We start from the raw sequence: 70,841 nt of genomic DNA, 5'->3' as shown, positions 1-70,841 counted from the left end.
AGTAGCTGGGACTACAGGTGCCCACCACCACGCCTGCCAATTTTTTGTATTTTTAGTAGAGATGGGGTTTCACCGTGTTAGCCAGGATGGTCTCAATCTCTTGACATCGTGATCCACCCACCTCAGCCTCCCAAAGTGCTGGGATTACAGGTGTGAGCCACCATGCCCAGCCAATCTTTCATGTTACTATTCAAATTTTTGGGGGGCACCACAAACAGTGCCCATATAAGACAGCAAATTTAGCTGATAAAAATATGTGTTCTGACTGCTCCATCAACTGGCCGTTTCCCCATCTCTCCCTCTCCTTGGGCCTCCTCATTCCCTGAGACACAACAATATTGAAATTAGGCCAATTAATAACCCTACAATAGCCTTTAAGTGTTCAACTGAAAGGCAGAGTCACACATCTCTCACTTTAAATAGAAAGTTAGAAATGATTAAGCTTGGCCAGGCGCGGTAGCTCACACCTGTAATCCCAGCACTTTGGGAGGCTGAGGCAGGTGGATCATGAGGTCAGGAGATTGAGACTATCCTGGCTAACATGGTGAAACCCTGTCTCTACTAAAAATACAAAAAATTAGCCAGGTGTGGTGGCGGGCACCCGTAGTCCCAGCTACTCGGGATGCTGAGGCAGAAGAATTGCTTGAACCCAGGAAGCAAAGGTTGCAGTGAGCCAAGATTGCGCCACTGCACTCCAGCCTAGGCAACAGAGTAAGACTCCGTCTCAAAAAAAAAAGAAAAAGAAGGCCGGGCGCGGTGGCTCAAGCCTGTAATCCCAGCACTTTGGGAGGCCGAGACGGGCGGATCACGAGGTCAGGAGATCCAGACCATCCTGGCTAACACGGTGAAACCCCGTCTCTACTAAAAAATACAAAAAACTAGCCGGGCGAGGTGGTGGGCGTCTGTAGTCCCAGCTACTCGGGAGGCTGAGGCAGGAGCATGGCGTGAACCCGGGAGGCGGAGCTTGCAGTGAGCTGAGATCCGGCCACTGCACTCCAGCCTGGGTGACAGAGCGAGACTCCATCTCAAAAAAAAAAAAAAAAAAAAAAAAAGAAAGAAAGAAAAAGAAATGATTAAGCTTAATGAAGAAGACATGTTGAAAGCTAGGCCTCTTGTACCAGTTAGCCAAGTTTTACAACCGGCCAAGGAAAAGCTCTTTAAGGAAATTCCAAGTGCTACTCCAGTGAACACATGAATGATAAGAAAGCAAAACAGCCTTCTTGCTGATATGGAGAAATTTCTAGTGGTCTGGATAGAAGATCAAACCAGCCACAACATTCCCTTAAGCTAAAGCCTAATCCAGAGCAGGGCACTGACTCTCTTCAACTCTGTGAAGGCTGAGAGAGGTGAGGAAGCTACAGAAGAATTGAAAGCTGGTAGAGGTTGGTTCATGAGGTTTAAGGAAAGAAACCATCTCTATAACGTAAAAGTGCAAAGTGAAGCAGTCAGTGCTGAGGGAGAAGCAGAAGTAGGTTATCCAGATGGATCTAGCTAAAATCATTGATGAAGGTGGCTACTCTAAACAACAGGCTTTCAATGTAGACGACCCAGCCTTCTACTGGAAGAAGATGCCATCTAAGACTTTCCTAGCTAGAGAGGAGAAGTCAATCCCTGACTTCAAAGGACAGGCCGACTCCATCGTTAGGAGCTAATGCAGATGATGACTTTAAGTTGAAATCAGCACTCATTTACCATTCCAAAAATCCTAGGGCCCTTAAGAATCATGCTAAATCTACTCTCCCTGTGCTCTACCAAGGGAGCAATGAAGCCTAAATGACAGCACATCTGTTTACAGCACGGTTTACTAAATATTTTAATATTTTAAGCCCACATTTGAGACCTACTGCTCTAAAAAAAATTTCTTCAAAATATTATTGCTCACAAACAGTACACATGGTCACTCAAGAGCTCTGATTAGGATATACAAGGAGATGACTATTATTTCCATGTGTATTAACACAACATCCATTCTGATGCTCATGGATCAAGGAGTAACTTTGACTTTCAAGTCTTATTGTATAAGAAATGTATTTCGTGAGGCTATAGCTGCCATAGATAGTGATTCGTCTGATGGACCCGGGCAAAGTCAATTGAAAACCTTCTGGACATGAGTCAACACTCTAGATGCCATTAAGAACACTTGTGATTCATGGGATGAGGTAAAAAAAATCAACATAAACAGGAGTTTGGAAGAAGTTGATTTCCACCCTCATGGATGACTTTGAGGAGTTCAATACTTCAGTGGAAGAAGGAACTGCAGATGTGGTGGAAATAACAAGAGAACTAGAATTAGAAGTGGGATCTGAAGATGTGACTGAGTTGCTTAAATTTCATAAAACTTGAACTGATGAGGAGTTGCTTCCTATGGATGAGCAAAGACCATCTTGTAGATGGTTTCTTGGGATGGGATCCGCTCTTGGTGAAGATGCTGTGAATATTGTTAAAATGACAGCAAATGACTTAGAATATTCCATAAACTTACTTGACAAAGCATTGGCAGGATTTGAAAGAACTGGCTCCAATTTTGAAAGAAGTTCTGCTGTGAGTAAAAGGTTATTAAATAGCGTCATATGCTACAGAGGAATGTTTTGTGAAAGAGTCATTTGATGCGGCAAACTTCATCATTGTCTTATTTTTTTTAATTGTGAATGGTAAGAAACATTCTTCAGCTCAAGATGGTGACCAGAGGCACCCAGCACTCACTTTCTTCACAAAGGACTCAAACAGCAAATGAATAATCACATGTCAAGTAGAGCAGCTAAGAGAGAACACTGGAATTCAGAGGGAAGGGATAAGGAGCTTCTGAAACATAGAAAGAGAGGGATGTGAAGTAGCCGGCTCAGCCAGGATCAGCTCAGATCCAGGAGAAACTCCCCAGCTTAGGGAAAAGGTAAATGAGAGATTGCCACAAGGTCACATTCCCACCACAGACTCCTGCAGTCCTAGCCACAGAAAGGCCCTTGGCCCTCGTGGGCTTTGAGACTAGTATAGGGAGATGCCTGCATTGTTCCAAAAAGCGATTTTATGATGGGTCCTACACACCCCTGAGACCCGAGCAGCTGCAGCACAGCACTGTTTTGAGAGCCCACTCCCGACCAGACCCCATCCCACTCTGGGGCTCAACAGCCCCTGCATCTCCACATCCATGGAGTCCTGCTGACATTCTGCCATGTCCCCACCCAGAGGCTGCAGCCTCACAATGCAGGGTGACTGGGTCCCCAACAATCTAGTCTACGCATGTCCTATAACCTGGGAATGGGTGGTGCAGCACACCAGGGAGGCTGCCCCTGGGACAAAGGGAGACAAAGCCCATGTACCCCAGAGCCACAGAGCTGCCAGCCTGGGACCACTGCCACTGACAGCAACCCCACCATCCCCCCAGCAGTAGGGTCACTGTGCCCTTGTGATATGATTTGGCTGTGTCCCCACCCAAATCTCATCTCCAGTTGTAATCCGAATTGTAATCCCCACGTGTCTGGGGAGGACCCTGGCGGGACGTGATTGGATTATGGGGGTGGTTTCCCCCATGTTGTTCTCACGATAGTGAGTGAGTTTTCATGAGATCTGATGGTTTTGAAAGTGTTTGATAGTTCCTTCACACACACTCTCTCCTGCTGCCATGTGAAAAAGGTCCTTGCTTCCCGTTTGCCTTCTGCCGTGATTGTAAGTTTCCTGAGGCCTCCTTAATTAAACTTCTTTCTTTTATAAATTACCCAGTCTCGGGTATTTCTTTTTTTGTTTGTTTATTTTGGACGGAGTCTCTCTCTGTCACCCAGGCTAGAGTTCATGAGCGCGATCTCGGCTCACTGCAAGCTCCGCCTCCCAGGTTCACGCCATTCTCCTGCCTCAGCCTCCCGAGTAGCTGGGACTACAGGCGCCCGCCACCAAGCCGGGCTAATTTTTGTATTTTTAGTAGAGATGAGGTTTCACCATGTTATCCAGGATGGTCTCGATCTCCTGAACTCATGATCCGTCCACCGTGGCCTCCCAAAGTGCTGGGATTGCAGGCGTGAGCCACCGCGCCGGGCCAGTCTCAGGTATTTCTTTATAGCAGTGTAGAAATGGACTAATACAACCTGCAAGCACTTTCAGGAGGCCTGGGGACTGGCTTGCCTGGGCACCTTCCCAGGACCTGAGGACAAGACCACTCTACCCACCACTGCCACCACCACCTCCACATGTCATCCAGGGGCTAGGAGATTGACCACCCATCATAGCTGTGTTCATGCACACCATCGGGGGTCCTGAGGATGGGTCCACCCAGCCTGTCGCCACCAATGCTGGTGCCAGCATGTGCTGCAGAGCGGGGAGGGCATGGATTTGTTCACCACCAGTACTGGTATCATCAATGCTATGCAACCATGAGACCCACTCACCCACCCAGCCCACTACTGCCAATGCTGGCACCTGAGAAAGTCACCTGGAGACCCAAAGATTGTCCTGCCTATACCCACTACCACTAGTACCCTTATATACCACCCAGGGGCACAAGGACTGGCACACCTGGCTTGCCACCACCACCAGTGGTGCTGAAAAAAAATCTTATAAAGACTATACTTCTGTGCCCACTTAGAATCAAAGCCAAAGTGCCCTACCCAACCAATACTACAGACACATATACAGAAAAAAGTCTTTTTCTGTGAAAGCCACTCCACAATATTAGAAGAAGCAACTGTTGCCCCGAATGTGTAGATATCAATATAAGAACACAAGTGGCCGGGCGCAGTGGCTCATGCCTGTAATCCCAGCACTTTGGGAGGTCGGGGTAGGCAAATCATGAGGTCAGGAGATCAAGACCATCCTGGCCAACATGGTGAAACCCTGTCTCTACTAAAAATACAAAAATCAGCCAGGTGTGCTGATGCACACCTATAGTCCCAACTACTCAGGAGTCTGAGGCAGGAGAATCACTTGAACCTGAGAGGCAGAGGTTGCAGTGAGCTGACATTGCATCACTGCACTCCAGCCTGGGCAACAGAGAGGAGACTCCATCAAAATAACAACAACAACAATGAAAAAAAAAAACATGAAAAAGCAAGGAAACATGACACTTCCACTTCCAAAAGAACACAATAATTCTCCAGCAACAGACTCCAATGAAAGAGTGATATACCAAATGCCTGAAAAAGAATTCAAAAGTATGATATTAAAGAAGCCTAGTGAAACACAATAGAACACAGATACACAATGCAAAGAAATCAGAGAAGCAATTTGTGATCTGAATGTGAAATTCAACAACAAAATAGATATCATAAAAAAGAAACAAACATAAATCCTCAAATTGAAGAATTAAATGAATAAAATAAAAAATACAATTTACAGCTTCAACAATTGACTAGAGCAAGCAGTCTAGATCAAATATTTAAATTTTGGGTACTACAGAAGAAGAGATGGGCAAAGGTATAGAAAATATACTTAATAAAATTTTCATTGAAAAGGCTGAGCGTGGTGGCTCACACCTGTAATCCCAGCACTTTGGGAGGCTGAGGTGGGCAGATCACAAGGTCAGGAGTTCGAGACCAGCCTGACCAACATGGTGAAACCCCGTCTGTACTAAAAATACAAAAATTAGCTGGACGTGGTGCTATGCATCTGTAATCCCAGCTACTCAGGAGGCCAAGGCAAGAGAATCGTTTGAACCCAGGAGGCAGAGGTTGCAGTGAGCTGAGGTTGCACCACTGTACTCCAGCCTGGGCAACAGAGCAAGACTCTGTCTCAAAAAAAAATTTTTTTGATTGAAAATTTCTCAAGTCTTGCAAGACATATAGACATCCAGATACAGGAAGCTCAAAGATTCCCAAATAGATTCAACCTAAAAAGGTCTTCTCCAAGGCATATTATATTCAAACTGTCAAAAGTCAAAGACAAATAGAATTCTAAAAACAGCAAGAGAAAAGTGTCAAGACACATATAAAAGAATCCAGCAGATTTCTCAGCAGAAACCTTACAGGCCAGGAGAGAATGAGACAATATGTTTACAGTGCTGAAAGATAATAAAACTGCCAGCCAGGATACTATACCCAGCAAAGCTATCCTTGAAAAACAAAGGAGAAATAACGTCTTTCCCAGATAAGCAAAAACTGCAGAAATTTATCATCACTAGACTAGCCCTACAAGAGGTGCTCATGGGATTCCTACATCTGGAAGTGAAAGGATGGTAGATACCATCATGAAAACACACAAAAGTATAAAACTCACTGGTAGAGCAAACACACAAATGAGAAAAAGAAAGAGCTCAAAAGTTACCACTGCAGAAAACAACCAAACTGCAATGATAAACAGTAAGAGGGACAGAAAGGAACCAAGGATAATATACAAAACAACCAGAAACAATTTTTATTATTTTTTAACAAGTTTTAAAATGACAAAAATAAGTTGTTGCCTATTAATAATAACTTTGAGTTTAAATTGATTAAATTAAGTTGCCTACTTAAAATATATAGAGCCAGGTATGGAGTCATGTGACTGTAGTCACAGCTATTCATGAGGCTAAGATGAAAGGATCGCTTGAGCCCAGGAGTTTGTGTCCAGCCTGGGCAACACAGCACGACCCCACCTTTGAAAAAAAAAAATGAGAGAGATAAATAGATTGGCTGAGTGTATGAAAAAAATGACCTAATTACATGATGCATACAGAAAATTTACTTCACCTGTAAAGACACATATAGACTAAAAGTGAAAGTACAGAAAAAGATATTCCCTGCAAATGGAAACCAAAAGAGCCAGGAGTAAATATACTTAGATAAAACAGACTTTGAGTCAAAAAGTGTTAAAAGAGACAAGGTCATTACAAAATGATAAGGGATCAATTCAGCAAGAAGATATAATTCTAAATATATGAGCACCCAATACCACAGTATCCAGATACATAAAGCAAATATTATTAGGCTAAAGGGAGAGATAGACTCCAATACAATAATAGTTGGAGACTTTAACACCCCACTCTCAACACTGGACAGATCATCTAGACAGAAAATCAACAAAGAAACATTGGATTTAAACTTCACTTTAGACCAAAGGAACCTAACAGACATTTACAGGACATTTTATCCAACAGTTGCAGAATACACATTCATTTCATCAGCACATTAACATTTTCCAGGATAGAACACATGTTAGGCCACAAAACATCTCGACAAATTTTTAAAAATCAAAATCACATCAAGTATCTTCTCAAACCACAGCAGAATAAAACTAGAAATCAATATCAAGAGAAACTTTGGAAACTATACAAATACACGGAAATAAATGAAATGCTCCTGAGTGACCACTAGGATAATGCAGAATTTAAAAAGGAAATTTAAAAAGTCTTGAAACAAGCCAGGCATGATGGCTTACGCCTGTAATCCCACCACTTTGGGAGGCTGAGGCAGGTGGATCACTTAAGCCAGGAGTTTAAGACCAGGCTAGCCAACATGGAGAAACCCCATCTTTACTAAAAATACAAAAATTAGCCTGGTGTGGTGGCACATGCTTGTAGCTCCAGCTGCTCGGGTGACTTAGGCATGAGAATTGCCTGAACTTAGGAAGCAGAGGTTTCAGTGAGCCAAGATTGTGCCACTGCACTCCAGCCTGGATGATAGAGCAAGACTCTGTCTAACAACAACAACAACAACAACAAAATTTTTGAAACAAATGAAAACAGAACATATCAACATCTATGGGATACAGTAAAAGAAGTGCTAGAAGGGAAGTTTATAGCAATAAATGCCTACATCAAAAGAGAAGAAATATTTCAAATAAAAAACCTAATGGTGTACCTCAAGGAACTAGAAAAACAAGAACAAGCCAAACCCAAAATTAGTGAAGGAAAGAAATAATAAAGATCAAAGCAAGGTGCAGTGGCTAACACCTGTAATCTCAACAATTTGGGAGGCTAAGCGGGGAGCATTGATTGAGCCTGGGAGTTTTAGACTAACCTGGGCAGCATAGTGAGACTCCATCAATATAAAAAATTTTTAAAAATAGGCAGGCATGGTGGCTTATACCTATAGTCCCAGCTACTGAGGAGGCTGAGATAGGAGGATCACTTGAGCCCAGGAGGTCAAGGCTGCAGTGAGCTGTGATCGTGCCACTGCACTCCAGCCTGGGTGACAGAGTAAGACCCTGTCTCAAATTTTTAAAATAAAATAAAAATTTAAAAGATCAGAGCCGGCCGGGCGCGGTGGCTCAAGCCTGTAATCCCAGCACTTTGGGAGGCCGAGACGGGCGGATCACAAGGTCAGGAGATCGAGACCAGCCTGGCTAATACGGTGAAACCCCGTCTCTACTAAAAAATACAAAAAACTAGCCGGGTGAGGTGGCGGGCGCCTGTAGTCCCAGCTACTCGGGAGGCTGAGGCAGGAGAAAGGCGTAGACCCGGGGGGCGGAGCTTGCAGTGAGCTGAGATGCGGCCACTGCACTCCAGCCTGGGCGACAGAGCGAGACTCCGTCTCAAAAAAAAAAAAAAAAAAAAAAAAGAAAAAAAAAAGATCAGAGCCAAAGCAGAAGTAAATCAAATAGAAACTTTAAAAATCACAAAGGATCAGAAAAGCCAAAATATGACTTTTGGAAAAAATAAACAAAATCAATAAAACTGCCAGCTAGACTAACGGGGCGGGGAGTGGACGGAGGTGAGAAAGAACACTAAAATAAAGAAAATCAAAAACATAAAGGAGACATTACAACTGATACCACAGAAATACAAAGGATCACTGGAGACTTTTATGAAAAGCTATACACTAACAATTTGGAGCACCTAGAGAAAATGCATAAATTATTGGATACATACAACCATCAAGAGTGGACCAGGAAGAAACAGAAAACTTGAACAGCCAATAACAAATAATGAGATTGAATCAGTAATAAAAAGTCTCCGAAGAAAGCCCAGGACTGAAAGATTTTACTGCTGAATTCTACCAAACTTACAAAGAACTAACATCAATTCTTCTCAAACTCTTCCAAAAGAGAAGGAATTCTTCCAAACTCATTCTACAAGTCCAGCATTACCCTGATACCAAACCCAGACAAGGACACAACAGAAAAAGAAAACTACAGGCCAATATTCCTGATGGACATAGACATGAAAGTCCTCAACAAAATACTAGCAAACTCAATCCCACAGCACCTGAAAAAGATAATACATCATGAACAAGTGGGATTTAGCCCAGGGATTCTGCAAAGATAGCTCAACATATAAATGTGATACATCATATCAACACAATGAAGGACAAAAAGCCATATGATCGTCCCAATAGACACAGAAAGTATTTGATAAAATTCAACATCCCTTAATGATAAAAATTCTCAGTGCATTACACATAGAAGGAACATACTTTAACGTAATAAAGGCCGCATACAACAAGCCTTCAGCTGACATCATGCTGAATGGGGAAATGCTGAAAGCCTTTCCTCTAATAACTGAAACAAGACAAGGATGCTCACTTTCACCACTCTGATTCAACATGTTACTGGGTGTCCTTGCCAGAGCAATCAGCAAGAGAAAGGAATAAAAGGCATCCAAATTGAAAAAGAGGAAGTGAAATGGTCCCTCTTTGCAGATAACATAATTGTACATAGAGAAAATCTAAAGACTTCACCAAAAAACTGTTAGAACTGATAAGTGAATTAAGTAAAGTTGCAGTACATAAAACCAACACACAAGAAGCAGTGGTGTTCCCATACACCAGTAATGAACTGAGAAAGAAATCAAGAAATAAATCCCATTTACAAGGGCTATAAAATAAATTTAAAATCTAGGAATTAATTTAACCAATGATGTAAAATACCTCTACAAGGAAAACTACAAAACACTGATGAAAGAAATTAAAGAGGACACAAAGAAACTGAAAGATGTCTCATGTTCATGGATCAGAAGAATTAATATTGTTAAAACGACCATACTCCCCAAAGCAATCTACACATTCAGTGCAATCCCTATCAAAATGTAATGACATTCTTCACAGAAATAGAAAAAACAGCCCTAAAATTCGTATGGGACCACAAAGACCCTGAATAGCCAAAGCAATGCTGAGCAAAAAGAACAAAGTTAAAGGCATCATATTACCTGACTTCAAAATGTCCTGTAAAGTTAGTAACCAAAACAGCATGGTATTGGTATAAAAATAGACACATAGACCAATGGAAAAGCACAGAAAACCCAGAAATAAATCCATATATTCACAGCAAATGGATTTTCAGCAAAAGCACCAAGAACATACATTGGGTAGAAGACATCCTCTTCAATAAATGGGGGCCAAGTGTGGTAGCATATGTGTGTAACCCCAATACTTTGAGAGGCCAAGGTGGGAGGATTGCTTGGGCCCTGGAGATCAAGCAGGGCAACAAAGGGAGACCCCATCTCTACAAAAACTTTAAAAATTAGCCGAGTGTAGTGGATAGTGCCCGTAGTTCCAGCTACTTGGGAGGCTCAGGTGGAAGTACTGCTTGAGCCCAGGAAGTCAAAGCTACAGTGAACTATGATAGTGCCGCTGCACTCCAGCCTGGACAACAGAGTGAGTTCCTGACTCTAAATAAATAAATAAATAAATAGTGCTGGAGAAACTGAATATCTATATGCAGAATAATTAAACTACATGCCTATTTCTCCCCCATATACGAAAATCAACTCAAAATGAATTAAAGACTTAAATGTTAAGACCTTAGAAGAAAACATAGGGGAAATGCTTCGGGACATCAGTCTTGGCAGATTTTATGGCTAAGACCTCAAAAGCATAGGCAACAAAAGCAAAAACAAACAAATGGCACTATATTAAACTAAAACTCTGCTGCACAGCAAAGAGAACAGTCAACAGTGTGGAGAGACAACCTATGGAATGGGAGAAAATATTTGCAAGCTATTCATCCAACAAAGGACTCATATCCAGACTACACATGGAAATCAAACAACAACAACTCAACAGAAAACAACAACAAATCATTCAATTAAACAGTGGGCAAGTGATTTGAATAGACCTTTCTCAAAAGAAGACATACAAATGGCCAACAGATATATGAAAACATGTTCAACATTGCTAATCATCAGGGAAATGAAAATCAAAATCAGCCAGGCGCGGTGGCTCAGGCCTGTAATCCCAGCACTTTGGGAGGCCGAGACTGGTGGATCATGAGGTCAGGAGATCAAGACCATCCTGGCTAATATGGTGAAATCCCGTCTCTACTAAAAATACAAAAAAAATTAGCTGGGCGTGGTGGTGGGTGCCTGTAGTCTCAGCTACTTGGGAGGCTGAGGCAGGAGAATGGCATGAACCTGGGAGGCGGAGCTTGCAGTGAGCCGAGATCATGCCACTGCACTCCAGCCTGGATGACAGAGCAAGACTCCGTCTCAAAAAAAAAAAAAAAAAAAAAAAGGAAAATCAAAGTCACCATGAGATACCTATCCCAATTGGAATGACTATTATCAAAAAGACCAAAAAAAAAAAAAAAAAAATGCAGGCGAGAATTTGGAGAAAAGGTAATTCTTATACACTCTTTGTGGGAATGTAAATTAGTGCAGCCATTATGGAAAACAGTGTGGAGGTTTCCAAAAAAAAAAAAAAAAAACAAACAAACAAAAAAAAAACTGGGTATTTATCCAAATGGAAGAAGATCAGTACATCAAAGGTATATCTGCACTCCCATGTTTATTGCAGCACTACTCACAATAACCAAAATGTAGAATCAACCTGTGTCCATCAAGGGATGAACAGATAAAGAAAATGTGGTACTATACACAATAGAATACTATTCAGCCATTAAAAAGAGTGAAATCCTGTCATTTGCAGCAACATGGATTGAACTTGAATTCATTATATTAGAAGAAACAAGCCAGGTGCAGAATGACAAATATTACATGTTCTCACTCATATGTGAGAGCTAAAAATGTTTATCTCATGGAGGTAGAGAGTAGAATGATAGTTACCAGAGTCTGGGAAGGATGGGGAGGGGTTGAAGAGAGGCTGATTAATGGGTACAAACAAACAGCTTGAGAGAAGGAATAAGTTCCAGTGTTTGATAGCACAGTAATGTAACTATGGTTGCATTACATGTTAACAACAATATATTTCATATTTCACAACTAGAAGACTTAAAATGCTCTCAACACAAAGAAATGGTAACTTTTCAAAATAGTGGATATCCTAAATGCCTTGATCATTACATATTATATGCATGTATCAAAATATCACATGTACTGATAAATATGTTCAATTATCATGTATCAATTTTTTAAAAATTTTTAAGGAATTGCCACAACTACCCCAAACTTTAGCAACTACCATCCTGATAGTCAGCAGTCATCAACACCAAGGTAAGATCTTCTATCAGCAAAAAGATTATGACTTGTCAAAGGCTCAGATACTCATTAGCCTTTTTTAGCAATAAAATATTCTTTCTTTTTTTTTTTTTTTGAGACGGAGTTTTGTTCTTGTTGCTCAGGCTGGAGTGTCTCAGCTCACTGCAACCTCTGCCTCCCAGGTTCAAGCGATTCTCCTGCCTCAGCCTCCCGAGTAGCTGGGATTACAGGCATGCGCCACCACACCCGGCTAATTTTGTATTTTTAGTAGAGACGGGGTTTCTCCATGTTGGTCAAGCTGGTCTCAAACTCCCAGCCTCAGGTGATCCACCTGCCTCGGCCTCCCAAAGGGAAACCAAACAATTTGTGTGACTCACTTTATTGCAATATTCACTTATTGCAGTGGTGTGAAACTGAATCTGTAATGTTTCTGTGGTATGCCTGTATTTTTTCACTGATGTATCCTTATCGCCTGGAACACAGTATGCGCTCAATAAATATTTTCTGGCAATGCTGAGCATTAATTAAAGAACATGTTATCTGTGTGATACATATGTACCTGGCCAAATAACATCTGATTTTTCTTTTCTTTTTTCTTTTTCTTTTTTTTTTTTTTTTGAGACAAGGTCTCACTCTGTTGCCTAGGCTGGAGTGCAGTAGTGTGATCATGACTCACTACTGCCTTGACCTTCCAGACTCAAATGATCCTCCTGCTTCAGCCTCCTGAGTAGCTGGGACCACAGGTGCACACCACCACACCCAGCTAATTTTTGTATTTTTTTTTTTTTACTGCAGAGACAAGGTCTCACTATGTTGCCCAGGCTGGTCTCAAATTCCTGGGCTCAAGCGATCCTCCCATCTTGGTCTCCAAAAGTGCAGGGATTACAGGCATGAGCCATCGCACCCAGCCAACGTGTGATCTTTTCTAGTAGAATATTTCAATGTCTTGATTCTCAGGACCACTTTTCCAAAAGATAATTAAGAGTAGCTTCATCCATCCAACCACACACTCACTCATTATCCACAACCCATCCATCCATTTATCCACTCAATCTTTCGCCATCCATCCATCCATTTTATCCACCATTCATCCACCTACTCACCCAGCCAGCCAGCCACCCACCCATCCATCATCCATGCATCCATTCATCCATCCACTCATCGATCATTCATCCATCCATCCATCCATCCACTGATCCATCCACTCACCCACCCATCCATCTGCCCACCCATTCAGCCACTCATTCATCCATCTGCCCATCATCCATGCATCCATTCATCCTTCCACCCACCTATCATCTATCCATCCATCCATCTATCCACTATAGCATTGTATATAATTGTCATTTGGAAAGGGAATATCTTTGGAAAGTTTTCCAAAGGTGAATTTTCCTTTCTTGTTTCTTCCTTGTCCATATGTCTGCGTGCTTGGTAGTCAACATGTAACCACAGGGCAGCCTTTGTAGGTGCTTTGCTAACCAACATCTGGGTCGAGTCCATTGGTCTGGGAGGTGGACAATGGCAGCCCAAACGCGGGTTTCGTGCCAGCCTCAGGGAGTATGGGATACTTCCTCCCAGGAAGGACAGGAGATGGCCTCGGTGTAGGCTGGCCTTAAGGACAGGACAGGGCAGGGAACGGCGACTTGGGATCCTTACAGTTGCCTCCAGCACAACCCACCCATCCTCCACTCCTCCTGCCTAGAATTCTAATGAGCCTGGATAGAGGCGGGGCCGGGGAGGGGAGCGAGGTGAGGACAGGCCACGGCTGGGCGGGGTCTGGCAAGGTGAGGCGGGTGAGGCGGGGCGTGACTTGAGAGGGCGTGGCATGGGCCAGAGGGGCGGGGCCAAGGGGTGGGCGTGGCAAGGGAAGAAAGGGCATGGCCTGGAGTGGTGAGCAGAGCTAGGGGGCGTGGTCAAGGCTGGGCGGGGCTAGGACAATGTGGGGCAGAGCCAGGAAAGGTGAGGTGGGGAAATCAGGAAAGGCGAGGCCAGGAGAGGCCAGGTGGGGCTTATCGGGCCGGAAGCCCAGGTGGTGGTGAGGGGATGGGGGAGGTGGGGGTCGGAACCCTGGGCCGGTGTGGCCCTTGTGGGGCCCCAGTTTCTTGCTCCATCCCTGGAATCAAAGAATCTTGTCTCTCAGACCCATCGGAAGTCAGCCGCACCGCACCTGTTCCAAGGTGTAAGGTATCCCACGTACCCAGGAGTAAACCTCCATGTGGATCTGTGCCCTACCCGGTGGTAGGACTTTGACGTCGGGAGGGTCTGACACAAAGAGCTCCCTGCCCACTCCGAGTCTCCCCGAGAGGGGCCTCAAAACCCCAGGCTCTCTCCTGCTATCAGAACTGCTGGCTCCAAACCCATCTCAGCCCAGGCTGAGGGAACAGATGACAGCTCTATTCCAAGTGATATAAATTATTAATATTTATCAAATTGGAACAGAGAAAAATATTTGTCATTTCTAAATAGCTTTATCCAACTCGGACAGGAATGCTCAATATATTGTTCAAGCTAGTGTTTTTAAGTAACCCACATCTCCAACTATAACACATTATTTTGAATGAGTAGCACTTGCTTTCTGAACGATGTAGAGCAATCAGTCTCCATGGTAGAGTACATTTTTCATTAAAAGGCAACTCACAGATGAGCTTACGGAAGTGGGTTCTGCCAGGTGGAAGTGAAACTGAAGGCTCACAAAGGAGCTATTAGCAGCTGCCAAAGAATGAATTAAGTTGTCAAAACCTTGGCATTACCCCAGAGCATAATTTTCCTTGCCTTTCAATCTTGCTCTCACTTTCTGCTTCAGTTTTCTAATTGGCACCGCCATTATATTACACAGCGACTCTCCTACTGCTTGTTTTTGATCAGAAGACAATCAGAGGGGGAAAAAAGCTCGGCCAGGCATGGTGGCTCACGCTTGTAATCCCAGCACTTTGGGAGGCCGAGGCAGGAGTATCACAAGGTCAGGAGTTCGAGACCCGCCTGACCAACATGGTGAACCCCGTCTCTACTAAAAATACAAAAATTAGCTGGGCATGGTGGCGGGCACCTGTAATCCCAGCTACTTGGAAGGCTGAGGCAGGAGAATCACTTGAACCTGAGAGGTGGAGCTTGCAGGGAGCTGAGATTGTGCCATTGCACTACAGCCTGGGCAACAGGGCAAGACTCCGTCTCAAAAAAAGAAAAGAAAAGAAAAGAAAGGCGCAATCTGGCCATTCTTGTGGCCAGGCTGTTTTTTCTTTCTGTCTGCATGTGGAGGACTTGGACCATGACAGTATCATGAAAATGGCCAGGCTGTTTGTACTGTTATTTGAGATGTTCCATTACGGCATTAGGTTGCTGGAGCAGCCTTTTCCACTGTGGGAGCCCTGCAAGTGGCCCTCCTTGCAGGCAACACCCTGCAGTGTGTCTCCCTCCACAGCAAGGGGTGAGCAGCCAGAGGAGCCCCTCCATTGCCACTGGACTTGGGCACATGTTTACCATCTGGAGGGCAAAGTAGAGATTAAAAGTAGGAAAGTAGGAAGCAAAAGGATGAAATTCTTCTTCCCAATAATGAATGTAATCACACATAACACCGAGATTAAATCTTTGTGGCTCACTCCTATAATCCCAGCCTTTTGGAGGCTGAGGCAGGTGATTTACTTGAGCCCAGGAGTTTGACACCAGCCTGGACAACATAGTGATACCCTGTCTCTACAAAAAAAGAAAAAATGAGCTGGACATGGTAGCACATGACTGTAGTCCCAGCTACTCAGGAGGCTGAAGTGGGAGGACTGCTTGAGTCCAAGAGGAGGCAGAGGTTGCAGTGACCCAAGGTCGTACCACTGCACTGCAGCCTGGGCAACAGAGCAAGACCCTGTCTCCAAAAGGGGAAAAAAAAAAAAGATTAAATCTTTATCTGCAGCAATAAATGTATCTGGAATTTAAAGCAGGTTATAAGTGAACTTGGGATATTCATCAGTGAACAGTTTTTAAAACGAAGCCACTTAGACTGGTGTTTAATAGGATTGAATTTCAGTGGGGCTCAAAGGCAAACGTGATCCACCGCAGCAGCACAAGAGGCTATTTCCAAAGACTAAAGGGCAGCTGTGAAAGATGCTACGAGTCTTGGCCTGGCCGTTGCCTAAGTGGTCTAAGATTTTAGAGAACCAGACTAGGAACTGAGCACATTAAACAGCTTCGCGTGTTAAACGCTTGCTTCTCTCCATCAAGTGAACCAAAACCACCCAAATCCCCGATTGATTCACTTCGTGGTTGGGCCACACTTAAAGTTTATCTCTAACTTTTACCTCTCGGTTTATGATTTCCACATCTCTCTCTCTAATCCCCTTTTCCACCTAGGCTGTGTTTCCAGCCACACATTCATTTTCACATAAATGACACTTTCTCCTGAAATGTAACAATTCCGAAAGAGCACTAAGCATTTTCTTCCTTCCTCCTCCCCATCCCTCAGACTGGCTCTGCCTGCATGTCCCCACTCCCACCCCACCCCAGCAGGACCTCTGTTCCCCCAGAGGCCAGGCTCAACCTCTGATGCATCACCTGTGAGTCACTGCCAGCACTCATTCACTAATAAGGTCAGTAGTATAGCTTTTTCCGGAAAATGTCTGTACCTTTCTTTTTCATTCTTTCTCCCTTTTCAGTGCTGTCTCTACTCCAAGGTTTCCATTGTCTGCTGGAGCCAACTTGAAGCCCTGGCTGCTGAAAATCCTCTGGCCATCTCCTCAAAGACACGATGTCTAAGACAAAGGAGGTTAAAAGTCTGTGCTCCTACTTCATCAGACCACATGACAAGTGTGAGATTTCACCAGAACTTTTGACAAACCCAATTGTGTCCAGATGATGTTCTGGAAACCATCACTTAGATTAAGGAATACTTGAGTCCGCCAAGAACAATTAGCTGTGGGATGGTTGGAGGAACATGGGGGCTGACTGTGAACATTTTGAGAGTTGTCCTGTGGATACGAGTAGATTCATGGGGCTCTGAACAGACTTTCTGGGTGAGAATCCTGCCCTGCCTCTGACCAACTATGGGACCTTGGCCAAGTTACTTCCCTCTGCTTCTTGATTTCTTCACCAGCAGATTGTGGACAATAAGAGTATGCTCATAACTGCTTGAGGGCTGGTGCGGGGTTAGGGTGCTCATAAAGGGAAACGCTCAACACATATTAGCTGTGATAATAATGGTGGTGAACGTTTTGATGGAAAAAAAAAAAAAAGCCCCAGAGAGGACAAATGAGAAAGTGTAACAAAGTAGAATTTGGCCAGGTATGGTGGCTCATGCCTGCAATCCCAGCACTTTGGGAGGCTGAGGTGGACAAATGGCTTGAGCCCAGGAGTTCAAAACCAGCCTGGGCAACATAGGAAGGCCTCATTTCTATAAAAAAAAAAAAAAAAGAAAAAAATTACAAAACCTAGCCAGGCGTGGTGGCGTGAGCCAGTGGTTCCCGCTAAGCAGGAAGCTGAAGTGAAAGGATTGCCTGAGCCTGGAAGGTTGAGGCTGCAGTGAGCTGAGGTTGCGCCACTGAATTCTAGCATGAGCAACAGGGCAAGATCTTGTCTCGAAAAAGTGAGAAAGGAAGGAAGGAAGGAAGGAAGGAAGGAAGGAAGGAAGGAAGGAAGGAAGGAAGGAAGGAAGGAAGGAAGGAAGGAAGGAAGGAAGGAGGAAGGAAGGAAGGAAGGAAGGAAGGAAGGAAGGAAGGAAGGAAGGAAGGATGGAAGGAAGGAAGGAAGGAAGGAAGGAAGGAAGGAAGGAAGGAAAGAGAGAGAGAGAGGAAGGAAGGAAGGAACGAAGAAAGGAGGGACGGAGGGAGAGAGAGGGAGGGAGGAAGGAAGGAAAAGAAAGAACTCAATATAAGAAAGATCCGGCCAGGTGCAGTGGCTCATGCCTGTAATCCCAGCACTTTGGGAAGCCAAGGCAGATGGATCACTTGAGGTCAGGAGTTTGAGACCAGCCTGGCCAACATGGCAAAACCCAGTCTCTACTAAACATACAAAAATTAGCTAAAAATACAAAAATTAGCTGGGAATGGTGGGCGCCTGTAGTCTCAGCTACTCAGGAGGTTGAGACAGGATAATCGCTTGAACCTGGGAGGTGGAGGTTGCAGTGAGCCAAGATTGTGCCATTGCACTCCAGCCTGGGCAACAGAGTGAGCCTCCATCTCAAAAACAAAGAAAATCCTCTTTTAAGCGCTCTTTAAAAATAGAGCCCCTCCCCCCTTCATTAAGAGTGGAATTAAAATAATAAAAACAAAATCAACCACAAGGATTATCTTCATAAGTGCCCTAAAAAGTCTCCTCAGCTTCTTCACATTCCAAGCCTTTCTCTTGACTTAACTGCCATGGGCTAAGAGTCAGGTTTTTCTCTGCCCTTGCAAGTGACCTGAGAAGTACTTACCCTCTCCCTAAGGGCCATGGACAGAGAGAAGCAAATACCAGCCCAGGTGGCTCTTCTGTCTTCATGGTGAAAACTTAGGAAGCCCTAAAATAGGAATGTGACTCAAAAATCTTTAAATGTGGATCATCTTTGATCTGGCAATTCCAGTTCAACGAACACATCCTAGGGAGATAACCAGAAGGTTTACAGATGCATTTACGAAGATGTTAACAGCAGCATTAAAATGATGAGGTAAATTAGACATTGACATAGAAAGATGCTCACAACCTATTAAGAGTAAAGGATATTGGGAGGCCAAGGCAGGAGGATCCCTTGAGCTTGGGAGTTCGAGACCAGCCTGGACAACAGAGTGAGACCCCATCTCTACAAAAAAAAGAACTAGGCATGGTGGTGTGCACCTGTGGTCCCAGCTACTTGAGAGGCTGAGGTGGGAGGATCACAGCACCGCAATCTGAGTGACTGAGACCATCTGAAAAAGAAAAAGACCTAACCACTCTGTTCCTGGGTATTTACCTGAGAGAAAAGAAAACACTTCCCCACAGAGACTCACGTACACGTGTTCATTCCAGCTTTATTTGTAATACCCGCCCCCCCAACACTGGAAACAACCCAAATGCCTGCTAACAAGCGAATGGGCAAACAATTGGTGGTACAGCCATGCAGTGGAATATTATTCAGCCCTGAAAAGGAATGAGCTATCGATACATGCATGGATGAATCTCCAGATCATTATGATGAGTGAAAGAAACCAGAAAAAGAACTCATAGAAGCAGAGAGTAGAATGGTGGTTACCAGGTGATGCAGAGCAAAGGATACAAAGTGTCGGTGAGAGAGGAGGAACAAGTTCAAGTCTGTTTTACAACATGGTGACTGTCATTAACGATGCATTATATACTTGAAAATTGCTGAGAGGGCCAGATCACCTGAGGTCAGGAGATCGAGACCGGCCTGGCCAACATGGTGAAACCCCGTCTCTACTATAAATACAAAAATTAGTTGGGCGTGGTGGTGGGCGCCTGTAATCCCAGCTACTTGGGAGGCTGAGGCAGAAGAATCACTTGATCTGGGGAGGCTGAGGCTACAGTGAGCTGAGATCAGACCTCTGAACTCTAGCCTGGGTGACAAAGCCAGAGTCCATCTCAAAAAAAAAAAAAAAAGAAAAGAAAATTGCAAGAGTAGATTTTGAGTATCCTCATCACAAAAAATAATTGGTAAGTATATGAGGCAATGTGTATGTTCATTAGCTTGATTCAGCCATTCCGCAATGTATAGATATCCTAAAGCACCATGCTGTGTACCACAAATATGTACAATTTTTATTTGTCAATTAAAAAATAATCATTAAGATGTTATAAAGAAAGAAACCAGATCAAAAAAGGAGCACATATGTTATCGCTTCATTTATGTAAACTCTAGAACATTCAAGCTCATCTATAGTGACAGCAGACAGGTGAGTGGTTGCTTGCTGATGGGGTATTCAAGGAGATAAAAGGTCATGAGGCCTTGGGGGATGGCTCTGCCTGTGGTCTTGATGGTGGTGACAGTTTAACACATGTGTACACACGTGCCGGCTCTCTGCCTGGTGAAGTTCCACCCATCCCTCAAGATGCAGGGCTGGGAGAACCAGCCAGTGGCCTCCCTGGGCCCCCACCTTGCCCTGGAGTAGCTGTAGCTCCGTCGTGCCTGAGAGCAGCGCTGCAGGATGCTTGTCACTGCATGGTCAGGGTTGGTGCACGAGTTTCCTGTTGCTGCTATAATAAGTTACTGTACTACAGACCTGTGGCTTCAAACAACACGATCTTATTCTCTTACCATCCTGGAGGTCAGGTGTCTGAATGGGCCTCACTGAGCTAAGATCAAGTGGTCACCTGGGCTTCCTTCCCTTTGGAGGCTCCAGGGGAGCATCCGTGTTCTTGCCTTTTCCAATTCCTAGGGGCCGCCTGCATTCGTGGGCTCCTGGCCCTGCCTGCATCCACAATGCATTGCGATACAGCATCTTCAAGTCTTTCTCTGACTCTGACACTGGTTCTCCCTCATGCATCTTTTTTTTGTTTTTTTGTTTTTGTTTTTGTTTTTTGAGACGGAGTCTCACTCTGTCATCCAGGCTGGAGTGCAGTGGCTCGATCTCGGCTCACTGGAACCTCCACCTCCAAGGTTCAAGTGATTCTCCTGCCTCAGCCTCCTGAGTTGCTGGGATTACAGGCACCTGCCACCACGCCTGGCTAATTTTTGTATTTTCAGTAGAGGCAGGGAGGCGGGGTATTGCCATGTTGCCCAGACTGGTCTCAAACTCCTGAACTCAAGCAATTCACCTGCCTCGGTCTCCCAAAGTGCTGGGTTTACAGGCGTGAGCCACCTCACCCAGCCCCACATTTGTCTTTCACCGAAAGGCACCCTTGTGATTACACCAGGCCCACCCAGATAATCCAGGGAACTCTCCCACCTCAAGATTGTTAATCACATCTGAAAAGTCCTTTTTGCCATGTAAGGTAAAACATTCATAGGTCTTAGGGCATAGGACGTGGACATCTTTAGAGGTTGTTATTCTGTCCACGTTGTTTGGTTTAGTATTAATACTTGTCTTGTGAAAGCTCAGAGCAGAGGCTATGCTTTCTTTACCTTCATGCTCCTAGCTCCTAGCAAAAGGAGCTTAGTAAGTTTTTGTTGGTTGAATAAAGTGATAATGAGTGTTATTAAATGTCTATACTATGCTTATTTACTTTCTCTCTTTTGGACCGTTTGTCAAGATTTTGCAATCCTTGAACACAGAGCACTGGCTCATAGTAGGAACAAAATATTAAGGAGATTTAGGCCGGACACAACGGCTCATGCCTGTAATCCCAGCACTTTCGGAGGCCAAGGCAGGCAGATCACTTGAGGCAGGAGTTTGAGATCAGGCTGGACAATGTGGTGAAACCCCATCTCTGCTAAAAACACAAAAAATTAGCCGGTGTGTTGGCACCTGCTTAGAGCACCAGCTCCTCAGGAGGCTGAGGTGGGAGGATGACTTGATCCCACGTTGTGGTGAACGGAGGTTGTGCTACTGCACTCCAACCTGGACGACAGAGCCAGACCCTGTCTCAAAAAAATAAATAAATAAAACAAAGCAAACCTAGGGATTTAAATGCTTCCAGAAATACCAATTTTGCAAAAATAGGTGGTGACACATCACAGACCCCCAACAGTGTTGCCATGTGAAGGACAAGCATCTTGTGAGGACTCTAAGACCATGAGCTGAGTATTTACTGGCCTGGTCACCTCCGTGCCTGGTTTGATGCTGCTCCTGGAGGGTACAGTCACAGGGCTGGGAGCGGGTGCACCTGATGCAGTATTGCCCTCAAGGCTGTCTCCACATACTCACCCGTATATTTTGTTGCACTTTTTTTTTTTTTTTTTGAGACGGAGTCTCGCTCTGTCACCCAGGCTGGAGTGCAGTGGCCGGATCTCAGCTCACTGCAAGCTCCGCCTCCCGGGCTTACGCCATTCTCCTGCCTCAGCCTCCCGAGTAGCTGGGACTACAGGCGCCTGCCACCTCGCCCGGCTAAGTTTTTGTATTTTTAGTAGAGACGGGGTTTCACTGTGTTAGCCAGGATGGTCTCGATCTCCTGACCTCGTGATCCGCCCGTCTCAGCCTCCCAAAGTGCTGGGATTACAGGCTTGAGCCACCGCGCCCGGCTGCACTTTTTAATATTAACTTACAACGCACTAAAATATGACTGTCCTTCTCTCCCTCACCTTGAACAGAAGGAAAAACCCTACGCCATCATTCACTTTTATGCCACAGTTGAGAAATGATAGATTCTTCTTTGTCTAAAAACCGTAGAGTGAGTCAGAGGCATAGCTAGAGAGAGAATTCGGGTCTGGCTGCCGTGCCAAGCTCTCTCTGCCCAGTGGTGGGGGTGCTTGGCCCCCTTAACTGTTGCTTAGTCACTCTGTGTCTCGCCAAAGTAAATGGAGATGTTTGATGGAGATGTTGGAACTCTACCCCATCCACTGTTCTCTCTGGGTTTGCACCACTTCTCTGATTTCTTTCCTTTATTTTTTTTTTTCTTTTTCTTTCTTTATCTCTCTCTTTTTTTTTTTTTTTTTTAAGATGAGGTCTTGCTCTGTCTCCCAGGCGGGACTGCAGTGGCATGATCATAGCTCACTGCAGCCTCAACCTCCCAGGCTCAAGTGATCCTCCCACCTCATCCTCCCAAGTAGCAGGCCCGCACCACCCCATCCAGCTAGTTTTTGTATTTTCTGTAGAGACAGGTCGCACCATGTTGCCCAGGCTGGTCACAAACTCCTGGGCTCAAGTGATCCACCCTCCTCGGCCTCCCAAAGTGCTGGAATTACAAGCATGAGCCATGGTGCCCAACCTCTTTGATTTCTTAGCACAAGGGCTGTGGTGAATAAAACAGAACCGTGCCACACCCCCACGCGGCCAGTGCACTAAGGTCAAATCACGTATCACATGTGAGCCACTGCCTGCCCCCTCACCGGTCCCGCCTTGAGACTCTGCATTGCTAATGAATTCCCATGTGATTCTAGGGCTAGAGACCCATGGACTCCACCTTGAATAAACAGAATAACATTTTTGCAATAAAAAATATGACTGGGCACAATGGTTCATGCCTGTAATCCCAGCACTTTGGGAGGCTGAGGTGGGCAGATCACGAGGTCAGGAGATCAAAACTAGCCTGGCAACATGGTGAAACCCCGTCTCTACCAAAAACACAAAAATTAGCCGGGTGCGGTGGCACAAGCCCAGGAGTTCAAGTCTGCAATGAGCTCTGATCACACCACTGCATTCCAGCCTGGGCAACAGAGCAAGACCCTGGCTCAAACAAAACCAAACCTGGAAGTTGTTTATAATCTTTTATTTATTTTTTTGCCTCTATTATTTTTTATATCATTGTAATTGTCCAGATGTTTAACTTATATCTTCTTCATCGGCTTTGTGCATAAGGAGAGCACACCACTCAGTTCATCAGTTAAAATTAGGCCTAGGCCTGGCACAGTGGCTCACGTCTGCGATCCCAGCACTTTGGAAGGCTGAAGTGGGTGGATCACTTGAGACCAGGAGTTTGAGACTAGCTTGGCCAACACGGGGAAACCCTTTCTCTACTAAAAATACAAAAATTAGCTGGGCATGGTGGTGGGCGTCTGTAATCCCAGTACTTGGGAGGCTGAGGCAGGAGAATCCCTTGAACCTGGGAGGCAGAAGTTTCAGTGAGCTGAAATCGAACCACTTCACTCCAGCCTGGGTGATAAGAGCAAGACTCCATCTAAAAAAAAAAAAAGAAAAGAAAAATTAGGCCTAAACTGAAAATGTCTGCAGTGATCTTTTTTTCCCCCTCTTAATCCTATTCCCTTTAACTCTTAGGGAACAGAGTGATTCAAAGCTGGTGTGCTCAGTGCAGGAGAAAATCCTCAGGACTGAGAATCTCAGTAAAAGGAAGATGAGGAGTGCAGACTTGTTTTAAAATCAGTAAATTGTCAATTATTAATTGACAGATAACTACCATCTGACGTGATGGAAACTGAAAAATCCTCCTTCATAATAAGAGCTAAACAAGAGCTTGAATTGCCCAATCTCAATTTCTTACTCAAAAATCGCCAAGTTTCATTCAGGAATTTCATTTTGTAACTGAAATAAAAGAGTTGGATATGCTTCACAGGATCTGTGTATATTGAAAAAGCAGCTTTATGAATTATTTATAAAATTCTATTTGAGTGATTTTCACTTCCAAATTACATGAGGTTTCTGTTTCTACATTTTCTTAGTCCTGGCATATTTGAGGATATGCATCAAGTCATTATGGTACAAAGGATGGGTTCTCTCCATTTTCCAAGCCAGTGCTGGATATGCTAAACCCTAGATGCAACATACATTTTTATATCAGTACTTGAGATAAATGACAGTCTGTGTTTCTGTCATCAGACAAGATAACAGAAGTGGAGGGAGCAAATGCCACATTTTCCTTTCAAATGAAAATGCTCCTGAAAATGCTTCCCAAGGAAAATATTATCAGTGTAGAGTAGAATTGTTTTCTAGGTGTTATTTGAACTTTAATGTCTTAGTTAAGCTCAAAAACTGTGTTTTCATTTTTTTCTGTAATAGATACTTGAGTTCTCAAAAATGGTATTGCAGATAAGTGGGGAAGGGATGTTTATCCATGTAAAAAAAAAAAGAAAGAGTGTCCCTACCTCACACCAAACATAAAAATCAGTTCTAGACGGATTAATTAAGACACAGGTTAAAACTTCATCAAATTAAACCTAATCCCAGATGGCTTTACAGATTATTTCTATCAAACATTCATGGAACTGAACATTAATCTTATAATATTATAGTATAAATTATAGCCTTTGAATACAATTTTAATATGTGCATGTGTATGCGTGTGTTGTTCTTAGTGGAAAATGTTCCTGAGGAAGCCTTTAAGAAGTTTTAAAATGTTATTCCATATTGGTTTAGAAAAATAAATTATTCTATTACATAAAAATTTGTATTATATAGTCACTGAAATATCTGATACGATTTTCTGTGCCAGATGCTAGACTTTTTTATAATTTTTCTTAGAGAATTAGGTTAATCAGAACCTGTATATTGAAAAAGAAGCTTTTTTTTTTTTTTTAAGACGGAGTCTTGCTGTGTCGCCCAGGCTGGAGTGTAGTGGTGTGATCTCAGCTCCCTGCAACCTCCACCTCCCAGGTTCAAGTGATTCTCCTGCCTCAGCCTTCCAGGTAGCTGGAACTACAGATGAGTGGCTAATTTTTGTATTCTTTTAGTAGAGATGGGGTTTCACCATGTTGACCAGGCTGGGCCTGAACTTCTGACCTCAGGGGATCCACCCATCTTGGCCTCCCAAAGTGCTGGGATTACAGGCATGAGCCACTGTGCCTGGTCAAAAAAAAAAACTATAAATTATGTATAAAATTATATTTGAGTAATTTTCACTTCCAAATTTCATGAGATTTCTGTTTCTACATTTTCTTTGTCTTGGCATATTTGATGATGTGCATTAAGCCATTATATAGCTTCTAAGAATCTGTTACTTTTTACTATGTAAATAATGAGTTCTTGGGGATATTCCTGTTTGAAAATCATTGTACATGTAATAAATCTGTTTGTGGGATCTCCATTCCCATTCCATTGGTCACCTTCTTTTTCCTTCTGCCGATACCATGCTTTGTAAATTACTACATCTTTTTATGCTTGTTTATCTGGTAGGGAAAGTCCCTCTATCCTATTCTTGTTTAGGAATGACTTGGCTATTCTTCACCCTTTGCTTGTTTATATAAATTTTAAAGATTTTAGAGTCACATTGTCAAGTTCCTTGGAAATCCCTGTTGAGACATTTATTGAAACTGTACTGACTCTATACGTCAATTTGGAGAGAAAGATATCTTTACAATATGGAGACTTTCTATCCATGAACATATTATGTCTCTCCATTATTTAGGTCTTCTTTAATGTCTTTCATTAATGTTTCATAATATTTTTTGAGACAGAGTTTCTCTCAGTCTGTTGCCCAGGCTGAAGTGCAATGGCGCCATCTTGGCTCACCACAACCTCCACCTCCCAGGTTCAAGTAATTCTCCTGCCTCAATCTCCCGAGTAGCTGGGATTACAGGCACCTGCCACCACGCCCGGCTAATTTTTGTATTTTTAGTAGAGACGGGGTTTCACCATGTTTGGCCAGGCTGGTCTCAAACTCCTGACCTCAAGTGATGCACCCGCCTCGGTCTCCCAAAGTGCTGGGATTACAGGCATGAACCACCACGCCTGATCATGTTTCATGATCTGTATATATGTCATATCCTTCTTTTGGTAAAGCATTCCTAGGAACCTTCTGGTTTTGTTGCATTGTTGCAACTATGCATTGTTGCTGATAGGTTACAAGTCAACTGATTTATGTACATGAATATTATGGCCAAACGTCTTGATGAACTTCTCTTGTTATTTCTAGTATTCTATAGATTTGGGGTTGTCCATGTATACAACCATGCCGTCTGCAAATAAGAATGGTTTTGTTTCTTCCTTTGGGATCTTCAAAATTTAAATTCTTTTTTATTGTCGTAAGTTACTGTCTAGAACCCCCGATACATGTAAAATATAAGTGGCAGTTGTTTTGTCCCATCAAACCTGTGGCAGGAGTTACCCCCAAAAGTGGAGGCAGGGGAATTCCCAAAAAGGAGTACCCCAAGGTGTCCTGAGATCAGGCCAGTTAAATTTACAAAGAAAATAAGCACTAAACGCCAGCCTGGAAAAAAGCGTTTATTAGGGGAACTTAAATACCGAGAACTGCAGAGTACCCTCAAGATGGACAGAGAGAGAAGGGGTGCTCTGACTACGCATCTCACAGCAAGGGGGCTCAGAATATAGAGTTATATGAAGGTTTGGTCCAGAGCTAGGGACAGTTTTTTTCTAGTAAACCTAGGTACTTTCATCAGTGTCTGGGAATGTTCAAGGCCCTGATTTGGGTTCAATTGGACAAAACCTACACAGTTGGCTGGGTTACTGTATTAGTCCATTCTCACACTGCTATAAAGAAATGCCTGAGACTGGGTAATTTATAAAGAAAAGAGGTTGAATTGGCTCGAGGTTCCACAGGCTGTACAGGAAGCATGGCTGGGGAGGCCTTGGGAAATTTACAATCATGGCAGAAGGTAACAGGGAAACAGGCACATCTTACGTGGCCGGAACAAAAGGAAGAGAGAGAGGAGGGAGGTGCCACACACTTTTCAACAACCAGATCTCATGAGACCTTATTCATTATCATAAGAACAGCATCGCCCCATGACCAATCACCTCCCACCAGGCCTCACCTCCAACATTGGGGATTACAATTAGACATGAGATTTGCTGAAGACACAAATACGGTCTGATTCAAACCATATCAGAGAGCAGTCAAGGCAATCTGATTTTCAGAAAGGACACGGAAAGAAAACAGAGAGGCCTGAGGGATCCCACAGTGATCGTGACCATCTTTATCCTGTTTCAGCTCATAAGTAAAACACTTTCAACATTTTCTCATTAAGAGTAATGTTTACTTTGAGTCGATGTAGTTAGGTGTTTAAAAAAAATAAAATAATAATGTTTACTAATTTTTTCTTTAGATATCCTTTATCAGTTTGTAGCAGGACGAGCTGCAGACAAAACCCCTCAGACACCGAGTTGTAGAAGGAAGGGCTTGATTCAGCTGGGAGCATCGGCAGACTACCGTCTCAAAATCTGAGCTCCCCGGGTGCACAATTTCTGTCCCTTTTAAGGGCTCACAACACTAAAGATTTCACATGAAAGGGTCATGCTTCATTGAGCAATCTAAGGGGTACGTGACAGGGCCTTCCTGCACCGGTAGTCAGAGTGAAACAGAACAGAGCAGGGAGTTTCACAGGGTTTTTCCATACAATGTCTGGAATCTATGGATAACATCGGTTGCTAAGTCATGGTTGATTTTTAACTACTAGGTTTAGGCCAGGCAGGCCCAGGCCTGGTTTTGGGTCTGGTTTTGGGTCTGGTGCCTGGCACTGGGCGGCCTGCCTTTGGTTTTACTTCCTTGTTTCTTCCTAAAACAGGTACTGAGTATAAAACAATATGAGAGGGTTTCTCTCCTCCCTCAAGTTAAGGAATTTCCTGTCTAGTCCTTTTTATTTTTTGAGACAAGGTCTCACTCTGTTGCCCAGACTGGAGTGCAGTGGCATGATCACGACTCATTGCAGCCTCGACCTTCCCAGGCTCAGGTGATCCTCACACCTCAGCCTCCTGAGTAGCTGGGACTACAGGCATGAACCACTGCACCTGTCCTTATGATGTTTTTTAAATGTTGTTAGATTTTGTTTGTGAACTATATTAACGTAAGAAGTTATCCCACACTTTAGTGGCTTGAAACAGCAAGCATTTGTTATATATGTTTTCTCAGGAGTCCAGGAGGGGCTGAGCTACGTAGTTCCAGCTCAGGGTCTCTTATGAAGTTGCGGTCAATGTGTTGGTCAGAGCTGAAGTCATCCGGAGGCCCCACCAGGGAAAGATCCGCTTCCAGGTTTACTGTGTGACTGCCAACATGTAGGCTCTCAGATACAGCAGCTGGCTTCCTCCAGAGCCAGCAATCGCAGAGAGAGCGAGAGGGTACCCAGCCGGGAAGCCACAGACTTGTTATAACCTGGAATCATCAGATGAGTCACTCCATGCTCAAGTGGAGGAAAGCTTAGCTCCACCGGCTGAATGTAGAAATAGCAAATAAATGATCAGGCACAATGGCTCACGCCTGTAATTCCAGCACTTTGGGAGGCCAAGGCAGGAGGATCACTTGAGCTCAGGAGTTCAAGACCAGCCTGGGCAACATAGCGAAACCTCTTCTCTACAAATAATTTAAAAATTAGCCAGGCATAGTGGTGCATGCCTGTAGTTCCAGCTACTCAGGAGGCTGAGGTGGGAGGATCATCCGAGCCTGGGAGGTCGAAGCTGCAGTGAGCCAAGATTGTACCACCACACTTGGCCTGGCAACAGAGCCAGACCCTGTCTCCAAAAAAAGAAAGAAAGAAAGAAGGAAAGAAAGAAGGAAGGAAGGAAGGAGGAAGGAAGGAAGGAAGGAAGGAAGGAAGGAAGGAAGGAAGGAAGGAAGGAAGGAAGGAAGGAAGGAAGGAAGGAAAGAGGGAGGGAGGGAGGTGTCAGGCCTCTGAGCCCAAGCTAAGCCATCATATGCCCATGACCAGCACGTATACATCCAAATGGCCTGAAGCAGGTGAAGAATCACAAAAGAAGTGAAAATGGCCGGTTCCTGCCTTAACTGGTGACATTCCACCATTGTGATTTGTTCCTGCCCCACCTTAACTGAGCATTAACCTTGTGAAATTCCTTCTCCTGGCTCAGAAGCTCCCCCACTGAGCACCTTGTGAACTCTGCCCCGTCTGTAAGAGAAAAACCCCCTTTGATTGTAATTTTCCACTACCCACCCAAACCCTATAAAACGGCCCCACCGCTCTCCCTTCGCTGACTCTCTTACCGGACTCAGCCGCCCGCACCCAGGTGAAATAAACAGCCTTGTTGCTCACACAAAGCCTGTTTGGTAAGGTCTCTTCACGCTGATGAGTGTGACAGGAGGGAGCAAGGTAGGTTAAATAATGTGTGGGCATGAAACACCACATTAATATTTTGTTTGGCCAGGTGTGGTGGCTCACGCCTGTAATCTCAACACTTTGGGAGGCCCAGCCAGGCAGATTACCTGAGGTCAGGAGTTCAAGACTGGCCTGGCCGACATGGCAAAAACCCCATCTCTACTAAAAATACAAAAATTAGTCAGGCGCAGTGGTTGCCGGTGCCTGTATTCCCAGCTACTCAGGAGGCTGAGGCAGGAGAACTGCTTGAACCCAGGAGGAGAAGGTTGCAGTGAGCTCATATCATGCCACTGCACTCCAGCCTGGGCAACACAGCGAGACTCCATCTCCAAAAAAAAAAAATTGTTTCGTATTTTTGCCTCTATGTCCCTGATTGAGATTGGCCTTTTATTTCTCTTTCTTTTCCTGTCCTTGCCTGGTTTTGGTATCAAGGTTACACGGGCCTCATAGAATACCTAGGAGAAGATAACCACTCGTCTAGTCTCTGGCAGAGTTTTTATAAGATAGGAATGATCCACTCCATGAAAGTTTAGGAGAACTTACCCGGAAAGTCATCCAGGTCTAAGTTTAATTTGACAAAGGTTTTCACTCCTGTTTCAATTTCCCTAATCATTTTATGACTATCCATACATTTTCTTTCTTCTTAAGTCAGTTTTAGTAAGTTATGTTTTTTCTAGGGAATTGGTCATTTTGTCTGAGTTTCCAAATGTACCGGCAAAAAGCTGTTCATAGTAGTCGCTCATCGCACGATAAGCTTTCATCCTACATAGATTAAGTAATGGAGCTTGGATTTGAAGCAGGCTATTGGAAGGCTACTGTAATAATCCAGGCCAGAAATAACGCAGGCATGAATTAGGACAGTGGGAGTAGGATGTGAAGAATGGATTGGATTCTAGAAATACACACTGGGATTTGCTGTTTTGTTAAAGGTGGGTGGTGAAAGAGAGGAAAAAGTCAAAAGGTGCTAATCTGATCTCTGCCTCGGAGAGGAGGTGGAAGGAGCTGCTTTATGGAGGAAAATGTTAGCATTTACTGTAAAGGTTGTCATTCATTGAGGTATTCTATGGATCAGGCACTGTGCTACATGCTTTATATGTATATTTGTATATGCTATATACATATGTATGTATATACATATATACATACAGCTGCTATATACTTGTGTGTATATATATTCATCTGTGTGTGTGTGTGTGTATATATATATATTTTTTTTTTCATTTAATCCTCACTAAAAGCCTGTAAGGTAGGTGCTATTCTCTTCATTTTACAAATGAGGAAATGGACTTTGTGGAGGAGCTGGTTCAATTCATTGCCACCAAAACAAAACCCCTTGGTCAGTTTGGAACACCCTGGGTTTGAGATGCCTATGAGGATCCATGCAGACTGGCCCAGCAGGTCACTGAATGTGTGAGGTCTGTGGGGAAAAGCGTTTTAGAAAGAAGGGACAGCAAATTCCAATGTCCTAAGCCAGAGAAAAGTTTAGTGGATTCAAGGAGCAGAAGGAAATCGAGTGACCCTAGAGGGAGTGGGTGCAAGGGAGAGGGTGATGGATGTGGTGGGAGAGAATGGCCGGGGGTGACTGAGAGCAGGGCTGGACTCAGCGCTGGTAACACCAGGCTGGGAGGGAAGCTTAGGGGCTCTGTGACTCTGGGTAGGGAGGATTGCGGAGGGCGGCAATTCCCCACCAGCTCCTGCAACAGGGTCTGGGATCAGACACAGCCTCCGGGCTCCAGGCTGTCTCTGCCCCCTCCAGGTGAGGGTTGTACAGACCTGACTCCTTCAGGGAGAGTTTTGTCCTGATTGATACCACCCCGCTTTTTTGTATGGAAGTTAGAAATTATCTCTGGTCTCTCTGGGCTCTGGGCAGAGTGCCTGTCTCTTCTACAGGGAGGGGGTGATTCTCTGGGGGAAAGCAGGAAGTCGTGGAAGTTCTGACAATGTAGTCATTTTGGCAAAGACTCTGAAAATCATTCCCATTCACATCATAGGGGCCTAAAGACGGCCTGGGTCGTCAGCGTGGCTTTTTCCATACTTTCACTCCCCATACATTTTCTTTCTTTAGGCGACTTGCACATCATTGTTGGACTATTAAGTTATGGGGGGAGGGCGTCCCTACTAAGGAGCCTCCTATTTCTTTTCTTTGTTGTTGCTGTCAATCTAATTTTTCATAGAGACCGGGGTCTCGCTATGTTGGCCAGGCTGGTCTTGAACTCCTGACCTCACGTGATGTTACTACCTCGGCCTCCCAAAGTGCTGAAGAAGTGAGCCAGGGTCCCCAGCCAGTGCCTCCTATTTCCTTACCTTTTTTTTTTTTTTGAGACGGAGTCTCGCTCTGTCGCCCGGGCTGGAGTGCAGTGGCCGGATCTCAGCTCACTGCAAGCTCTGCCTCCCAGGTTTACGCCATTCTCCTGCCTCAGCCTCCCGAGTAGGTGGGACTACAGGCGCCCGCCACCTCGCCCGACTAGTTTTTTGCATTTTTTAGTAGAGACGGGGTTTCACCGTGTTAGCCAGGATGGTCTCGATCTCCTGACCTTGTGATCCGCCCGTCTCAGCCTCCCAAAGTGCTGGGATTACAGGCTTGAGCCACCGCGCCCGGCTCCTTACCTTTAATTAGGTGGCACGTTAGCCTTTAAGGATAATAGACCCGGGCCAATGGTGGCGTGGTTTCAGGTAAGTCGCTGACCCTCTTAGCCATGTCCTTCCCATCCCTGAAGAAGGGGCCTAAGTTAGAGAATCCCCGGGGTTCCTTCCGCGTCCAGAGCCTTCCCTTTGCTCTCGAAGGAGGCCTGCGCGCTGGTGGTGTCTACTGCCCTCTCGTGGTAGAGCGTTTTTTGTTCTCCAGTTTACTGTCTGACTTTTCTCCCTCCCTCCCTCCCTCCCTCCTTCCTCCCCTCCTTCCCCTCCTTCCTTTTATTCTTTTTTCTTTCTCTCTTTTTTTTTTTTTTTTTTTTTTTTGAGACAGTCTCGCTCTTTCGCCCAGGCTGGAGTGCAATGGCGCGATCTCAGCTGACTGCAACCTCCCCTTCCCGTGTTCAAGCCATTTTCCTGCCCCAACTTCTGGAGTAGTATCTGGGATTACAAGTTCCCGCCAACATCCCTGGCACATTTTTGTATTTTTGGTAGAAACGGGGTTTCAGTATGTTGGCCAGGCTGGTCTCGAACTCCGGGACTCAAGCGATCCTCCCACGTCGGTCTCCCAAAGTGCTGGGATTACAGGCATGAGCCACCACGTCCGGCCTATTGTCTGATTTTTAAGTACCAAGGAAATCCAAAAGATTGGGGGTTGCAGGAGTAGACACTTGCACAGGAGTGTCACAGAACTACATTTAAGTGTCATGTTTAGCAATAGCAAGAGAAGGGAGGGAGGGAAGAAACGAAGAGTCACAACCCCTTTAGAACCTGAGAGCTTTCATCTTTCCCATGAAAATAAACTGATACTTTGTTTTTACTTAACCAGTACTTCAAATTTGGATTTCAAAAACGAACTTCATGTGTTTCATTACCCATCTGATGTACCTTTCACACAAGGGTTAGGTGAAAGAGGTTTGTTGCTCCTAACAGCTAAAGTTAGAATTTTAGGGTTTTGTGATTTTAGAAATTTAGATCTTAGAATACATTTTTAAAATAAATTTATATTACAATCTTTTTTCATTGATTTAATTATGACCTAATTTTTGGGGAGTTCTAATATTTTTATCTTATACCTGGCTTTTAAGGAATGTGTCTAATGAAAAGTAAAGACAGCCGGGCACATTAGCACTTTGGGAGGCCAAGGCAGAAGGATGGCTTGAGCCCAGGAGTTTGAGATGAGCCTGGGTAACACAATGGGACCACGTCTCTACAAAAAATAAAAAAGAAAATTAGCTGGGCATGATGGCGCATGTCTGTAATCTCAGCTATTTGAGAGGCTAAGGTGGGAGAATTTCTTGAGCCTCGGAGGTTGAGGCTGCAATAAGCTATCATTGTGCCACTGCACTCCAACCTGGATGACAGAGCAAGACTCCATCTCTTAAAAAAACAAAACAAAAAAAGTAGACATGTGTAGTCAATTTGTTTTTACTTTGATTTCAGAATATATTCTGATTGTTGCTGTTTATTAAATATTTACATGTTATGCAGTATTTATGTGTTATTAAGACATGGAAAAGGGGCTGGACATGGTGGCTCATGCCTGTAATCCCAGCACTTTGGGAGGCTGAGGCGGGCAGATCACCTGAGGTCATGAGTTCGAGACCAGCCTGGCCAACATGCTGAAACCCTGTCTCTACTAAAATATAAAAATTTATATTTTTATAAATTTTAAAAATAAAATTTATTTTTAAATTTTATTTTTAATTTTGTGTGGTGGCGGGCGCCTGTAAACCCAGCTACTTGGGAGGTTGAGGTAGGAGAATCGCTTGAACCCAGGAGGCAGAGGTTACAGTGAGCCAAGATCGTGCCACTGCACTCCAGCCTGGGTGACAGAGTGAGACTCTGTCTCAAAAACAAAAATAATACAAAAACAAACAAAAAACACATAGAAAGGGGACTTAAAGGCTAATTTAATGAATACATGCATCTCCACCACCCAGCTTAGAAAATAAACATTGCCAACACAGCTAAATACCTCTGCGATGGTTAATTTCATGTGTCACCTTGGCTAGGCTACAGTAAACAGTTTTTGGTCAAACATCAATCTAGATGTTGCTGTGAGAGTATCTTTTTTTATATGTGATTAACTTTTTTTTTTTTTTGAGACAGAATTTCGCTCTTGTTGCCCAGGCTGGAGTACAATGGCATGATCTCAGCTCACCACAACCTCCGCCTCGCAGGTTCAAGCAATTCTCCTGCCTCAGCCTCCCACGAGTAGCTGGGATTACAGGTATGGGCCACCATGCCTGGCTAATTTTGTATTTTAGTAGAGACGGGGTTTCTCCATGTTGGTACGGCTGGTCTGGAACTCCTGACCTCAGGTGATGCACCCGCCTCAGCCACCCATGGTGCTGGGATTATAGGCATGAGCCACTGTGCCAGGCCGCAATGAACACTAACTAGGTTGGTCCAAAAGTAATTGTGTTTTTTGCCATTAAAACTGTGGCAAAAACTGCAATTTCTTTTGCACCGACCTAATAAATCAGTAAACTTTGAATAAAACAGATGGCCCTCCACAATGTGGGGGGGCCTCCTCCAATATGTTGAAGGCCTCAAGAGAAAAAGACTGCAGCGTTCCAAGGAAGAAGGGAATTGTGCTTCTAGATGGCCTCCAGGCTCAAGACTGCAACATCAGCTCTTCCCTGGATGAAATGAACATCTTTCTTCAGTATTTAAGGACAGGTTGTATTTCTTCCTTGGTGAATTTTTTCTTATTTTCTGGTGGTTCCAAGGTCAGCAGGGATGTAGAGCTTGTTGAGGTTGGGCTGACAGTTTCCTAGGGGAAGGTGGGTGATTGGTTTTACGTTTAGCTCTCTTCTTGGACATTTCATAGTGATGAGGTGGGGCAGTGTCTTGTCGGAGTGAGGGGTGTATGGGGAGCTTGTCTTGCTGGGCACACAGGGGGGCCTGCAGGGCTCCTTCACAGCCAGTGGGTGGGGGTGGGGATCAGGAACACACGGAGTTCTTTCCAGGTGAGCATCTTGTTTTGAGTTCCCAGAGCTCCCAGCGCTCTGGGAGGCTGAGGCAGAGGATTTCTGAAGACAAGGAGTTTGAGATCAGCCTGACCAACACAGAGAAACCCTGTCTGTACTAAAAATTTAGGCCAGGCATGGTGGCTCATGCCTATAATCCCAGCACTTTGAGGCCAAGGCAGAGTGGATCACCTGAGGTCAGGAGTTTGAGACCAGCCTGACCAACCTGACAAAACCCCATCTCTACTAAAAATACAAAAATTAGTTGGGCATGGTGGTGTGTGCCTATAGTCACAGCTACTCCGGAGCCTGGGGCAGGAGAATCGCTTGAACCCGGAGGCAGAGGTTGCAGTGAGCCAAGACTGCACCACTGCACTTCAGCCTGGGTGACAGAGTGAGACTCCATCTCAAAAAAAAAAAAAAAAAAAAAAAAATTAGCCAGGTGTGGTAGCTTGCACCTGTAATCCCAGCTACTCGGGAAGCTGAGGCCAGAGAATTGCCTGAACCTGGGAGTTGGAGGTTGCAGTCAGCTGAGATTGCACTGCTCTGACTGCTCTGACCTGGGCAACAGAGTGAGACTCTGTCTCAAAACAAAAAAAAAGGGGATCATGACTAGTAAACTAAGACCACCCCTAGAAGCCAGCAGAACCCGGTACTGGTCAGATCAGACACCAGCTACACAAGCTTGAGAGGCCACTTCTCTCCCTGGGCCTGGATTTCTATTCCCCTCTGATTTAGAAATTCTGTGGCTCTGCGTCGTTGATTGGTATGTAAATTGGCATATATATTACTCTGTTCTCATGCTGCTACTAAAGACATAACTGAGACTGTGTAATTTATAAGGGACAAAGAGGCTTCATGGACTCACAGTTCCACATGACTGGGGAGGCCTCACAATCATGGCAGAAGGTGAAGGAGGAGCAAAGGCACATATTTTTTTTTTTTGAGATGGAGTCTTGCCTGTTGCCCAGGCTGGAGTGCAGTGGCGGGATCTCGGCTCATTGCAACCTCCGCCTCCCGGGTTCAAACAATTCTTCTGCGTCAGCATCCCTAGTAGCTGGGACTACAGCCGTGTGCCACCACGCCTGGCTAATTTTTGTATTTTTAGTAGAGATTGGGTTTTACCATATTGGCTGGGCTGGTCTTGAACTCTTGACCTTGTGATTCACCCATCTTGGCCTCCCAAAGTGCTGGGATTACAGGCGTGAGCCACCGCACCGGGCCTTAAAGGCACATCTTACAGGGTGGCAGGGGAACTGCCCTTTACAAAACCACCATATCGTATGAGACTTATCCCCTATTACAAGAACAGCACAGGAAAGACCTGCCTCCATGGTTCAGTTACCTCCCACCAGGTCCCACCCAGGAGACGTGGGGATTCGGGCAGTTACAATTCAAGATGAGATTTGGGTGGGGACACAGCCAAAGCGTATCCGTGTACCTTTTTGAAAGGCAATTAAAAAATAATTTTTAGGACTGGGCTTACGCCTCCCAAATAGCTGGGACTACAGGCACCCGCCACCACGCCGAACTAATTTTTGTATTTTTTGGTAGAGACGGGGTTTCAACATGTTGACCAGGCTGGTCTCAAACTCCTGACCTCAAGTGATCTGCCCGCCTTGGCCTCCCACAATGCTGGGATTACAGGCGTGAGCCACCGCGCCCAGCCTTAAACAGCACTCTTGTGCCACAGGAGCACACACAGTACAGAGTCATTTAATCTGCAAAGCATATGTATGTGTTAACCTTACACAAGCCATCCAGGAACTTGTCTTTTAAAAGTAACAGAGTGTTGTTTAAGGAGGATTCATTTGTAAAACTTAATACATGACATTACTGGAGTTCAAAATGAAGGCCTCTGAAGCAAGTTTTCCTCTAAACTTCTCCTGCCCTCCTGTCTGTGACCCTCATTCTCCCCCAGGGCTGCCATGAAACTAGAATCCCCCTTCCCCAAGGTGGGTCATAGAAACCAGAACCCCTTTTTCCCAAAGCCAGCCGTAAAACCTGAAAAGATTACTCCAACTCCCCCTGCCCGCCCACCCTGCCTTCCTTTGTGAAAACTGGCCGTAAAGAAATTCCCTGACTTACCTTGTTTGGCTGTAGGTCATAAGGCTCCCATTCCAGAGAGGGTCCTGCCCCACACTCAGAGAGAAGGCAGGCTGCACAGAGAGGCCAAGAAGGACCTACATAGACCCCCCCGGGGTCTCCCCACTCAGTCCATTAGCATCAGATCAGAGACTTTTTGTCCAGTCCTATCTCTACATGGCTGTCCATACTCTGTTGAACCTAAGCATAAAAATTGACGTCTGTATCTTTGGGTCTTCATTCTGAAGGCTCCCATGTAACATAAAACTATGATCAAATAAATTTGTATGCCTTTTCTTCTGTTAATCTATCTTTTGTCAGTTGATTTTCAGCAGCTCTTCAGCAGAGAGCAAAGGAGAAATGTTCCATTGGCCCCTACAGAATGTTTTTTGTTTGTTTTTGGGATTTTTTCAGACAGGGACTTGCTCTGTCTCCCAGGCTGGAGTGCAGTGGCACAGTCATGGTTCACTCAACCTGTTGGCAGCCTCAACCTCCTGGGCTCAAGTGATCCTCTTGCCTCAGGCTCCCAAGTAGCTGGGGTTACAGGCATGAGCCACTATGCCAAGCTAATTTTTAAAAATCATATTCTGTGGAGACATAGGCCTCATTAACTCTCATTAACTTGCCCAGGCTGGTCGTGAACTCCTGGGCTCAAGCGATCCTCCCACCTGGGCTTCCCAAAGTGCTGAGATTACAGGCGTGAACCACCATGCCTAGATCTACAGAATGTTTTACATCAAAGGGAAGCTCAGGCTAATTTCACCTTCCCAGTGCTTTTGTAGTGAATAAGGAGGAATTGGGGCCCAACGACCGCTATCAGACTGCAAAGGTGCACAGCGGGTGTCCCCCACATTAGACAGTTTGCTTGGATTGCCTTCTTGGGGCCTCTTAGAACCAGGGTCTATATTTGGAAACAGCATAATTGCAGGATGTGTGATCGTAATTGCACTGAATTATAAGCATTTCTTGCATCAGAAATTTTAAATTAGTTAATAGAAGTGAGTGCTATTGTACCGAGCATGGCTAAATACATTACTCATGTTTATTAAATGAGAATCCAAGAAGAGCATTTATTGGGTACTTGATTTGAACGAGGCACTGGGCTAAATACCTCCCTGCAGTCAGGGAGGACTTTCTAAAAGGCAAATCCAATCACACCTCTTCACTGGCTTCCCAGGGACCACATGTTAAAATCGAAGCTGCTACTGCTGCTTCCTTTTTTTTTTTTTTTTTTAAAGAGACAGAATCTCACTATGTTGTCCAGGCTGGTTTTGAACTCCAGGCCTCAAGGGATCCTGCTACTTTGGCCTTCCAAAATGCTGGGATTACAGGTGTGAGTCACTGCTTCTGACTAAAATCCGAGTTTCTTAATATAACTTATAAAATCTGGCTCTCTGGTCCGTGCTCACTCTGTGGCTTCCTTCCCTTCTCCTCAGTCCCAGCCCCAACCCTCCCTCCCATGTGCCCTCCCAATGAGGTTCCTTCTGAGAAGCACACTGCCTGGACAGGCATTGCCTCCTCTGCATCCCGCCCTCCCTCCCACCCCTCCCAGCCGAGCTCCCTGGTGTACAGCTGCCCCTTCCCCTGCTTCCCCCCACCTCCTGCCCCCGTGAGCTCCAGGAGGGCAGCTGCTCTCACTCCCCTTTTACAGTCCATCCACGGTGCTTGGTGCCTGGTGGCATTGTGTGGAATGAAGAGTCCTCTTAGAGAAAGCATCTTGGACCCTAATATGGATCTTATCAGGTTGGACATGCCATTCCCCTCGAATGAAAATTCGCAGCTGGGAAGTGAGTTTTACCTTATCATGTGGATGTGTGGATCTTACCAGGTTGGACATGTCATTCCCCTAGAATGAAAGTTCCTAGCTGGGAAGTGAGTTTTATCCTTGTGCTTGTGTCCTGATGTGGTTCCTGGTGCAGAGTAGACACCTGGATGGCTGCTAGTTCAGTGAAGGAGTCATTTGGATCCTGTAGTCAGCGTCTTCAATGAATGTCTCAGAATCTGCCTCTTCAATGAATTTGGAAAAGGTGTTTGAAAGGCTTCAACGGCTTAGTGAATTTTAAATACAGCTATCTGAATCAATATTGATGTAAAAACAGGGTTTTTTTGTTTTTTTGGTTTTTTTTGAAACAAGGTCACACGTTGTCATCCAGGCTGGAGGGCAGTGGTACATTCATGGCTTACTGCAGCCTCAACCTCCTGTGCTCAAGTGATCCTGCCACCTCAGACTACCAAGTAGCTGGAACTACAGGCATGGGCCATCATGCCTAGTTAATTTTTTGTATTTTTGGTAGAGATGGGGTTTCACCATGTTGCCCAAGCCAGGAAAACAGCATTCTTCTTTTTTTTTTTTTCTTTCTTGAGACAGAGTTTCATTCTGTCTCTCAGGCTGAAGTGCAGTGGTATGATCTCGGCTCACTGCCACCTCCACCTCCTAGACTCAAGTGATTCTCATGCTTCAGTCTCCCGAGTAGCTGGTATTACCGGCGTGTGCCACCATGCCTGGCTAATTTTTGTATTTTTAGTAGAGATGAGGTTTCACCATGTTTGCCAGGCTGGTCTCGAACTCTTGGTCTCATGTGATCCACCCGCCTCAGCCTCCCAAAGTGCTGGGATTACAGGTGTGAGCCACCACGACCAGCCAAAAACAGCATTCTTTTTTTTTTTTTTTTTTTTTTTTTTTTGAGACAGAGTCTCACTCTGTCACACTGGAGTACAGTGGTGTGATATCGGCTCACTGCAACCTCCGCCTCCCAAGTTCAAGCGATTTTCCTGCCTCAGTCTCCCAAGTAGCTGGGATTACAGGTGCGTGCCACCACACCTGGCTAATTTTTGTATTGTTTAGTAGAGATGGGGTTTCACCATATTGGTCAGGCTGGTCTTGAACTCCTGACCTCTGGTGATCCATCCCCCTTGGCCTCCCAAAGTGCTGGGATTACAGGTGTGAGCCACCGCACCCGATCAACAGCATTCATTTTTATGTGACTAATAAGTCAACTGTTGGAAGAAAAAGGAATCTCATACTGGAAATCTTTAGCGTCCTTTGGCACTAAAGCCTAAGATTCCATCGTTTACAAAGCATGGCACCTTATTTCATGATTAGCCTTTATGATTTGATGTTGCAATAGTTATAAAAAGCTTTTTAAAATAAGGTCTTTTTTTCTTATTCTTTTTTTTTTTTTCTGTGAACATCATAGATTCGTGTCTTATTAGAGAGTCCTTTAAATAAAAACGCTGATAAAGATCACTCTCCAAGTCCTACCACACACAGGGCATACGTAACCTGCCCTAGCTGCAGTGGGCACCTCTCACCCACAGATGGAAACATCTTCCTGTGGGGGAAGACGCCCACTTTAGTAGTCATCTGGCTCTCATATCAAAACTTTCCATCAGAGTGATATCTTCCACTAAAGAAAAAAAATCAAAACTTTCTTCTGAAAAAAACCTGAGCTTGTTCTTAGCATTTAGAAAATGATTTATAATTTGTATATCCCTAAATATGCTAATTTATTTTTAATCATAGAAATTTACATTTATTTCTATGAAACCTAACTATGGAACTTCCTAAATTAAACCCAGAAGGGGATTGTTTTATTCCGTCTCAGTGTTCCTTCCTTATTAATTGTCATTTAGGGGGAGCAGTGACTCACATGCCAAGTTCCTGTGTTTTTCATTTATAGCTTTTGCACATGATACCAGAATAGGCTATGATAAAAATATCGCAGTCTGTATCATAAACACAGCCTCCTTTATCCACAGAATAAACTGTGGATTTTTGGTTTGTAATCTAGGACACATGAGAGGCTCGCTCAGTTATCTCGGATGCCCTAACCCTGTGGGGCATGACCAGTCTCTTTCTGTTTGAGGATAGTGAACAGCAGGTAATTAAACACCACGTGTCCAGAGCCAAGAAGAGAAAGCACTTTAGAACTTACAGCATCATGATTTGGAAAGACAAATAAATTCACACCGAGCTTTGTTCCTGAAATGGCGCCAGTATACTTCCTAAGCTTTGCTTTGCCTACTATTTGGAAGTAATTGTACAGCCAATAATTGTTCTCTTATTCTTATTGGAATACCAGATGACTTAATTCTGTAAAACTGTCAATTCTCCCTAAATTGACCTGTAGATTTAATGAAATTCCAATCCAAATCTTTTCAAATTCAGCTTCTAAAATTCATATTGAAGAACAAAGAACCAAAGAATAACCAAGACATTTCTTTCTTTCTTTTTTATTTTTCTGAGACAGAGTCTCGCTCTGTCACCCGGGCTGGAGTGCAGTGGCGCAATCAGTGCAATTCAGTGCAGTGGCTCACTGAACCTCCGTCCCCAGGGTTCAAGCAATTCTCCTGCCTCAGCCTCCCAAATAGCTGGGATTACAGGCACGTGCCACCACACCTGGCTAATTTTGGTATTTTTAGTAGAGACGGGGTTTCACCATGTTGGCCAGGTTGGTCGCAAGCTCCTGACCTCGTGACCCCCCCACATCGGCCTCCCAAAGTGCTGGGATTACAGGCGTGAGCTATCGTGCCTGGCCTGGCTAAGACATTTCTGAAGTAGAAAAAAAAGGTGCAGGGAGATGTCCTACCAGATATCAAGAGCTGTTACAAAGTTATTGTAATAAACACAGTGTGATATTGGCACAGGATAGACAAATTGACAATGGAACAGAACGGGGAGCCCAGAAGCAGACCTGTGGCCATATGGAAACTTGATGGATGGTAGATGAGATTGCAGACCCGCAGGAAAAGGATGGAGCATTGAATACATGGCGCAGGGACTAGTGGTTACCTACATGCAAGACACGGAATCAGATCACTACCTCCCAACAGGCACAAAAGCCAATTCCTGGTATGTTAGACTTAAAGATGAAAGACAAAACTCAAAACTTTTGGAATAAAATGTGAGCAAACATCTTTATAGTATTGTGGCAGAAAAGGATTTCTTTAGCCAGGCCAGAAAAATTATTAACCTTATGAGAAAACAGTTATAAATTTAACCATATCAAATGAAGAACTTTTTGCTTATTACCAGAAAGACAAAGAAAGACACCATTAATTAGAGAAGAACAGGAGGGGTGCGGTGGCTCATATCTGCAATTCCAGCACTTTGGAAGGCTGAGGTAGGAGGATCACTTGAGCTCAGGAGTTCAAGACCAGCCTGGGCAACATAGTGAAACCTCACCTCTACTAAAAATAAAAATAAAAAAGAATTTTATAAAAATTTTTTAAAAGGGAAAAATAAATTACAAAGGATATATACACACACACATACACACACACACATATATATATATATATATATTTGAGACAGAATTTCACTCTTGTCACCCAGGCTGGAGTGCAATGGCGCAATCTTGGCTCGCTGCAACCTCTGCCTCCTGGGTTCAAGCAATTCTCCTGCCTCAGCCTCTGGAGCAGCTGGGGTTACAGCCGCCTGCCACCACATCCAGCTAATTTTTGTATTTGTTTAGTAGAGACGGGGTTTCACCGTGTTGGCCAGGCTGGTCTTGAACTCCTGACCTAAATGATCCACTCACCTCGGTCCCCCAAAGTGCTGGGTTTACAGGCGTGAGCCACCGTGCCTGGCCACAAAGGAGATATTTTTTAACACATATAACTGACCAAAGATTATTATCTAGAATACAAAAAGACCTTTTAGGAATCAGGACAAACAACCACGTTTGGGTTTGTTTGTTTTCTGAGAAAAGGTCTTTCTCTCTTGCCTAGGCTGAAGTGTAGTGACAACAGTCCCGGCTCACCGCAACCTCTGCCTCCCAGACTCAAGCAAGCCTCCTGAATAGCTGGGACCACAGGTTCACACCACTGCACCCGGCTAATTTTTGTATTTTTTGTAGAGACAGGGTTTCATTCAAACATGAGGTTTCACCATGTTTGCCAGGCTGGTCTCGAACTCTTGGCCTCATGTGATCCACCTGCCAAGGCTGGTCTCCAACTCCTGGGCTCAAGCGGTCTGCCCACCTCGGCCTCCCAAAGAGCTGGGACTACAGGCATGAGCCACTGCACCCGGCCCCAAGTTTTTTTTTTCAAATGGGCAAAAAAGCATGAGCAAGCATTTTATTTAAAAAATAAACACAAATGGTATATAAATATGTGACAAGGTACTCATCAGTAACCAAGCAAATGCACACTAAGACCACAGTGAGATCTCATTTTGTACCCACTGGCTTGGCAAAATTAAGGGCACCTGATAGTACCAGAGGGTGGCAGGGATGTGGATCAATGGGATACTTACATGACACTTATATGACTGACGGGGGTACATTAGGACAGCCACTTGGAAAAGCAATTTGTTACTGCAGTAGACTATTGTTCAGAAATATTTTCTCCTCCCCTCTATTTAAAGTTTATACTTTTCTGCCCTATTGATGCGTGGCTTGGCTGCGTGATTTGCTCTAAAGGTTACAGTAGAACCAACTAAATAGGAGCAGAAGTGACAGATATCCATTTGCCATGTGATGGCCAGTGTTCCAAAGAGAAGCTGCTCCCTCCACCTAAATCCCAGAGTGAAATAACATGGGACAGAGGCATGGCAAGCTTGCAATAGGCATATCACACAAAAGTGTAAGAAATGGCCACGCACGGTGGCTCACGCCTGTAATCCAGCACTTTGGAAGGCCAAGGCGGGCAGATCACCTAAGGTCAGGAGTTCGAGACCAGCCTGGCCAACATGGTGAAACCCTGTCTCTACTAAAAATACAAAACTTAGCTGGGTGTGGTGGCATGGGCCTGTAGTCTCAGCTACTCAGGAAGCTGAGGCAGGGAGATCACTTGAACCCGGGAGGCAGAGGTTGCAGTGAGCCAAGATCGTACCACTACACTCCAACCTGGGAGACAGAGTGAGACACTGTCTCAAAAAAAAAAAAAAAAAAAAAAAAGAAAAAGAAAGAGAGAAAGAAAAAGAAATGCACCTTTGTTGTTTCGTTGCAATCTATTAAGAGTTGGGGAATTATTTGTTACTTCTACATAACTTAGCATGTCCTAACTGATATAGGCACCAGCTCGTAAAGTTGAGCATCACATGCCCTAAGACCCAGCCTTCCATTTTTAGAAACTTCCCCTGGAGACACTTCCGCAGAGGAGATGCGTAAAATAACATCCATGACAACATTGCCCATGATTTCGAAACACCTGGTAAAAACCCAGCATCTCTTGGTAGAGGATGGATCTATAAATAATGGCATATTTCCAGCAGAGTTAAGACGAATGCACTAAAGCTACACACGACAACACAATGAGTCTTTTTTTTTTTTTTTTTAAGACAGAGTCTTGCTCTTGTCACCCAGGCTGGAGTGCAGTGGTGCAATCTCGGCTCACTGCAACCTTCGCCTCCCTGGGGCAAGCGATTCTCCTGCCTCAACCTCCTGAGTAGCTGGTATTACAGGCACCCGCCACAATGCCTGGCTAATTTTTGTATTTTTTGTAGAGATGGGGTTTCACCATGTTGGCAAGTCTTGTCTCGAACTCCTGACCTCAGGTGATCCACCCGGTTCGGCCTCCCAAAGTGCTGGGATTACAGGTATGAGCCACCATGCCTGGCCACAATGAGTCTTATAAATATAATTTTGAGTGATTCAGGCAAGTCACAGAAGTCTCCATATAGCCCAATACAATTTTCATAAAGCTCAAAAACAAGCCAAACTAAATAACATAGTTTTTGTTTTGTTTTGTTTTGTTTTGTTTTGTTTGAGACGGAGTCTCGCTCTGTCGCCGGGGCTGGAGCGCAGTGGCCGGATCTCAGCTCACTGCAAGCTCCGCCTCCCGGGTTTACGCCATAACATAGTTTTAGGATACATAATTATATGAGAAATGATTGTTTTAAGCAAGGGAAAGATAGACTCAAAATTCCTAAGAAAGGCTGTCTGGGGATGGACAGAAGGTGAGGGGAGAAAGCAGCACATGGATGGTGGCTCTGACCTTGACTTTGACCCTGTAAGTGTTCAGATATTAAACATTTTGGATTTGTGGTCTATGGAGTCTCTGTCACACCTACTCAACGCTGCTCTTGTAGTGCAAAGCCAGTCTTAGTATATAAATAAATGTGTGTGGCTGTGTTCAGTAGAACTTTACCTATTGACTCTGAAATTTCAGTTTTATATAACTTTTTGTGCCATAAGCTATTATTCTTCCTTGGATTACTTTTAAACCATTTAAAAATGTAAAAGCTGGCTGGGCCCAGTGGGTCATGCCTGTAATCCCAGCACTGTAGGAGGCCGAGGTGGATGGATCACTTGAGGCCAGGAGTTCGAGATCAGCCTGGCCAACATGGTGAAACCCCGTCTCTACTAAAAATATAAAAATTAGTCAGGTGCAGTGGTGCACACCTGTAATCCCAGCTACTCTGGAAGCTGAGGCATGAGAATTGCTTGAACTGGGAGGCAGAGGTTGCAGTGAGCCAAGATCGCACCACTGCACACCAGCCTGGGCGACAGAATGAGACCCTGTCTCAAAAAAAAAAATAAATAAATAAAATTTAAAAAGCTATCCTTAGATCATAAGCCAAACAACGGCAGCCATGCCAGGTTTGCACCTGTAATCCCAGTTACTTGGGAGACTGAGGCGGGTGGATCACGTGAGCCCAGGAGTTTAAGGCTAAAGTGTGCTATGACTGTGCCTGTGAGTAGCCACTCCATTCCAGCCTGGGCAACATAGCAAGACTCTGTCTCAAGCAAGCAAACAAACAAACAAAGGCAAATGGTGCACCAGGTTTGGCCATGGGAGTTTGGCGGCCCCCACTCTAGTGCTGTGGTAGGACGGTGAGCTCGCAGGTGTTCATTTTCTCACTGTACTTCACACCTATCGTGTGTGGTTCATTTATTGGCTTTTGTATAAAATATTATGTTAAAAGTTAAGAATTTTTAGAATATAACCTGGCTTGAAAGGGAGCAGGACAAAGGCAGGTGGTGTACAGGATATGCAGACACTTGAACTCTTTCCAAAACTTCCTCCAGACCTGAGGTTTTTTGCTCTTGACCGCAGAGACAGGCAGTCTCCTCATACTCCCCTGACGGTGGAGCATGTCATGTTACATGACAGAACCAATGGGAAGTTTAGTTGGGGCACTTACTGCACCTTGTGGCTTACTGTCATATGTCATATTAGCACCAAAACACAAACCTGCACTGATTTTGACTATCATTGTAGTTGGACCACTGGCCTACATAATTGAATTTAAACCATGATTTTCTTTGGATTTCAAAAAAACTAGCTCAAGCCTGTTAAGTGGTATCTAGAAAATGCTTTTTTATCACCAGCTCTGGCCCCATCTGTCTGTTCTGTTAAAAGTGGTGCATTATTTTGCCCAGGCATGGCGGCTCATGTCTGTAATCCGAGCACTTTGGGAGGCCAAAGTGAGCCTAGGAGTATGAAACCAGCCTGGACAACATGACGAAATGCCTTCTCTACCAAAACAAAAAACAGAACAGTTAGTCAGGTGTGATGGTTCTTCCTTATAGTTCCAGCTACTCAGGAGACTGAGGCAGGAGGATCACGTGAGCTCCCACAGGTCAAGGCTGCAGAGAGCCGTGATGGTGCCACTGCACTCCGGCCTGGGTGACAGAGTGAGACCCTGTCCAAAAAAAAAAAAAAAAAAGGAAGTGGTGTGTTTTTAAAGGCCAACTCATTGGCACTGAGGAAAGAACATGTGTTGGGGGAATCCTGGGTATTTGTAGGATGGTGTTCTTGATTTTGAAAGCTGTGATAGTGAGATGACTCATATCTCCTTGCTTCTTTTCAAGGAAGTCCCAACAGCCCTATCGACTTCCATTTCACAGTTCACATCCTCCTTCTTCTTCTTCTGGAAATCGGCAGCTACATCCATCTTCCTCTTGAGTGGTTTGTACCGGTCTCATAAATGCTAAAAAAAATTTTAAAGATACATATATTTTGTTGTCTATTTGAATCATTTAACACTTATTTTCCATATTACAGCTGCAGACAGTCTCCCTTTTAATTTTAACAAACTCAGCCAGGCGCAGTGGCTGACGCCTGTAATCCCAGCACTTTGGAAGACCGAGGTGGGCAGATCACTTGAGGTCAGGAGTTCGAGACCAGCCTGGCCAACATAGCAAAACCCCATCTCCACTAAAACTACAAAAATTAGCCGGGCGTGGTAGCGGGTGCCTGTAATCCCAGCTACTGGGGAGGCTGAGGCAGGAGAATCGCTTGAACCCGGGAGACGAAGGTTGCAGTGAGCCGAGATTGCGTCATTGCACTCCAGCCTGGGTGACAATGGCGAAACTCTGTCTCAAAAATAATAATAATAATAATAATAATACTTTTAACAAACATCCACAAGAGAGGTAACAGCAAGGATGAACTTCCTCTGGAGATTATTTGACATTTGTTTCCGTTGACCAAATATTTTTACTGGTCTTTAAGAATTATTTTCTTTATTTTCTACATTAGCTAAAAAAAAAATCATAAGCATGAATCACTAAAGCATAAAATATTAGCCATATCCCAATCATAGCTCTAGTTTCAATTCAGCAGCACATATTTTCGTCTTGAGGGTTACGAAGATTCAAGATCCAATGGTTTCTTTGGAACACAATGCTATGACTCCAAGAGTGTGGAGGTATCCCCACGACTTCCATCGTTAGGAACCAAGAACTGATCTGCGCATGAGCTGCCGGGCTTTCTTTTACATGTTAGTGAAGTATTTATGTTAGTGCTCGGCAGTTTTTCAATCCTAAGCAGGTATTTATTTACAGACAAGCAAGTCAAAAAGTCCTACCCCAAGTTCATATGCTTGTTGCTATAAAAAAATAACCCAACCCAAATAACCACACCGTCTCCTAGAACTTATGAAAAACTGGCAAGATGTTCAGAAATACCAACGGGATGTCTTTTGAAACTGATCCAAAGATGAATTTCAAAATGGAGATCTCTTCTGGGAAGATTGAGATGTCATGCTTTCCGTATTTGTCCCGCTGAGCACTGCTGAAAACCTCTCCAAAAGGCAGAGAGAGGAAGGCCAATGGGGTCGTGATCTCCGGACCCAAGAAACAACAAGGCAATGGGCTTCTTTTTTTTTTTTTTTTTTTTTTTTTTGAGACGGAGTCTTGCTCTGCCGCCCAGGCTGGAGTGCAGTGACCGGATCTCAGCTCACTGCAAGCTCCGCCTCCCGGGTTCCCGCCATTCTCCTGCCTCAGCCTCCCGAGTAGCTGGGACTACAGGCGCCCGCCACCTCGCCCGGCTAGTTTTTTGTATATTTTAGTAGAGACGGGGTTTCACCATGTTAGCCAGGATGGTCTCGATCTCCTGACCTCGTGATCCGCCCGTCTCGGCCTCCCAAAGTGCTGGGATTACAGGCTTGAGCCACCGCGCCCGGCCAGGCAATGGGCTTCTTTCTGCCTCGTTTCCCTCTGACTGGGAACCAGAGAAGCAGCAACCTAAAAATGCCAATAGTATGGACAAAGCAAAACGAAAACCAAGAAGAGGCCAGGTGTGGTGCCTCACATCTGTAATCCAAGCATTTTGGGAGGCCAAAGCAGGCAGAACATCTGAGGTCAGAAGTTCGAGACCAGCCTGGCCAACATGGCGAAACCCTGTCTCTACTAAAAACACAAAAATTAGCTGGGCATGGTGGCGCACACCTGTAATCTTAGCTACTCAAGCGGCTGAGGCAGGAGAATCGCTTGAACCTGGGAGGCGGAGGTTGCAGTGAGCTGAGATTGCACCACTGCACTCCAGCCTGGGTAACAGAGCAAGACTCCATCTCAAAAAACACACACACAAAAAACTAAGAAGAGTTTGTACTCCCTAGTTGTGAGACTAGGAAAGAGGCAGCAGAGCAAGACTAAAAGCTTCTTTTTTTTTTTTTCTTTTGAGACGGAGTCTCTCTCTGTCACCCAGACTGGAGTGCAGTGGCGCAATCTCATCTCACTGCAACCTCCACCTCTCGGGTTCAAGTGATTCTCTTGCCTCAGTCTCCCGAGTAGCTAGGACTACAGCCACCCCCCACCACGCCCAGCTAATTTTTGTATTTTTAGTAGAGATGGGGTTTCACCATATTGGCCAGGCTGGTCTTGAACTCCTGACCTTATGATCTGCTTGCCTCGGCCTCCCAAAGTGCTGAGGTTACAGGCATGAGCCACTGCGCCTGGCCCAAAACCTTCTAGACAATAACCACTCAATTCTAACAAAACACCACAAAAAACACAGTGGCTCCACCTGCAAGCCCACCAGGAAAGACTGGGTAGAGAACCTGAACTTCCTCCCTCACCGTGGATTAAGCCTCATCTCCCTGTCCTTCCTGGGGTGGTGTCAGAGGAGGCCTAGTGGGAGCTGGAACTCCCACATGTCTAGTAATAAAAAGGAGACGCTCACCCTCCAGGAGGTATAGCGCAGAACCCAAACTTCCTCCACCCCTGCCTGGCTGTAACAAGCTGCCCATCCTTCCTCCTTCCCTAGAGTGATGTCAGAGGAACCCTGAGAAAATTCAAGACCTAAATTAGATCTAGAAACTGGGCGTGGGGGCTCACGCCTGTAATCCCAGTACTATGGGGGCCAAGGCAGGAGGATTGCTTGAGTCCAGGAGTTCTAGACCATCTTTGGTAACACAGCAAGGCCCTGTCTCTACAAAACATTTAAAAGTTAGCCAGGGGTGGTGGCACATGCCAGTGGTCTCAGCTACTCTGGAGACTGAGGTGGGAGGATCACTTGAGCCCAGGAGGTTGAGGCTGCAGTGAGCCGTGATCATGCCACTGCACTCCAACCTGGGTAATACAGCAAGCAAGACCCTGTCTTCAAAAAAATTTTTTTTTCCTTAGGCCTAAATCTAACAAAACGCATACAGAACTTGTATAGTGAAAACTACAAAATGCTGTGAAAGACATTTTAAAATATATAAATAAATGGAGAGACATACCATGTTTGTGCATTGGAATACAGTCATACAGCGTAAAACGATGTTTTGGTTGAAAACAGACCGCATATATGATCGTGGTCCCATAAGATTATAGTGGAGCTGAAAAGTTCCTGTTGCCTCGTGATGTCCAACCATCATAACACTGCAGCACTGCTCACTGCTCACGTTTGTGGTGATACTGATGTAAAAAACCTACTGAGCTGCCAGTTGTATAAAGTGTAGCATATGCAATTATGTACGGCACATAATACTTGATAATAACAATGAATGAGTATGTTAGTAGTTTATGGACTTACTATGCCATACTTTTTTAGTTAGAGTATATTCCACGCGCACACACACACACACACACACACACACACACACACACACACAGATAACCAGTTAAGGCCAGGTGTGGTGGCTCATACCTGTAATCCCAGCACTTTAGGAGGCCGAGGCGGTGGATTGCCCGAGCTCAGGAGTTCGAGATTAGCCTGGGCAACACAGTGAAACCCCGTCTCTACTAAAGTACAAAACATTAGCCGGGCGTGGTGCCATGCACCTGTAATCCCAGCTACTTGGGAGGCTGAGACAGGAGAATCCCTTGAACCCAGGAGGCAGAGGTTGCAGTGAGCCGAGACTGCCCCATTGCACTCCAGCCTGGGCAACAGAGCAAGACTCTGTCTCAAAAAAAAACAAACAACAAACAAACAAAAAAACAGTTAATTGTAAAACAGCCTCAGGCAGGTCCTTTGGGAGGTATTCCAGATATTCCAGAAGAAGACATTGTTCTCATAGAAGATGACAGCTACGTGCATGGTTTTGCCCCGAAGATCTTCCAGTGGGACAAGATGTGGAGGTGGCAGACACCAACTCTGTGTGGGTCTAGGCTAATATGTGTGTTTGTGTCTTAGTTTTTCACAACAAAGTTTAAAAAGTAAAAAACAATTTAAAAACTTTTAAATAGATAAGTTTATAGAATAAGGAAATAAAGAGAAAATATTTTTGTGCAGCTGTACAATGTGCTTGTGTTTTAAGCTAAGAGTTATTATAAGAGTCAAAAAGTTTAAAAAATTGTTTTTAAGTTTATAGGCTGGGTGTGATGGCTCATGCCTGTAATCTCAGCACTTTGGGAGGCTGAGGTGGGCAGATTACCGGAGCTCAGGAGTTCGAGACCAGCCTGGCCAACATGGTGAAACCCCATCTCTAATACAAAAATTAGCCAGGTGTGGTGGCAGCTGCCTGTAGTCCCAGCTACTTGGGGGGCTGAGGCAGGAGAATCACTTGAACCTGGGAGGTGGAGGCTGCAGTGAGCCAAGATCTTGCCACTGCATTCCAGCCTGGGCAGCACACGGTGCCTCAAAAAAAAAAAAAATTTAAAAAATTAAATTAAAGTTTATGAAGTTAAAAGTTACAGTAAGCTAAGGTTAATTTATTACTGAAGAAAGAAAACATTTTAAATAAATTTAGTTTAGCTTAAGTGTACAGTGTTTATAAGACTACAGTCATATACAGCAGAGGTCCCCAGCCTTTTTGGCAAGAGGGATCAGTTTGGTGGAAGACAATTTTTCCATGGACTGGGTGGGGAGATGGTTTCGGGATGATTCAAGCGCATTACATTTATTGTGCACTTTATTCCTATTATTATTACATTGTAATATATAAAGAAGTAATTATACAACTCCCCATAATGTAGAATCAGTGGGAGCCTGAGCTTGTTTTCCTGCAACTAGACAGTCCCATCTAAGGGTGATGGGAGACAGGGACAGATCATCAGACACTAGATTCTCTTAAGGAGCCGCAACTCAGATCCCTCCCGTGCGCAGCTCACAATAGGATTCATGCTGCTATGAGACTCTAATGCTGCTGCTGACGTGACAGGAGGCGGAGACCAGGCGGTAATGCAAGTGATGGGGAGCGGCTATAAATACAGAGGAAGCTTCACGCGCTCGCCCACCACTCTCCTCCTGCCGTGTGGCCCCATTCCTAATGGAGTCTCACTCTGTTGCCCAGCCTGGAGTGCAGTGGTGTGATCACGGCTCACTGCAACCTCTGCCTCCCAGGTTCAAGGGGTTCTCCCACCTCAGCCTCCCGAGTAGCTGGAATTACAGGCACGTGCCACCACGCCCAGCTAATTTTTGTATTTTTAGTAGAAACGGGGTTTTGCCATGTTGGCCAGGCTGGTCTCGAACTCCTGACCTCAGGTGATCTGCCCACCTTGGTCTCCCAAAATGTTGGGATTACAGATGTGAGCTACCGCGCCTGGCAAAAATCATATTATTTTCATGGTACCTCTTCTGTGTTTAGGTATGTTTAGCCACACAAATACCATTATGTTACAGTTGCCTATGGTATTCGGTACAGTCACACGCCCTACAGGTTTGTAGCACAGGAGCGACAGGCTATACCATCCAGCCTAGGTGTATGGTAGGCTGTACTGTCTAGGTTTGCCTAAGTGCCCTCTATGATGTTCACACAACAACGAAATCACCTAACAACACATTTCTCAGAACGTACCCCTGTCGTTAAGTGATACGTGACTGTACTTCACATAGTAAAGATGTCAATTCGCCCAAACTGATATGCAGATTTAACACAACTGTTATCAGAATCCCAGCCAGCTTTTTGTAGATATAGATATTATCCTAAAATGTATGTGGAAATGCAAAGGAACTAGAATAGATAAAACAACTCTGAAACAAAATAATAAAGCGGGAGAAACTACCACCCTCTACCCAATTTCAGTGTTTATGGATAACCACAGTAATCAAGGCTGTGTGGTATCGGCAGAGGAAGAAACACATGGATCAGTGGAACAGAAGAGGGAAACCAGATAGCCCCACGTAATTGCAGCCAACTTACTTTTGACAAAGCTACAATGAAAGAAGACTAATGTTTTCCACTAGTGATGCTAGAGCAATTGGACACCCCTAGGCCAAAAACAACAACAAAAAAAGACTTGGCTAAAACCTCTCACACTTTATACGAAAAATTTAAAATGAATCAAGGCTTGGCACAGCGGCTCACACCTGTAATCCCAGCACTTTGGGAGGTCAAGGCAGGAGGATTGTTTGAGGCCAGGAGTTCAAGACCAGCCTGGGCAACATAGTGAGACTCTGTCTCGAAATAAATAAATAAATAAAAAATTACCCAGGCATGCAGGGAGCCGAAGCCGTGAGACATGACCAACTCAACATTCCGCTGGAGGCTATATGATCAAACAGCAAAGTGTTTATCATGAATGCAAGATGTGAGCAAACTCACACTGCCTTGCCGCCAAAAGGTTTGCTGAGGGACATCACTCCCTGGCTCCTTGAAGTTATCTACTGAGAAATCTAGCACCTATTGTTCAAAGGATGCGGTCTCTCAAGTCTGCTGTGAACCAAACACCAAATGGCCAACTGACAATTACTGACAGGACAATCATCCCCACTTTCTCGCTATCTCTTTTGCCTAATAAAGACAGTGGGCTGTGTAAAGTTCAGGGCCTTTGTCCACTAGACGCAAGGTTACCCCTGACTCCTTCTTCCAAATATACTCTTTTGTCTCTTGTCTTTTATTCCCACGTTCTCCCCACTTTGTTCAGTCCAATAGGTCTGCGGCAAGTGGTGGCACACTCCTGTAGTCCCAGCTACTTGGGAGGCCAAGGAGGGAGGATCACTTAAGCCCAGGAGGTGGAGGCTGCAGTGAGCCATGATCACACCAGTGCACTCCAGCCTGGGTGACAAAGCAGAGACCCTGTCTCAGGAAAAAAAAAAAAAAAAAAATCAAGATTTAAATATAAAATAAAAAATTGTAAAAGTTATAAGAGACAGAGGAAAAAAAATCTAATTCTTTGAGACCCGGGACTTAATGAAGAATTCTTAGACATGACTCCATCAATGAAAAAAACCCATAAATTGGACTTCATCAAAATTGAGTAGCTTTTCTCTGTGGAAGAGCCCGTGAAGAGGATGAAAAGGCAAGCTACTGACTGGGAGAAAATATTTGTAAATCATATATATGCCAAAGGACTCCTATCTGGGAAACATAAAGAACTCTTGGATCTCAACAGTAAAACAAATAATCCAACTAGAAAATAGGCGAAAGATCTGAAAAACACTTCACTGAAGAAGACATAAAAATGGAAAATAAGCATATGAAAAGATGTCCACCCATAAGGCAAATGCAAATTAAAGCCCCAATGAGATGTCACTACACACCTATTAGAACAGCTGAAATAAAAATTGAGGCAATGCAAAATGCGAGCAAGGATGCAGAAAAACTCCGATGAGAATGTAAAATGATACGCTTCCTCTGGAAAATAGTTTGGCAACTTCTTTTTTTTTTTTTTTTTTTTTTTTTTGAGACAGAGTCTCGCTCTGTCACCCAGGCTGGAGTGCAGTGGCCGGATCTCAGCTCACTGCAAGCTCCGCCTCCTGGGTTTACGCCATTCTCTTACCTCAGCCTCCCGAGTAGCTGGGACTACAGGCGCCCGCCAACTCGCCCGGCTAGTTTTCTTGCATTTTTTAGTAGAGATGGGGTTTCACTGTGTTAGCCAGGATGGTCTCGATCTCCTGACCTTGTGATCTGCCCGTCTCGGCCTCCCAAAGTGCTGGGATAACAGGCTTGAGCCACCGCGCCCAGCTGGCAACTTCTTAAAAACTAAACAAGCACCAAACGTATAGCCCAGGAATTGCACTCCTGAATATTTCTCATAGAGATACAAAATACATGCCCACACAAAAACTGTACATAATTATTCCTCGCAGCTTTATATGTAATAGTCAAAACAAAAAGCAAACAAAATATCTTTTAATGGGTGCATGGTAAAACAAACTGTGGCACAAGCGTATCATGGAATACTATTCAGCAAGGAAAAAGAACGAATCATTGAAACACACAGCAACTTGGATGAATATCAAGGGCATTCTGCTGAGTGAAAAAGCAAAATCTTAAAAAAGTTCACGTTTGTAAAAGTTGTCAGAATCAAAATGGAGTAACTTGTGTCAAAACCCTGACAAATGGGCCGGGCATGGTGACTCACGCCTGTAATCCCAACACTTTGGGAGGCCGAGGCAGGCAGATCACATGAGGCCAGGAGTTCAAGACCAGCCTGGCTAACATGGCAAAATCTCGTCTCTACTATAGCCAGGCATGGTGGCGGCTGCCTGTGATCCCAGCTACTCAGGAGGCTGAGGCACGAAAATCGCTTGAACCCAGGAGGCGGAGGTTGCAGCGAGCGGAGATCACACCACTGAACTCCAGCCTGAACGACACGCGGAGATTCTGTCTCAAAATTTTTTTAAAAAACTCTGACAAACGGAGCCAGGGAAGGCCATGAAGAGGGTTTCTTATGCGTGCATGCCTGATAAAAACAACTATCACAAGACTGCAGAAACCACAACCTTGCACAAAGGCTACTGTGTCTTACACAAAAAAATACTTCTGGCTGGGCGCGGTGGCTCACGCCTGTAATCCCAGCACTTTGGGAGGCCGAGGCGGGCGGATCACAAGGTCAGGAGCTCGAGACCATCCTGGCTAACACTGTGAAACCCCGTCTCTACTAAAAATGCAAAAAATTAGCCGGGCGAGGCGGTGGGCGCCTGTAGTCCCAGCTACTCGGGAGGCTGAGGCAGGAGAATGGTGTGAACCTGGGAGGCGGAGCTTGCAGTGAGCCGAGATTGCGCCACTGCACTCCAGCCTGGGCGACTAAGCTAGACTCTGTCTCAAAAAAAAAAAAAAAAATACTTCTGCGGGTATTGATCTTTGTAGCAAAGGATCATTGTTTCAAAATAACTTACATAATCCTCCTCAGTTTTTCTTTTTTCTTTTTTTGAGACAGAGTCTTGCTCTGTCACCCAGGCTGGAGTGTAGGACGTGATATCGGCTCACTGAAACTTCTGCCTCCCAGGTTCAAGCAATTCTCGTGCCTCAGCCTCCTGAGTACCTGGGATTACAGGCACATGCCACCACACTGGGCTAACTTTTTGTATTTTTAGTTGAGATGGGGTATCACCATGTTGGCCAGGCTGGTCTCGAACTCCTGACCTCAGGTGGTCCACCCACCTCGGCTTCCCAAAGTGCTGGGATTACAGGCATGAGCCGCTGCGCCCGGCCCATCATTTTTTCTTTTAAAAACTCTTGTCACCTTTACCTCCCTGAATACACCCATCATATTCCCACTGCAATGCTACTCCTGAAAAAAATACCATAATCTTTTAGAGAGCCTCTTTCTCTGTCTGTGATTTAGCTTGACACGTGCTGTATGATTCTATTCACACAATATTCCTTAAATAACAAAAGTATAGAGATGGAAGACAGATAAGTGGTTGCCAGGGGATGGTGGGGAGAGGGAGAGCACCTGACTAGAAAGGAGTAGTGGGAGAAGATCTTGGCGGTGATGGAAAGTTCTGATTTTATTGTGTTGGTTGTTATACGATTTCACATGTGTGACAAAGGGACAAAGTACACACACACACCATGCCAACGTCAATTTCCTGCTTTGCCATTGCACTGGAGGATGGAACCCAGAAATGGCATGAGAGATGTACCTGTCTTGGCAAATTCCTGTGAATCTATAATTATGTCAAAATCAAAATTTCTTTTAAATGACTAAAAACTTTTTTTTTTGAGACAGTTTCGCTCTTGTTGCCCAGGCTGGAGTGCAGTGGCGCAATCTCCATTCACTGCAACCTCCGCCTCCCAGGTTCAAGCAATTCTCCTGTCTCAGCCTCCCGAGTAGCTGGCGGGATTACAGGCACCCACCACCACGCCTGGCTAATTTTTTGTATTTTTAGTAGAGAGGGGGTTTCACCATGGCCAGGCTGGTATTGAACTCCTGACCTCAGGTGATCTGCCTGCCTCGGCCCCCCAGAGTGCTGGGATTACAGGTGTGAGCCACCGCGCCCGGCCAGAAGGAAGACTTCCCTGACTGGGAATCGAACCCAGATTGCGACGGTGAACGCCGAATCCTAACCACTGGACCACCAGGGAGTGTCCTAAAAACTTTTAAAATATGGATTACGGTTCCACTGAAACTCACTAATTACTCATAAATACTTTTGAAAAGCATTTTCTAAAGAACTTTGTTGCAGTCTGGGGTGTGGATGGAACTTTGTTGCAGAGGTAGTCCTTTAAATCAGGATTAAGTCCAGCACTTTGGGAAACCGAGGTGGGAGGACCACTTGAGCCCAGGAGTTTAAGACTGGCCTGGACAACATAGCGAGACCCCGTCTCCACAAAAAAAATTAAAAATCAATTAAAAATTAGCTCTGCGTTGTAGCATGCACCTATAGTCCCAGCTATTTAGTAGGCCGAGGCAGGAGATTGCTTGAGCTCTGGAGTCCGAGGCTGCAGTGAGCTGTGATCACACCACTGCACTTCAGCCTGGGTGACACAGTAGACCCTGTCTCAAAAAAACAAAAGACAAAACCGAAATCAGGCTTAAGTGAGAGCATAGAGGTTTAAATTGGAGGTGTAGACCTCAAAAAGAGAATGAAAGAGCAAACCACAGACTAGGAAAAGATATTTGCAGCTCATGAACAGCAGACTAAAAACTTCCTATACGTAAGAAGAGGACAGACAATCCTATGAGAAAATACTCAAAAGACTTGATCAGGCCCTTCACTAAAGAGGAAATAGCCAAAATAACATGAAAAGGCATCTAACCTCACTAGCAACCAGGAAGTGTAAGTTAAAACCACAATGAGATACGACTATCCGCCCACCATATCGATAAAAATAGTCCGATGATGCCAAGAGTTATCAGGGGATGTGGAGTAAAAAGAACATCATTACTACCAGGGCAGTGTAAATGGGGTCCAATCATTTTGGAAAACAGTTTGGCATATTCAAGACCAAGACACACGTTCCTTGTAGCTCAGCAATGTTATTCCTAGGTTTAAAAACACAACCAAACCAGAAACACGTGTTTACATGTGCTGAGATACACGGACAAAAATATTCAAATGTCATTGCGTGTAATAACCCCAAGCTGGAAGTGATCCCGCTGTCCATCAATATTAGAATGAGTAAACAACAATGTCATCATTCAATAAAAGAGTGTGCAACAATGGAAATCAACTAAAGATGAACTCAACGTGGATGAATCTTCATGATACAACGTTGAAAGAAGGAGCAAGATACAGAAAACACAGTGTGATTCTATTGTATGAAGTTCACAGCAGCCTGATAAAACTGTGTTGTTGGGTAGCAAAACTATAGCAAAAGGAAGTTAATACCATACAAGTCTAGATGTGGTTAGCACTAGTAGGCAAGGAAGGCTGTGATCTAGAAAGGGCAGCCCAGGGCTTCAGGAATGGGTTACGTTCCAGTTCTTGATCCTGGTAGAGTTATTTGGATGTTCGTTTATGACAATTTGTTAAACTTTGCATTTATGCATTTTTCTATATAGGTCACAATGTAAAAAAGTTCTATATTGCTTTAAAAAGAGGCTTTAAATAAATTAGCATAATTTATTAGATAAGACTTTACTGGCCGTGCGCAGTGGCTCTCGCCTGTAATCCCAGCACTTTGGGAGGCCGAGGCGGGCGGATCACCTGAGGTCGGGAGTTCAAGACCAGCCTGACCAACATGGAGAAACCCCGTCTCTACTAAAAATACAAAATTAGCTGGGCATGGTGGTGCATGCCTGTAATCCCAGCTACTAGGAAGGCTGAAGCAGGAGAATCGCTTGAACCCGGGAGGAGGAGGTTGCAGTGAATGGAGGTTGCGGTAAGCCGAGATTGCGCCATTGCACTCCAGCCTGGGCAACAAGGGCAAAACTCCGTCTCCAAAAAAAAAAAAGGAAAAGGAAAAAAAAAACTTTACTAATGCTGTTCCTGCACATATATTTTTAACAACCTACAAATAGACACATTCTGGTCTTACATGGTGTTTTGGGTTAAAATTTTGCTCTCAAAAAGCTCCTTCTATTATATCCCTCTTATTAAGTCTTATTAAGCCTGTTATGTCTTGTTCTATCCTTCACGAAGACAAAAAACAGGTTGCCTTCCATCTATACACTTTTTCAAATAAATATCAATGGCTTTTGTCTAGTGGGTGCTGACTCTGTGCCAGGTACTTGCTGAGTACCTTATAGAAATAATACCTTGTTGAACAAATGAATGAATGAAATTCATTATTGAAATTTTTCATGTAATCCATACTGGTGCTGTAATACTCCATTTGTTAAACCCCCTTCAAACTCCCTCTTTGTTCTCTCTGCCTTCCTCAAACACGGGTCTAAACTCATTTTAAACCAGTTTATCAACCAGAGGGACATGGGGACATGGGGGGAACATGGTTTTCTGATTCTTATTTGCCAGTGTCCTCCATACGCACATACACACACACACACACGTACACACACAAGGCACGCACATGCACACACATGCACGCACACATACACACACACACACACAGAGGCACGCACAGACGCACGCACACACACAAGGCACGCACACGCACACACATGCACGCACACATACACACACGCACACACAGGCACTCACACACGTACGCGCGCACACACACATACACACACACAATAATCCAAGGCTGCAGCATATTTAAATCTGACATTTTTCTAGAACCGAGGTGTGCTCTTCTATACGCAAGCTTTCTCCACCTCAGCACTGTTGACATTTAGGCAGCATCATTCTTTGCTGGGAGGCTGTCCCGTGCATGGTAGGAGTTTAGCAGCATCACTGGCCTCTACTCACTAGATGCCAATCACCACCTAATCACCCTAATCACCACCACCACCGCCACCAAATACTCCCGGGGACGAAATTGCCCCTGCTTGATAACCACCGGGCTATATGAACCTCATTTCTAGAATTTTTTAAAGAATCATCTTTTCCTTTCTATTATAAAAAGCCTTGCTTTGCCAGAGCTCTAATATGATTACATTAATCTTACGTTGTTTGAATATATACAGGAGTTTCTTTCTGCTCCGTTTAACAACAGAGAAACGGAGCACGAGGAAGAACAGCAGGAAGAGTACCACAGTCGAAGTCAGCGCAAGAAAGAAGATGATCTGCGGAGAGTGTCCTGCAAAACACAGCAAAAGGAGAAACGCATGCAGAAATGTATGGACACTCATACACCCATGTGTATATTTACACTGGTAAACTCCTAAGCATGAGAAGAATCAGAGCCTTGGGCATCTCCAACCTGCTAATGGAGTAAACTTGGAAAACTTTTAAAAAGGCAAGACATGGTGGCTCATGCCTGTAATCCCAATACTTTGGAAGGCCGAGGCAGGAGGATCACTTACAGTCAGGATTTCAAGACCAGCCTGGCCAACACAGTGGTGGCAGGCACTTGTAATCCCAGCTACTTGGGAGGCTGAGGCAGGAAAACCGCTTGAACCCGGGAGGCGGTGTTTGCAGTGAGCTGAGATGGTGCCCCCACACTCCAACCTGGGCAACAGAGCGAGACTCCATCTCAAAAAAAAAAAGAAAAGAAAAGAAAAAAAGAAACTGAATGGCTGGGCGGTGGCTCATGCCTGCAATCCCAGCACTTTGGGAAGCCAAGGTGAGCAGATCAACTGAGGTCAAGAGTTTGAAACCAGCCTGGCCAACATGGAGAAACTCCATCTCTACCAAAAATACAAAACTTAGGTGGGCACCATGGTGGGCGCCTGTAATCCCAGCTACTCAGGAGGCTGAGGCAGAAGAATCGCTTGAACCTGGGAAGCGGAGGTTGTGGTGAGCCAAGATTGCGCCATTGCACTCCAGCCTGGGTGACACAGACTCCGTCTCAAAAAAAAAAAAAAAAAAAAAAGAAAGAAACTTAGTAGTTTTCCTAGAGGCCACAAAAATTAAGCAGTTTGTCCTTTCTAGCACATAGAAAATATGGGACCCAGGGGCCGGACGCGGCAGCTCACGCCTGTAATCCCAACACTTTGGGAGGCCAAGGCAGGAGGATTGCTTGAGCCCAGGAGTTTGAGAGCAGCCTGGGCAACATAGCAAGACCCCGACTCTACCAAAAAAAAAAAAAAAAAAAAACAAAAATTAGCCAGGTGTGGTGGTGCGTGCCTACAGTCCCAGCGATTGGGGAGGCTGAGGTGGGAGGATTGGTTGAGCACAGGAGGTGGAGGTTGCAGTGAGCCAAGATCATGCCACTGCACTCCAGCCTGGCACAGAGTAAGGAACTCTCTTAAAAAAAAAAAAAAAAAAAGAAAAGAAAAGAAAATATGGGACCTTATAATCCCCTTTCCTTGGCATTGATAAAGATATAGACTCTGTCTGGGTGAAGTGTCCTCTGGCACTGCTTACAAATGTGTATCTCAGACTGAATAACAAATGCCTGGGAAGGAACCTGCTGGGTCCCTGAGGGCAGGATTCAGGAAGGAATGCACATGGGCGGTGCCTGTTGTAGGTGGAGATGTGAGACATCATGATATTGGGGCGATTTAGATACCATCTGGAATCACCATAAGATATACACTTTGATTGAATGGCATAGCCCAGCTACCTGGCTCTCTCGCAGGGGCAGGCGGGGTCGCAGAGGATGCTCCTGGAGAGAGGTCGGCTGGAGATGGTCCGCAGACCACGTCCCTCTCCTTCGTCCCATTCACAAGCACAGACTTTCCATCCAAAGAACAGCTTAGACAGTTCAATGAAAAGAGTTTAAATAATTAACTTAGATTTAAAACTTTGTCAGTTTTTACCCAATGAAGTAGCCTAGTGAAAAAGATATATGGGTCTGGGTTCGAAGGCGATGCAAAGATATTTTGAGAAACTTCCACTTGACTATCTGGCTCCCTGCAGCTTTCCATGGCTTCCTTCTGTTCGGTGACAGCTTAGTTCAGGCTGTTTTGCCTGGTTAGTCTCTCACCCCCAGTTTCTTAATCAGACTTGACCATCTCTGGCACGGATGAAGGCCAGCATAGGGTTAACAGGTCTGGCACTGGCATCAGGCAAACCGGGGTTTGAGCCCTGGGTCTGCTGCTTTCCAGAATGACCTTGGGCAAGTTAAGAAATCTCTGGGCCGGGCGCGGTGGCTCAAGCCTGTAATCCCAGCACTTTGGGAGGCCGAGACGGGCGGATCACTAGGTCAGGAGATCGAGACCATCCTGGCTAACACGGTGAAACCCCGTCTCTACTAAAAAATACAAAAAACTAGCCGGGCGAGGTGGAGGGCGCCTGTAGTCCCAGCTACTCAGGAGGCTGAGACAGGAGAATGGCGGGAACCCGGGAGGCGGAGCTTGCAGTGAGCTGAGATCCGGCCACTGCACTCCAGCCTGGGCGACAGAGCGAGACTCCGTCTCAAAAAAAAAAAAAAAAAAAGAAAGAAAAAAAGAAATCTCTGTAGCCCAGGCACGGTGGCTCACGCCTGCAATCCCAACACTTTGGTAGGCTGAGGCCAGAGGATCACTTGAGACCAGGCGTTGGAGACCAGCCTGAGTCACATAGCAAGACCCCATCTCTACAAAAATTAAAAAACAAACCAAAAAAAATTAGCTGGTGGTGCATGCCTGTGGTCCCAGCTACTCAGGAGACTGAGGTGGGAGGACCACTTGAACCCAGGAGTTCCAGGCTGATCACTTGAACGCAGGAGTTTGATGCTGTCTCAGAAAGAAAAGAAAAGAAAAATGAAACCTCCCTAAGCCTCGGTTTTCTCATCTGCAAAATTAGGATTGTATGTGCTGCCAGAACTGTTTCAAAGAACAAACGAGCGAGAGTCAGTGACACACTCTTGCACGTCTGACACGCTGAGTAAATGGCAGCCATCATTATCATCACCACCATTACTGCCATCATTGTTGCTGTTCTTGTTACGCCTTTCCCTCGTCCCTTTACCGACCCCAAATCCACCCATCCTTCAGAGCCAGATTAAACCCACTCTTCCACGCAGACTCACTTAACAACTCTGAAAAATTTGTATTGAAAGACTTTTTTTAAAAAGCCACTTTCCAGCCGGGCACGGTGGCTCACGCCTGGAATCCCAGCACTTTGGGAAGCCAAGGTGGGTGGATCACTTGAGGTCAGGAGTGCAAGACCAGCCTGGCTAACATAGTGAAACCCCATCTCTACTAAAAATACAAAAACATTAGCCAGGCGTGGCGGCGTGCACCTGTAATCCAAGCTGCTCCGGAGGCCGAGGCAGGAGAATTGCTTGAACCTGGAAGGTGGAGGTTGCAGTGAGGCGAGACGGCGCCATTGCCCTCCAGCCTGGGCAAGAAGAGTGAAACTCCATCTCAAAACAAACAAACAAACAAACAAACAAAACAGACCTTTTTTAAAAAACCACTTTCCAAAGAGAGAATTCAGCTAAGTCCGAGAAAACAGTTAATACTTTTCTTGTGAATCACGATTCCATTTGTCAGCCAGTCTGATGCTGATAAATTGTAAATAACAAAAGCAGAGGGATACCATGATTCCTGTTTTAAAACACTTTGTTTTCTCTCCAAAAAAGTCACTTTCCAGTCTGTTATAAACCAATACACTTTTGAAATACAACAAAAATGTCAAAGTAAAATAATAAAAATGATTTTCTAGTAAGAAAATCAAATGGAAAAAGAACAAATACATATAAAATACAACGCCCAAATTTTTATTCTTAGTCAACAGACCACATTACTCTGCCAATTTGCCTTAAAAGTTTCTAAATGCTTACTCTCTAACCCTACACCGCTGTTGATGGGGGCACAGGACAAGCCATGTGTGGACCAGCACCTATCCACAGACCACAGTGTGAGTTCTGATTCCACAAAACAACAGTCACATTCTCTCGTATACTACTGGCTTTTTACCACCTGTGATGGCCTTGTGTGCCCAAGTGTGTGCCACATTTTGGAGGGTAACGAGCAATTAGTTACTTCTGTATCATTCTAGGGGCTGGCATTGAGCACATGGAGATGGGCTGATCAACAAGAGAAGATAACAGGCAGCAAAGGAATGAGAAGGAAACAGAGAAGAGGCAGACAGTGGCAAAGTTCCACTGGCAATTCTTTTCCTTTCTTTTGAGACAGGGTCTCTGCTCTGGAGTGCAATGGTGCGATCATACCTCATTGCAGCCGTAACCTCCCAGACTCAGGTGATCCTCCTGCCTCATCAGCCTTCTCTATAGCTGGGAAGGCTATAGGCATGTGCCATTATGCCTGGCAAATTTTTTGATTTTTTGTAGAGACGGGGTCTCACCCAGGCTGGTTTCGAACTTCTGGGCTCAAGCAGTCCTCCTGCCTCAGCCTCCCAAAGTGCTGGGATTACAGGCATGAGCCACTGCACGTGCCCACCCTCCACTGGCAATTCTGATCTAAATGTTCCAGGCACTGTTTCTGGAGAAAATGCCCACTTTGCCTATTGAGTTGCTACAACCTCACAGTGTTCCCACACTGCCTATTAGTATGTTACATTCTGTCTACACTTGATGGGTGCAAAATAAGCTTCAATGATAGCATTCCTTATCTTCCAAAAAATTTAACCCAGATCCTTTATTCCATAAACTAAAGGAAATGATACCTACTTTGTCCAGGGTCGACAGATGCCACGTTTCTGGTCATTAAATGTCCCAAAGCAACAGTCTTTACAACCTTGCATTAAAAACGAAAGCAATAACAAAAAAGAAGCATTTTCATCATTTGGTAACTTTCCCTGTGATGAACTTAATAAAATCATTACCGTAATGCAATCTGCACAAATTATTCTATTATTCTTGAAACAATACCCTAAGATGGCTAGTTTTTATTCTAACTGTACATAAAGTATTGTCTATGTCTGAAATGTGTGAAGATGAATGGTTCTGGCAATTAACAAACTTTCTGATTTCAAATTACTTCTATTTATGAAGAAATAACGGAAATATTTTATTAATTAAAATATGACATATCATATACTCACTTGTTACTTTAAGGTTCTACAAATCTGTTTATTTTCAAAGGATCAAGACCTAAGCTAAGTTTGTCTACATCACAAAACTACTCTAGATCAAAGAAGCGCAAACGCAAACGTACCTTTTTTTGTCAATTCTTGACCTTGTTTACAATCCTGTTCACACATGCTGCATTCTGCCCCCAGGCAGTGATATCCTGAAATGCAGTCACACTCTGCATTGCTGGTGGAGGAACACTCCTTCCTGGTCTTGAAAACACCTACAAAGTCCCCCCCAGCCCCCGTTTTATTACACTTGACCTCCAAATCCAGGAAGCAAATTTACGCTCTGCAGTAACAGTCATGCTCACTCAACTACAGTGTTCCCAGTGATTTTAAAGTTTACTTTTAAATCTCCGTAATGACATTTTTACATTTTGGTAAGTAAAAACTTCTCTCTTGTCAAATGAATGTTTCCTCTAATATTTAGAAAGCTCAGTCCACAAATAATTGCTGTCACCCGATATTATTTTACTGGACCTGCTGGTTGTCAGAAGAATCAGAGTCTTTGACACTTGAGATTTTCAAAAGACAGCAGTTAGTAAAGAGGAAAGAAAAGCTTATCTTCCCAACTATCTTCTAGAAGAAGAAAATATCTTTGAACTCATACCTTTACACTGCCTGCATATGTCACAGGTCCTTTGTCCACCTGCGCTGGAGAAACTATTTGGAGGACAGGGACTGCAAATCTGACTCCTGTTATTATCACAGAATGTACCTAAGAAAGGCAGACAATAATGGTACACATTTGACAATGGGCAATCGTCACCCAAGGCATTCTGAAGTTTATAAGAAAATAGGATTATAAAAGAATGATGAGTTTTCTAGATGCCACAGTGATAGACATTAGTTTGATTGACTTCCTAAAATGATACATTTGCAAGATTATTCTTTGTGTAATCACAGAACTAGAAATAACAAAATACAGGCTAGGTGCAATGGCTCACACCTGTAATCCCAGTGCTTTGGGAGGCCAAGGCGGGCAGATCAACTGAGGTCAGGAGTTCAAGACCAGCCTGGCCAACATGATGAAACCCTGTCTCTACTAAAAATACAAAAATTAGCCAGGTGCAGTGGTGCACGTCTGTAATCCCAGCTACTTGGGAGGCTGAGGCAGGAGAATTGCTTGAACCTGGGAGGCCAAGGTTGCAATGAGCTGAGATCATGCCACTGCACTCCAGCCTGGGTGACAGAGTGAGACTCTGTCTCAAAACAAAAACAAACAAACAAAAAAAACAAAAACAGATATTGTAACAAATAAATCAGCAGAAAGAAAATACTTTATCTATTGAATAAAACACAATTATTATCTTGATTGATCTAGGAGATGAGTATGACTGGATCCAGGAGGACATCAATGTCCTACACTAAAATTTAAATGCGCCTGACTTTCCCCACTCTGTTAAGCCCTTTACCACCCACTTACTCGCTGCTCTGCCCCCAGTCTGAGCACAAAGTCCTACACACAAAACTAACATTTATTTACATTTTGGTAAGTAAAAACTTCTGTCTTGTCAAATGAATGTTTCTTCCAATATTTAGAAAGCTCAGTCCACAAATAATTGCCACAAATAAATACCACAGTCTTGCCATGTGCCATGCACTGTTCTAAGCCCTTCATTTGATCCTCCCAGCCATCCTATAAAACAGGTTCCCTTATTATCCCCAGATGAGAAAGTCAAGGCACAAGAGGTGGAATGACTGCTGTGTTCACACAGCTAGGTTGTAGCATCCAATAAATATTTGTAAATGAATGAATTTTCATTTTCTGTTCCTTAAAAGGGAGCTCATTGGCCCTGACTACTAGACTAACTGAACCATACTTCCAACAGAACAGATCAAATGCACATGATAACTGGGTACTCACCAGCTGGGCAGTTACTACACAGATCCTGCAAGGATCTTGTCCTCTCAAAGTTCAGGACCAGCAACAGAGTGGCTACTATGTTGTAACAGCTGTTTCCCATGATGAAATCTGGTACAGGTATGATACTAGCAAAGCTGATTCCAAGAGAATTTTAATCAAATTAGCTGGTCTCACAAATGTCACTCTGCAAAAGGTAAACATTTCCAAGGAAAGGTGGTTTCTCCTTTCAAAATTATCTATTTGCAATCATTACCTATACAATTCTACAAGAGGAAAACTCAGGGTTTTTCAGGAACAATTAATGATGGAATATTGTGGAAAAGTAGCAAATTCATAGAAACCACTACAACAAGGCAGGCATGATTAAACACACTGCTTTGTGCACGTTTGCCAAAGTCTGAGGGTGCATTTTCCATCATGTTCTGCCGAAATGCGGAAATAACAATAGCCAGAACTTTTGGGGACTTTCATAGGTACTTTGCAGTACCATCCAGCAATAATGCCAATTACTTACTGCCCCTGGAATAAACTCCTTACAAACAGAATCTGTCAGGGGCATCAGACAATTCAGTTCAAGAAGAAGCTATCACAAAATCACTCTTCCCCCTTTAGCTGAACACCTAACTACTAACAGGTGGAAAGACCTCCCTGTTCAACTCACTAACACATTTTCTTCAACACAGACATGTTCTGAGATGTGAAGCTTGTATGGTAACAAAACTCAGGAGTGAAAAACTCTCTTCAGGCCAAGTTATTGATGTTTATTTAATGGGCTATTGAAGAGAAGTTATTATAGATTAGAAGGAGAAAAAGTCTAGAAATGGGCAAAGGGAGCAAAAGTTCTATCCTCACCCCCTCTCAGTGCCCCCACCCACTCCCCCAAATGGACAGACCTTGCGATCTCAGGGCTGCTGGAGAACTTTCCACTGCTTGGTCTTCAGGCTTCTGCAGCTCAGGAGGGGGAGGACTTCAGGTCGAACAGGAGTGGATGACTCAGCTGGGGGCGGGGTCTCGTAGGAAATTCCCATCACCGCTCTGTAACAGCTCTGTGAAATCGTTCATTTCACATCTGCTGACCCCAAAATCCCCTAGAGCCCCTGTCCCTGCCTGATAATGGCATTTTAAATTGCTTCTTGGAAGCTGCTCTCTACTGTCAGGATGTGTCATAGCTGATGTAGGGAAAAGGATTTTGTCCCTTAACACAGCTCTCCAGGACAAACCATTTAGCATGTCCCTAAAATACTGGATTTGAGATTAGAGGGACGAAACCAACTTCAAAATAATGATCAGCATTTTGCCATATGCGGTCCCTTAACTCCACAGTTACTGTAAAGCAATAGCTGTCATTACTTGAGCATAGCCGACGTCCGAGGCGTCAGAGGTGCACTGTGGTGAATACACACTATCCTCGAAAGAACCCTAGAACTTTGTATGACTGCTGTTGTTACTGGGGGAACACTATGCAAATGAGGAAACTGGGGCCGCAGGTGGAGTCAGAGCGTCAACAGGACAGGGAGCCTGCGGGGTTGGAACCCATGTCTGCCTGGTCCCTTAGGAAGGAGGGAAATGGAAAAAGGGGAAGCACAGCAGTCGCACGGCAAGTGAATGACCAGGACTTGATTCGGGGAAGCTGAGAGCTAGAAGGGATTTTCAGAAAACTATGATTTCAATTTTTCTTAAAAAATAAATAAATAAAGGAGAAAGAGACCAGGCGTGGTAACTCATGCCTATAATCCCAACACTTGGGAGGCTGAGGTAGGTGGATCACCCGAGGTCAGGAGGTTTAGACCAGCCTGGCCAACATGGCAAAAACCTGTCTCTACTAAAAGTTAGCTGGTGGGGGGAGGTGGGGGGTGGGGGGTGGGGTGGCGGTGGACCCCTGTAATCCCAGCTACTGAGGCTGAGGCAAGAGAATCGCTTGAACCTGGGAAGTAGAGGTTGCAGTGAGCCGAGATCACGCCACTGCACTCCAGCCCGGGCCACAGAGCAAGACTCCACCTCAAAAAAAAAAAAAAAAAAGGAAGAAGAGGAAGCGGAGGGCAGAAGTGCAGAAAACAGAAGGAAAAAAAAAGAACAGTAAGAAGAGAGGAGGAGGATAAGGAGAAAGAAGAGGGAGAGGAGGAGGAAAATAAAGAGAAAAGGAAGAGAAGGAAGAAGAAAAGAACAAAAAGAGAAGGGGAGGAGGAAGAGGAAGAGGAAGAATGAGGAGGAGAAAGAATGAGAAGGAAGAATGAGGAGAAGGAAAAAGAGGTGTTTCTGGAGAAGGAGGAGGAGGAGGAGGAGGAGGAGGAGGAGGAGGAGGAGGAGGAGGATGCTCCAGGCTGTAGATGAACCTGCCCATCACTGAGCAGCTGGAGAACCTCAGGAAAACCAGGGGAACTGTGGCTGGAGCAGGCGTGGGCTGGGGAATGACATCGAGAGTAGTTCGGGCTGTCGCCCCGCCCCGCGGTACCCAGCACGAGCTCTCGGGTCAGAACAGCAAAACGCGGAGCGACTCGGTTCAGCGCGGAGACGTGGCCTTTGTGCCACCGCCTGCAGGCAGAGGGACTCGGAGATCAGGCTGCAGAAGCAGAAGGCAGACAGGAAGGACGAGGAACCCAAGGAGCCTTGTGGCTTCGTGTCCCACCCCCCTGCCCTTGGCCCGCGTGCCTGGAGCCAGCCCCACCGCGCCCGCGTTTCCTCCTGCGGGACCCTTGGCCCTGGGTCTGCAGCGGGTCCTGCGGAGCTTCCTCCCCTCAGGCAGCCTGTCTCCCGCTGGCCACTCCCGCGGGTGAGCGGGTTACCTGTTCCCAGTGATTTTTATTCACTTTGCTCTCTCCCGTCTCATGTTCCCCATTCTCCTGCCTCAGTTGTGTAACCTTGAGCAAATTTCTCAACCTCCCTAACTCCGTTTTTCCAAGTACATCTTATAGGTACAGTAACACCATAGGTCTTCCTCGTGAGTGAGGATTAATAAATGAGACAATGAGCGTGAAATACTTAGCTCAATGCTTGGCACATAGTTATCAAGAAAGTAGGAATTGTTAATGATCAGACTTACTGGTTTGAAATGTTCCTTCCCTATCTCCCACACCGATCATCAGCAGAGCGGCCACAGGGCAGGTCATGACAGAAAAGGAGAAAAATGCATGAGTTGCCTACAAAATGTGTTCCCAAATACTGACGGTCATCTGAGAGTCATCTTACCTGTGACATCTGTGGGATCCCTCCTTGCCCCACTTTGGCAGAAATTGGCTGAATGTGAGAGTGTCACACCATGAAAATCAGACTGCTGATCCCCTCCTAACACTTTGAAAGTCACCATCTAACCAAGTAACCCCCTCGTTTACATGTGGTACTCTGTTTAACATTGCAGTGTGACATTTAACTGGGCCGTATTTCATTTAACTAAATGACACTCACTAGTCTATGTTTTGGACGTTCTGTAGGCAGAGACATTACTTCCTCTGAAAGTGACATATTTAGTTTCCCAGCACAGTAATTAGCTCACTGTCTCAGGCTTTTATGCCAGTAACGTAAGAGTCTTTACTGAGCTAAAAGAGTCTCAACATTAGTTTTGCCAGCCCACAGTTAAACAAAATCAACCACTTCAGAATTATGCTACTGAAGGCTATGCTCAACTTTATTCAGGTGTTTAAAAAATTCATGGCCGGGAACAGTGGCTCACACCTGTAATCTCAGCACTTAGGGAGGCTGAGGTGGGAGGATCGCTTGAGCCCAAGATTTCAAGACCATCTGGGCAAGATGCCCAGACCCTGTCTCTACAAAAAATCCAAG

At 44.7% G+C, this 70,841-nt stretch overlaps 1 protein-coding gene across 7 annotated transcripts; it reads right to left on the bottom strand.

The window, feature by feature from the left end:
• Positions 1 to 43,526: 43,526 nt before the first annotated feature.
• TNFRSF9 (TNF receptor superfamily member 9) lies at positions 43,527 to 70,367 on the bottom strand. Of its 7 annotated transcripts, none has more exons than XR_013411732.1 (9): positions 67,958 to 68,171; positions 67,065 to 67,248; positions 65,808 to 65,915; positions 65,281 to 65,418; positions 64,794 to 64,860; positions 61,800 to 61,930; positions 60,240 to 60,371; positions 46,250 to 47,339; positions 43,527 to 44,078 (listed from the first exon to the last, which is right to left on the bottom strand). XR_013411732.1 is itself a non-coding variant. In XM_077985989.1 (9 exons), exons 3-9 carry the CDS (start codon positions 67,162 to 67,164, stop codon positions 47,251 to 47,253), a joined length of 765 nt encoding a protein of 254 aa, XP_077842115.1. In that variant the 5' UTR covers positions 67,165 to 67,248; positions 67,958 to 68,110; positions 70,225 to 70,367; the 3' UTR covers positions 46,285 to 47,250. The 7 variants fall into 7 exon arrangements, 2 of the variants coding, with proteins under 2 accessions (XP_077842115.1, NP_001253057.1); XR_013411762.1 differs by having other exon boundaries at positions 46,393 to 47,339; positions 67,065 to 67,198; positions 67,958 to 68,091; XR_013411770.1 differs by having other exon boundaries at positions 43,527 to 44,071; positions 46,393 to 47,339; positions 67,065 to 67,198; positions 67,958 to 68,091.
• Positions 70,368 to 70,841: the final 474 nt, after the last annotated feature.

This window comes from Macaca mulatta, chromosome 1 (genome assembly GCF_049350105.2).
Source record: "Macaca mulatta isolate MMU2019108-1 chromosome 1, T2T-MMU8v2.0, whole genome shotgun sequence".
Lineage (NCBI taxonomy): Eukaryota > Metazoa > Chordata > Mammalia > Primates > Cercopithecidae > Macaca > Macaca mulatta.
This window is presented reverse-complemented; position numbering and strand designations above follow the sequence as displayed.

What these genes read in the sequence shown, in the direction of transcription:
- TNFRSF9 (XM_077985989.1), bottom strand. Translation starts at nt 67,164, where the DNA reads ATGGGAAACAGCTGTTACAACATAGTAGCCACTCTGTTGCTGGTCCTG. An exon ending in TGCCCCTGCGAGAGAGCCAG is followed by an intron (nt 60,372 to 61,799) that starts GTAGCTGGGCTA and finishes TGTGTTTTGCAG; the next exon opens with GACACTCTCCGCAGATCATC. An exon ending in CCTGTATATATTCAAACAAC is followed by an intron (nt 47,340 to 60,239) that starts GTAAGATTAATG and finishes AATTTTTTTTAG; the next exon opens with CATTTATGAGACCGGTACAA.